The sequence below is a fragment of the Notamacropus eugenii genome, chromosome 5 (genome assembly GCF_028372415.1).
Source record: "Notamacropus eugenii isolate mMacEug1 chromosome 5, mMacEug1.pri_v2, whole genome shotgun sequence".
NCBI lineage: Eukaryota > Metazoa > Chordata > Mammalia > Diprotodontia > Macropodidae > Notamacropus > Notamacropus eugenii.
The window spans coordinates 433,030,103-433,102,191 of NC_092876.1; the positions used below are offsets into that span (position 1 = coordinate 433,030,103).

Here is a 72,089-nt window from a genome sequence, read left to right on the forward strand (position 1 = left end):
ACTTTCCTACACCAGTCCCCTTCTTTTTCTATCCTGGATTTGTAACCCTAAACTGGGTAGTAGGCAACAAAGCTGGCCTTCTCACCTGTCCCTATTGCAGTGATCTGTAATAAGTCTTGTTGTTCAGTCATCTTTCAGTTGTATCCAACTCTCCATGACCCTATTTGGGATTTTCTTGGCAGAGATACTGAAGTGGTTGTTTGCCATTTCCTTCTCCAGCTCATTTTACAGATGAGGAAACTGAGGCAAACAGGGTTAAGGGACTTGCCAGGAGTCACATAGCTAATAAGTGTCTGAGGCCAGATTTGAACTCAGGGAGACTCATCTTCCTGACACCAGGCCCAGAACCACCTACCTGTTCCCCATCCCTTCCAGCAAGTATGTGTCTACTTGTCCCCTATATATGTCTGGAATCTCCTCTTGCCTTGGTGCAGAAGTTCTTCCTTACCTATTCCCAGTCTCAGCAGACTGTTTCCCAGGCTGGAAAAATGAGTCACTTTGACTTTTCTGGATTTCCCCTATTTGGATTAGGTCTGGCATAACAAGCCCTTGGGCTTCCTTTTTAAATTGTGAGGAAGTGAGTTATGAGTGTCTTGTCTCCCAGTTGTTCCTGAAATCATCTGGACTCTATTGTATTCTCAAAACTTGACAGAACAGGATGAATTCTGTCTTTTCTTAGGGTTGTCTCTTACCCATCTTCCCTCACAGGGACCACCATCTGATCTGCCATCATGGCCTCTAGTCAATATTGTATTATCAATATAGTGTACATCAATTCCCTCTGAAGAAAGGTGACTGGGGGTTGGGGAATGGGGAACTCTTTTTGATCTCTTATTACTAGACTGGAAACATGTGAAAGAGCTCAGGTAGCTGAGGGAAAGACAGTCAAAGCATACTGCTTCTGACTAGTCTTAGCCACAAGGTCAACAACCTCATGTCACTTACCGCAGGCCTGAGATGTAGGTCTATCCCACTGGTTAGGTCAAGAACAGCCTTAGCAATGTTAAGCATCACTGGAAGCTAATAGGAATAATAGTTGCCAGCAGCCTTCCTCATGGCCAGGCAAGGCTGTTGAAAGGGGAATTGATACAGTGAAGTATTCTGGCTTCTGTCACCTCTATCACTAGGGAGGAAATAGATTTTTTACCCCTCTGGGACCTAGTATTATTTGGGCTTAACTATATGGGATGGCTAGAGCAAGGGTCTCCAAGGGTGTCCATTTAGTCCTATCCACAGCAACTGGCACAGAGGTTGCCCTAAGTTCCTATATAGGCAATGACCCTCAAAAGTTCATGATGCCTCTTCTCTTATTTATCTGCTCTCCAAAACCCACCAAGGAAACTGGGGTGTCCCCATCAGCCCACTGTGGATTCCCTGGTATGACCCTACACTGTTGGCTGGCATCTAGCAATACTTTGTAGCCAAATGGGGTGGTGACTTTAGGGCTACTTTAGGCTTGAGTAAGCCTGACAAGTCCTTATAGTCTCAGTGCTGAACTTCCTAGTACAGTTTTACTTGCAACCATAAGCTGATTTTTGATTGCCTCTTCATCTACTGATTTTATAGGAGCCACATCTTTCTGCCCATCTAACATGGCATTGGATGACTTGCCTCCTTTCCACCATCCTCGGAGCACCAAAAGCTTCATTTGCCTGGATAGCCCCTGCTATCCCAATGTCTCATTCACATTTTACCCTCTGCCAAACTTCCCTATTATTGTTAACTTACACCAAGTCTCACAATCTCTGAGTGAGGAAAAGAGCAGTTTGCTTTCCCTCCTGCCCAGATGCCATGATGCCTATTCCTTTTGTGTTCATCATTTCTGGATAGTAGATCGATGAGTATCCAGAGACAGAATTCACCAGATTATGACTTTATGAACACAGAAAGGTCAGAAAAGTCATCAGAAGTTCCCTCCCCAAAGACTCTAGCTTCTAGGATAAGAACTCACTATTTAGCAAAAACTACTGGGAAAACTGGAAAACAATATGGCATAAACTCACCATAGACCAACATCTTACACCCTATACCAGGATAAAGTCAACATGAATACACAATTTAGAGATAAAGGCTGATACTATAAGCAAATTGGGAGAGCAAGAAATGCTTTACCTGTCAGATTTATGAAGAAAAGAAGAATTTATAACCAAACAAGAGATAGAGAACATTATGAAATGCAAAATGGATTATTTTTATTACATTAAAGTGAAAAGTTTTGCACAAACAAAGCCAATGCAACCAAGATTAGAAGGGAACCAGAAAACTGGGAAACAATTTTTACCACCAATGTCTCTGATAAGGGACATTTCTAAAATATATGGAGAACTGAGTCAAATCTATAAGAATACAAGTCATTCCCCCATGGATAAATGGTTAAAAGATATGAACAGAAAGTTTTCAGATGAAGAAATTAAAGCTATCTATAGTCATATGAAAAAAATGCTCTAAATCATGACTGATTAGAGAAATGCAAATCAAAACCATTATGAGGTACCTCATCACACCTACCAGATTGGCTAACATGACAAAACAGAAAAATGATAAATGTTGGAGAAAATATGGAAAAATTGGACACTAATGCATTGGTGGAGTTGTGAACTGATCCAACCATTCTGGTGAGCAATTTGGAACTATGCCCAAAGGGCTACAAAAATATGCATACCCTTTGACCAAGCAATACCACTTCTAGGTCTGTATCCTAAAGATACGGAAAAATGGGGAAAGGGCTCACATGTACAAAAATATTTATAGCAGCTCTTTTTGTGGTGGCCAGGAATTAGAAATTGAGGGGATGTCCATCAATTGGGGAATGGCTGAACAAGTTGTGATATATGATTGTGATGGTATACTATTGTGGGTTTAAGAAATGATGAGCAGGCAGACTTCAGAAAAATCTGGAAAGACTTATATGAACTAATGCTGAGTAAAGTGAGCAGAACCAGAACATTGTACATAGTTACAGCCACACTGTGGGATGACTCACTTTGATAGATGAAGCTCTTTTTAGCAACATAAGTATCTAAGACAACTCCAAAAGACTCATGATGAAGAATGCCATCCACATGCAGAGAAAGAGCTCTGGCGTCGGAACGCAGATGGAAGCAGACTATTTGCTCCCTTTTTTTGTTGTTGTTTTGTATTGTTTCTTTTTTCTTGTGGTTTCTCCCATTGGTTCTAATTCTTCTTTACATCATGACCAATGTGAAAATACGTCTAACATGAATGTATATGTAGGGTCTATATCAGATTGCATGCTCTCTTGCAGAGCTGGGAAAGGAAAGAGGAGAAAATTTAAAACTCAAAATCTTATGGAAGTGAATGTTGAAAACTAAAAATAAATAAATTGATTTTTTAAAAAGTTGCCCCAACAAGTGAGGTCCATAGCAGAAGACCACCAGAGATGGTAACAACAGTAGCTGAGTCCAGTGTCCACTGTCACTGTGTGGCATTGAGAAACTGACTCCAGCAAAGAGCCAACCCAAGTAGGGAAGGAGAGAAGCTACTCCATCACTGATCCTTCACCCCAAAAATGAACTTGATAGGGGCTCCTTGAAGGAAGAAAGACTCTCAGGGCCAGGAATCTGTAGCTATCCCTAAGCCCCAGCTCTTCTCTATCCATATGCTAACTACTTTTGTACTTTAAGCTTGAGCCCACTGTCTAAACGATCAAAGGACCTTGCATATGCAAGGGGAGAGTACATTCTGGTTTGGGGGATATGTTAATAACTTCTTTCCTTCCTATACATACTTCTCGATAAATACCTCTTAATAAAAATGTTGTTTAATCATTTCAGTTGTATCCAACTCTGTGACCCCATTCAGGGTTTTCTTGGCAAAGATATTAGAGTAGTTTGCCTTTTCCTTCTCCAGCTCATTTTACAAATGAGAAAACTGAGGCAAATAGGGTTAAATGACTTACCCAAGATCACACAACTTATAAGTATCTGAGACCAGATTTGAGCTTAAGAAGATGAGTCTTCCTGAATTCAGACTTCAGGCCCAGAACTGTAACATCTAACAGCCCTTTATGAAAGTAATTGATGTCAGTCAGTTGCTATTGGAGGGAGTACATGGGATAGGGACTTCATTAAAAACCACAACTGTCAAGGTTATCCTTGGAAACTTGATGGTAACTCAGCTGACCCCTGGGGAACCCAAACTGCCCAGTACAGGTGAGGGTTAGAAGAGTGAGACTAGAGGCAGTGCTACCCTAAGATGGCAACAATGTTTTGTCACTTAGGACAGAGGTGTTAAACACATCACTGAACCAGATTAAAATACAATTGGGAAATATGTAACAAAATAAAAACACAACACAGATAATGTTAATATGTGATTTTTAAGTCAATATGCTGTTGACAGGGATCTTTGTGGATGGTTTCTATTTGAGTTGGACACCACTGACTCAGAAAATAAATATTTCCATTAACTAAAGCACATGGGCTTTTTGGATCGTACATCTCCAAATTTCTTGGAAGAGTCTGGGGAAGTGGCTTGTCTTTGCTCATCTGCTTTAATCAGACGTAGCTCCTTACTTACTGGTTTTCATCCAGCTCAAGACCTTATAGCATCTGGTATTCACATTCTCTCTTTGATGGATACTATTGGAAGGAGTATGGGTACAATAACCATATTTTTCAAACCAAAAATTGGACGTGTGACGTGACAAAGCCTCATTAAAGTGCTATTTCTTGTCTAGAAATTGGAACCAAAAATAAAAAAAATCCAAGATACATAGTTACCTTGGTATAACCTCCCCCTTCGTAGGGTAGGTTATATCAACAAACATCTCAGGAATCCCCCCTCTCCAGTTCAGTGATGCTCTGTGTGTTTAATCATTTTCTCTTTCTCTGGAGAGATGAAATGTCCTGTTAACATTATCTTGAACATGCCACTAAAATCTTAACCTTACCTGGCACTTTTTTCTTATCTGGGAACACCCCTGTGTTATTCATCAAGCAATTCCTTTGCCTCCTTGAGTCAGCAGTCAGCCCCTGAAATAGGCTTTATTATTTAAGGTATCTTTGCCAACTTCAATGTTTTTATCATTTTAAACAACAGGCAAGAAAAACTCCTCTTCTCCCAGTCCTGTTCCTATTGGGAAATCAAGGCAGAGGGGAAGAGCTCTCCTTTCCCAAAGGAAGAGTATTCATCTTACTTGGCTTTTAGGATTTGCAGACAAAAAGAATTTTGAGAAGGCCAGCTAGATGGTGAAGTGGATAGAGAACCCAGCTGGAGGCAAAAAACCTAAGTTGCAATCCTGACTCAGACATCTACTGGCTTTGTGGTCCTAGGCAAGACACTTAACCCTTAGTTTCTTCATCTGTTAAATGGGGATAATGACAGCACCTATTTCACAAGACTATTGTGATGATCAAATGAGATAAAATATGTGAAATCCTGTGCAAGACTTAAAGTAGCATAGAAGTGTTGGCTATCTTTATTACACTGCTTCTTTCATTGAGAAGGAGGAGCAGTGTCTCAATGCCCCTTCCAGGTCATTACCTCTTTCTTTGGACAACTTTTTTTTTGGTGACATCCTGCTTAAGTCTGTCAACTCAGCTGTATTAGGTCATTTAGTCAAATAATGAGTACTGGATCACCTGCCCAAAGGCAGGTTGAGAGATATCAGCCAATAATAACCTTCCACCTCATCTCAAACCTACAATGCATTTAAGAGCCCTTCCCTGACCCAGATAATTTCTGGGAGGTACTCAGAAGTTACAGAGACAGTGGTGTATAAACAAACATTCATCCATTCACTCAGCAAACAGTAAGTACTTACAAGGCAAGGCAAAAAATGTGTGATCATCCCTATCACTTGTTTCCTGAAATTACCACCGTCCTTTCCTGGGACATTTTTTTCTATCACCTTCTTAATGTAGGAAAGTCAGCCTCACTTGCATTTCATCTGCTCGCTCTGTACAAAGTCAGGCTTTAAATAAGACTTCCCCTGAGCTTCAGTTCAACCCAACAAGCAATAAACAACTGTTTTCCAGAGACCATGAGAGGCACTGAGGGTGCAAAAACACAGAAGAAGAAATCGTCTCTGTCTTCAAAGTGCTTGCATTTTATTGATGTGAAACTTATCTATTTGGCATAGATAAGTAATTTAAAGGACATATATTATAAATGTAACTGCTGGGTAGCTAGGTCTGGAAGGGGTTGCAGATCTGAGGTGGGAAAAGAAAAGGAAGTATTCACTCTCTCCCCTACCACCTCTGGAATTCCCAGATCACATCTCTGTCCCTCCCAATGTTCAAACCTACTCTGGGCTACTTGACTGATCTTTATAGCGTGAATGAGATGTGAGTCACTGACACTGTCCTTCCAGTGAGATGGCGGGCCACCTCACTTGCTGTTGGCTCTCATACCCTGACAACCCCAAGATCCTCCAGGTCTTGCTATCTGTCCTGTCTCTATTTACCAAAAGACCCTGGCATTTCATCTGAGTCCTGATGCAACCTAGGGATCCCTGGGTCATTTGTACCTGTGCTGAAACCGTAGGACTTATAAATCACCTTTCCATCTACCCTGCAACTGAACTTTCTTTTATGGATTTTTACCCCCCAATTAGAGTGGGAGCCCTTGAGAGAAAGGATTATCTCAATTTTTAAAAATTTGTATCTCCAGCACTGAGTACAGTGTTTGGCACATAGGAAGCATCTAATAAGTGTATTTTTATTAATTCACTCATCTCCATAGCAATGCAGGTGGGAAAAGAGCAACTGGGGAATCAGGCTAGGTCATGTTTAGGAGGTGACACTTGATCAGCTTTGAAGGGAGCTACCAGGCAGAGGTGAGGAGGGAGTGCCTACCAGGCATCAGAGATTTCTCCTAGGATAGCAAGATAGTCTATTGGACTGGAACACATCTAGCATGAAATAGAATATTGTGCCATCAACCTGGAAAGACGGACTTGAATCAGATTGTGTAAGTCTTTAGATGCCAAATAGGTGACCTAGAGGTCACCGGAACTTCTTGAACAGGGGAATGACACGATCGCATGTGGACAATTTGGCAACTGTGTGGAAGATGGATTAAGTAGGGTGAGGCAAGAAGACTAATTGGGAGGCTATTGCAGTAACGTAGACGAGAGGCTGGTTGTTGTCCATTTTCCAAGAGGACCAACATGACATCGCTGTGTTGAAGTCAAATTACAGTGTGTCCCACTGTGGCTGATCAGACCACTATGAGCTCCAAAGGCTCTACCGCAGGTCAGGCACAAATAGTCCATACTGAGCATTTGGAGTGGAGATGTCTCTAAATTTGCACATCTCGTGTTTCTTTTGAGCTACTGCAATTCTCCTTTGCTCGCAGAGCACAGTGCCTTTTCGGACATGGGCACGCCATGCTGGATGATCCTGTGCCAGTGTCTTCTGTGTCTTACAATCTCTGTTTCTCATGATCACCATCTCACCTCCTACCTCCCCACCTATACGTTGGCTGTCCCATGTCTGGAATGCACACCCTCCTTAACAGTCTCCCAGTCCCTCTCTTCCTTCAAGATAGATTTGGCTTCAGCCCCATCTTCTGCACAGTTTTCCAGACTTCTCCTCCAGCATCATTGTTCACATTCCCAAACTGGCACTTAACTCTGTGGCAGATATTTGTATGTATTCACTCTATATTTGTATTATATATTTTTATATGCATTTGTCATATCCCCCCTTAGAATAAGGTCATTGTGAGTAGTTCTGTTCTCTGTGCTTGTATTACAACACCTAGCACATATTAGGCGTTTGACACTTGTTGGTTGATTGGTTGATAAGGATTAGACTCATTCTGCTTGGACACAGAGGGCTGAATTAGAAGCAATAGGTAGAAGTTCCAGAGAGGTAGATTTAGGCTTGGTATAAGGAAAACTTTCCCACCTTCAAAGCCATCCAAAACTGGATTGGGCTACTCTGGGAGGCACCTGCATTTTATTCCTCTCTTGGCTCTGCTTTGCATTTTATGGACTTTGACACCATGCCTCAGCTGTCTCCTCACTCCAGTAACTTCCCAGGATACCTTCAGCTTTCTTACCCTGGGACACCCCTTTTCCTTTATGGCTCTCTTCTCCCATTAGTGAGTTCCTCCTGAAACCTCTATTTTGAGGAAGGGTTCCAGGCCAGCCACTCTCACCCCTTTCCTGAATCTGTTTCTGAGTCTGTGGGTCTGACTCTGTCACCGTGACCCTCTGTAAGTTACCTGCTTTTTAACTCCCTTTTATATGCTATCCTTTCCCATTAGAAGGTAAGGTCCTTGAGGACAGGCACTGTCTTTCTTTTTTACTTTTATTTGTATCCCCAGATAGAGTCAAGAAGACTCATCTTTCTGATTTCAAATCCAGCCTCAGATACTTATAAGCTGTGCAACCCTGGACAAATCACTTAACCCTCAGTTTCCCCATCTGCACAATGAACTGGAGAAGAAAATGGCAAACAATTTCAGTATCTTTGCCAAGAAAACCCCAAGTGGAGTCACAGAGAGTAGGACATGACTGAAAAATGACTAAATAACAAATTAGTACAATCCCTGGCATGTAGTAGGCACCCAATACTGACTGATTCTTCCTAGGTCTGCTGGTCATTGCTGGAGAAAATTATGAAATGAGCTAGTTTCACTCCCTACCAATTCATGGCATGTGAAGATCCAGGGGATAATTATGTGATCAGTGCTATCAGCACACCACTAAATGGGTAAAACAAACCAAATGCACAACTCACGTAAATTTCAAAAGTTCCTGTTGAAGAAAATGAATTAGCCAATCCAGTTTCAAATGGACAGCTAGGACATGGAATTCGAGAATGACCGCGGATGTCTGAGTGCTTCCAGTTGGGCAGGGGGTGGGGGAAATGATACTTCAGATCTATACCAACTGTCAACACACCATCACCAGCACTCCTGTGAGGGTCCGAGGAAGAACCCTGAGCAGCACTGTAATTGGAGGTTGGATGCTTCTGATGTCATTAATAATTAAAGTCCTGTTTTTCAATCTGCCTTGAGAGTCTGGATATACAGAGCTGTGCTTGTGAATAGTCTTTGATGAACACAAAATCAGACTTAAGCAACTTCTTACTAATTCAGTGGCTACTATTGCAGAATGGGGAAAATAGCACTTACTAAGTGTCTAATATGTGCTAGGCATTGTGTTGATCCACAACAACTCTGTGAGGTAGGTGCTAGTATTATTCCTATTTTACAGTTGGGAAAACTGAGGAAGACAGAAACACAGTAAGTGTCTGAGGTAGGATGTAAACTCAGGTCTTCCTGACTCCAGGCCCCAGCCTCTATCCACTTGAAATATAGTGGGAAGTATCTTATAGCTAGCCTAAGGATGACACATACAGTGACCTGGAAAGTCAGTTTTCTCAGTTCAGATATGAATAATAAGCCTGAGAATGACTTTAAAAAATTATCTTTGTCTTTTGTGGTGGGGTTTGGGGGGGGGGGGAAGGAACCCATTCAGTGTTCCTAGAAAAAGACACAGGAAGGAAGATTGTGGGAAGATGGCAACGTGTTAGGACCTAGAGGAGCCCAGATCCCTCTCTCACCCCAAACACTCTAGTAAAGTTCTAAAAATGTAACAGAAGTAACATTATAAGGAAAACCAAAAAGGAACATCTTCAAAGACCTCCATCCTGTTCAGGACCACAGAAAAAGACTCTAAGATCCTGTGGAAGCCTGAATCAGAGGCAAACCCGTGGCAGGCAGAAGGGAAAGGGTGAACCCAGAGCAGGATTCAGGACCAGAGCAACATCCAGGTGGCTTAGCACCCGATTAGTACCACATGAGGCACAGCAGGACCTGGGGTGGTACCAACCAGCATAGCACCCAGGCAACTCAACACCCAAACCATAGGAGGAGGGATTGGAGTAAAATCAGAACCGGGAAACCAAAGTACCTAGAGGATGCCTTCTACCAAGGCCATCAACAATGTCTGATTGCACCATACTACCCCCAACCTCTTTGTGGTCTGTTGGCCCCATAGCAAAGGACCAGAGCAACTCTGGATTCACAACTATATAAGAAGTAGAAGCAGGAGAAGGGGTCAAGGCCAAAACCTCAGTTGAACCATCAAGTAGCTGAACCTAAACCCAGTATTTGCTAGAGAAGGTGGGGCCTTGTTAGCCACCACATTCAGGACCAATCACAGTCTATATATGTACACTCTCCAAAAGTTAGGAGAGGGACTAGGGTCTGACCCAAGGACAAAGCTCCAACCTAGTCAACTGAAGCTAGAAATATGAGTAAACAGAGGAAAACACCAAAAGCAGTGAAAACATTCTATGGACATAAAGCCAGAAAAATAGAGTAATTCCACAAATCCAAATATCTCCTCAGAGAAAGAGTGTCCTTGACACAGGCACTACAAGAGTACCTGGAAGAAATGAAAAAGATACAAAATGTAATGACAGAGGAAACACCAACTAGAGAAGAAAGAATTGCAAAGAGAATGACTTAATCAATAAACGTTTATTAACTGCCTACTATGTGCTAGGTGAGGGCAGTGCAGTGGATAGAGCACTGGGCCTTAAGTCAGGAAGGTTCCTGATTTCAAATCCAGCCTCAGACTCTTACTAGCTGTTTGACCCCGGGCAAGCCACTTATCCCTATTTGCCTCAGTTTCCTCATCTGTAAAATGGGCTGTAGAAGGGAATGGCAAACCAGTCCAGTATCTCTGCCAAGAAAACCCCAAATCAGATCATGAAGATTTGGACATGACTGAAAACAACCGAACGCCAGCAATAACAAAATGAGTTTAGTCACTGGGTTAAGTGCTGAGGATAAAAGATGAGATTCCCCACCCTCAAGAACCTCACGGTCTAGTGGGGAAGACAACATGCAGACAAATATATCAAAGCAAGCACATACAGGATTGTTGTTATTCAAGTCATTTTTCAGTTGTGCCTAACTCCTCATGACCCTACTTAGGGTTTTCTTGGCAAAGAATATTAGAATGGTTTGCCATTTCCTTCTCCGGCTTATTTTACAGATGAGGAAACTGAGGCAAACAGGGTTAGCTGACTTGCCCTGGGTCACACGGTTAGTGTCTGAGACCAGATGTCAACTCAGGAAGCTGAGTCTTCCTGACTTCAAGTCTGGCTCTTTATCTACTGCACCACCTAGCCATCCCATATAAAAGATTGATTATTTGCTGATAACAGAGAGAAAGAAGATACTGTAATTAAGAGAGGTTGGGGAAAACTTCTTATAAAAGATGAGATTTTAGTTGGGACTTAAAGAAAGCCAGGGAGGTCAGTACTCAGAGTGGAGAAAGTGTGGTGGACGGTCAAGAAAATGTCCAGAGTGATGGAGTGTCTTGTTCATGTAACAGCCAGGAGTCTAGTGTCACTGCTGGAAGACTGTGTCAGAAGGTAAAATTTAAGAAGACTGGAAAAGTAGGAGAGAGCTGGCTTATGAACAGTTTTGAATGTCAGGCATAGCATTTTTTATTTGATTTATTTGATTCTGGAGCCACTGGCATTTATTGTGTGAGAAGAGAGTGACAAGGATGGAAATGCACTTTAGGAAAATCATGTTGGTGGCTGGATGGAGAATAGATGGGAGTGGGACTTGAGGCAAGGCAGCCCACCAGCAGGTTATTGCAGTCATCAAGATATGAAGTGAGGAGGACCCGCACCAGGGCAGTGGCATTGTCAGAGGACAGAAGGGAGCATGTATGAGAGATGTTGACTAGGTGAAGTCAACAAGCCTTAGAAATAGACTGGATATGATAGTGAGGAATCCAGGATGACTCCTAGGTTGTGAGCCTGAGAGACCGGGAGAATGGTGTTACCTTCTACAGTAGAAGGGAAGGTAGGAGATGGGAGCAGGGAAGGTTTAGGAGGAAGAATGATGAGTTCTGTTTCAGACCTGTTTAAGATATCTACTGGACATCTAGCTTGAGAAAACTATAAGTCAGACAAAAAGTAATGCTTACAAGAGATAAGAAATGTTAAAAACAAAATAAAAAATTTGTAAAAACAAAATTTAAAGTCCATCCTAGGGGTCAGCAAGCTATGGCCCACAGGCCAAATCTGATCCTCTGCACGTTTTTGTATGGCCTGTGAGCAAAGAATGGTTTCTACATTCACACTTACATTTTAAACGCAGGTAGTGGATAGGATTTGGGTTGCAGGTCATAGTTGCAGACCCCTAGTTTATGCTATCCAAAAGAACTGACATGGAAAATAGGCCAAGGACAGTCAATCTAAGAACAGCTACTCATGATCAAAGGGGCAAAAACAGACCTAAATACTATTATTTCCAGAAATCATGATCGAAAATTGCTGTAATCTCTAAAATAAGGGAGCAGAGAAAAAATAAATAGACCCAGCCAGTTACCTCCTGAAAGAAACCGTAAAATGAAAACTCCCAGGAAAGTCAAAGCAAAAATCTAGAACTTCCAAGTCAAAGAAAAAGCATTGTATACAACCAAAAAAAGAAAAATTTCACATACTAATCAGCCACTGTCAGAATCACACAAGACTTGGTAGCTGCCATTGTAAAGAAGAGGAAGGCTTGAAATATAATATTCCACAAGGCAAAAGATAAAGCCTTATGAATCAAGAATAATCTACCTGGCAAAAACTGAGTATATTTCTGGGGAGGTGGGGGGGAAATTACTTTTAATGAAATAAAGGATTCCCAAACATTTCTAGTGAAAAGTCCCAAACTGAACAGAAACTTTGAATGAAAGTGCAGGAGTCAAAGCAAACATAAAACACTCAATCATTTGATTAAATGGGAAGGATTGTTTGACGTATTGTTCACATTATAATAAAGGAGAAGAAACAAAGGCCCTCTCAGAGTCCTGATATATTCAGGTATCATAAAGACAGTTTAATAAAATATGAAGAGACAAAGGGTTATAAAACTGTGCTTATCCTTTGACCTAGCAATACCACTACTAGATCTGTGTCCCAAAGAGATTTTTTTAAAAAACAGGCAAAAGGACTTATCTGTACAAAAATATTTATAGTGCCTCTCTCTGGGGTGGCAAAAAATTGAAAACTGAGGTGGTGTCCATCAATTGGTGAATGGCTAAACAAGTTGTGGTGTGTGGTTGTGATAGAATACTATTGCGCACTAAGAAATGACCAGCAAGTCATGATTTCAGAAAAACCTGGGAGGACTCATGAACTGATGCAGAGTGAAGTGAGTAGAACAAGGAGAACTTTGTATACAGTAACAGCAGTACTGGCAATATATCAAGTGTGAAAGATTTAGCTTCTTGGATCAACACAATGACCTACGGGTTCAAAAGTACCCACAGTGAAAGATGCTATCCACCTCCGCAGAGAGAACTGGGAAATTCTGAGTGCAGATTGAGAATACTTTTTTCACTTGGAAATGTTTTGTATGACTTCACATGGATAATTTATATCACATTGTTTGTAACGTCAGTGGGTAGGGGAGGGACAGAAAGGAGAAAGAGAATTTGGAACTCAAATTTTTTTAAAAAATAAATGTTTAAAAATAAATTTAAAATGTTTTTTGAAGTACAATGATAGTGAAACACATGTGTAAGGAGTACCTCTAATGAAGACACCTCATAACTACAGAACTGCTGCTCTTAAATGAACCTTTGTTCTCCAGAGAGTCCTCATGAAGTTCTTTGCAGATCATGGTATCAATAACAGACCAGCTGCTTCACTGCTCAGCTAAACTGGCTCCCTGAAAAGTGTAGTATCTTTGCTGGATAAGGTTGTTAGGCTAGTTCTTGACAGAGTGTGGCATCTCTATTGGATGGGCAGATCTGATAGACTTTGGAGTTCATCCTTCAGTGGTAAGCTTTAGCCTTCATCACCTCCAGACTCTGTCCGACACTGGATTCTTTCTACTGTGGTGTTACGCTGATCACAGTTGGAGTGTTACTGCACTCTTATGGAAAGTGCAGGGCCCCTTAGACTTGTCTCCTCCCAAGCAAGAGGTGGGGGAGGTACAGCCTCTCTAGTTCTTCCTGGTTCAGAGCTGGTTTCCCTTTATTGTGACCAGCTGGTTACATTTCTGATTCCTTTTGGGGACTTACAAAACCAGCGGCTGGAGACAAAGGTATTAAGGCAGCCTGTCTTCTGGGGCATATCCATTCATTGTCTTTGCTCCTTTTTCATAAGTGTTTGAGCTTATAACACACACACACACACACACACACACACACACACACACATAACTTAGAAGCTTATAACACATAAACTTCTAACACATAAAACTCTTCACTTAAGCCTGAAAGATCCTCATCTTTACATTTTATTGTTTCTGTTTTTATCCCTTATAACCTTCAACTTTGCTAAAGTCTAAACACATACAATCTTGAGATTTTAATTGTTTTCCCCTCCAGTGCTTCTCACTTTCTTGAGATAATACTAATCACAATATTCCATCAACCTTCTCTGTCAGACTTTTAAAAACAAGTTTATGTTCTAAGCCTGTGTCACCCTGGTCCACCTTGTCTCTTTACTTGGCAATTAAGTCAAGTGTTTGCTGACTAAAGAGCTTTTTAGTCTTTCTATTATGGTGATTAATTTATATTGGTTCAACTTCTGCATGGTATCGTTGCAAGCCATGTCCTTCCTTTTCTTCCACTTCTCATTTTTCATCATCAACAACTCATAATAAGAGGTCACACTGGAGATGTTTTTAACTGTATGCCATGTATTTTTCTCATTTTTATTCTTCCAACTTTGTATAAAATATTATCCTTGCTCTAACAACTCAGGAGTTTGAGCTAACAGACAAGGAATGGCTTTCACATCAGTTATGATTTATTTTCTATCCATTAAAGGGCAATCAGTTTAACTTCTTCTGCAGGTCTTTTCTTGATATACAGGCACCAGGCTACTGACGTGATGTTGTTCAGTTGTTTCAGTCCTCTCTCTTTGTGACCCCATTTGGGGTTTTCTTGGCAAAGATACGGGAGTGGTTTGCTATTTCTTTCTCTAGCTCATTTTACAAATTAGGAAATGAGACCAACAGGGCTAAGTGACTTGCCCAGAGTCACACAGCTAATAAGTGTCTGAGGTCAGATTTGAACGCAGGAAAATGAGTCTTCCTGACTCCAGGCAAGGCACTCTATCTACTGTGCCACCTAGCTGCTCCATGCTAAGTAGTCTCATATATATACACACATATATGTGTGTGTGTTTATATATGTATATATGTGCATATATGTATGTATATATACATGTGTATATATAAAAGTCGTGCAATATATTAGTCATGTTATTTTTGTATATACAAATATACATATATATGCATATATATACATATTCACATGTGTATAATCAGGGAAATATAGAACTTTTAGGATAACCACAAAGTTAATAGCTGAAGTCATGAACTTCGCTAAATGTATTTTTTAATAGGAGCTGCACATCACCCCTTCTTACTACCACACAGTTTAGGGTTTCCCAAGGGGCACAGCTTATTACATGCTGACATTTTGCTAACATTCCTGGTTTACGTGGACTTTTGCTTATTACTAAAGAGCAACCGAGTTCCGTAATACTGACACTGATGCTGGTACTAGTGCACATCCAAAGACACTATCCCACCTCTGGCTTTTTCTTCCAGTGCCCGTTTTTCACCCCAGCTGTAGCTTGATTTCCAGTTGTAGATGTCTTCCCAGATGTTTTCTCTAGATACACAATAGGATTGAGGAGCCTACAAAAGGATGCTCTTAGTGTTCACCAACCATCTTTGTCTCTTGGTTCAGTGTTTCTAATTAGTGCCATGTGTGATCTAATTGACCCCTTCCCTTAGATGTTTTTATAATAAACACCAAGCACCAAACCCCCTTTCTCTGACCTTCAGCTTTACTCTTACAGTGAGAGCTGAGTTCCTCTGGGTGTTAATTAAGTTCAGCTGTAAGTTAATCAACCCTCCAGGTGTTCTTCAATTGGTAATCGTGACAACCCATACCCCAGGCTCTACCACTAATGAACAGATAAAGTTACTATATTGTTCAGCACTTCTGTTTAAGCTAAAGGGAAAAGTTAGATAGGAAAGAGGAAGGTGGGGTGCAGGAGAAGGGTGAAGGAAAAGAGAGGCCAGAGGAAAAGGGGGAGAGGGAGAAAGGCAAAGAGAAAAAGAGAAAGTGATCTGTGAGGAAGAGGGAACAGAGGACAAACAGAGGGAACCAGGGAGAAAGGTAAGAGAGGACAGAGACAGAGATAGACAGAGAGACAGAGAGACAGACATGGAAAAGAAAGAAAGAGCTGAAGAGGAGGAACTGGTGGGGAAGGAAGGGGAAGGTTTGGAAAGAGGCAAAATTTAGGCCTACTGCCAGGAAAACTTGCTAAAAATTAGAGTGAAAGTGAAATGGGTAGTCTTAAGAATTAGCAAGTTTCTCAAACTTATAGGTTTTATAAGAGCAGGTTGAGTGACTGCTTATCAGGCATGTGATGGTGGGGATTCCTATTAGAGTTTGCACTCTGACCACTGAGGTCTCTTTCAACACTCAAGTCCTTCGAGTTTGTGAGAAGAGAACAGAGAAGAGAGAAGGGAGGAGGGGGACAGACAGAAAGGAAGAGGGGAGAAGAGGGAAGGGAAGTGGAGCAGGGGAGATGGAGAGAGGAGGTCAAAGTGGAGAGAAGGGAAGGGAAAGTATGACATTTTAAGGGTGGCTAGTGCTCACTTACAAGGAGTACAAGGGGACTAAGGTGGTCTCCATATGCCATGTTACAGACTGCTGCAGCCGAGTCCTGCCCAGAAAGTTGCCCTAGTGCACAGGTGCAGCCCTTGAGGCCACATATGGCCTTCTAGGTCCTTGGGTGTGGCCTTTTGACTGAGTTCAAGTTTTACAGAACAAATTCTTTATTAAGGGGATTTGTTCTGTAAAGTTTGGATTCAGTCAAACGGCTGCACTAGGGTTTAGTCTATATTTATGTTAAGTAACAAGAGTGGTAAAGAGGGAATCTTTGTCTATTCATATATTTATTGTGAAATTTTCTCACATTTCCCCACTGAATATGATGCTAGCTTTTGGATTTATATAATTTTTATCATAGATCTTTCCATGCCTATACTTTTAGGTTTAGAGTTAATTTTTTTTAAAGCTTAAATGAATGTACTTTGTCAAAGGTTGTTTTTCTTCTTTTATTGGTATAATCATGTGGTTTGGAACGTTTTGTTTTTAATATGATTAATTATATTGTTTTCCTAATATTAAACCAAACTAGCTTCTCTGGTAGAACTCAAACTTGATTGTAGTGGATTTTTTTTTTGATAATTTGCTATACTATTTTTGCCAGGATGTTGAATTTATGTAACAAATTTGTAGTAGATAGTATTAAGGTTTTATCCAGATTTCTTCAATAACTTCAGGCGTATATAGGAGTAAAGGAAGCAGATGGTGAGAGTAACTTGAGGTTGAGGTTTAGAGAATAAGACTGATGATAGGTTAAGAGGGAAAGGAACTGGAGAAAAGAGAGCAATGGTTCAACAAGGGGTCAAGATGGGGAAGGGAGAGCATGGTCGATGCAGGGATAATGCCAGAGGAAAGAACTGATGGGTGGAGAGATTGGGAGTCCCTGTAAGAATGAAGAATGGGGTTAGGAGTTGTATCTCAGAGAAGATGGAATGATTTAAAAAAAAGATTATGATCATATAAAGAAATTTCAGAGTTTATGAACATGGAAGTGAAACATTTGTGGGTGAGGTCAAAGTCAAAGGTCTGACCCTGACACAGGTATGTAAAAAAAAGGTCATGGGAAATGGCTAATTTGAGAAACCATAAGATTAGGGTTCAGGAGAGGAGAGACACAGACCTTAAAGACTTTGAAGATCCAGACACTGAACTCAATGAAGAAGACTGCCTTGAAGGTTGGTATATTCCAGAAAACAATTCCAAAAAACCAAGTTCCAAAGATGTCATGAACATCTGTCACGGAACTCTGGGAGAGTTTGAGTCTCTCATCTCCATAAACAGTGTAATCCAGATTGAAAACCTAGGCACTCAGGGCCACAAGAGAGAAGGGTAAGGGACAGAAGAGAGGAGGGAAAGGAAGGGGGCTTTGGAAGTGGGAATACACTGTGAATACAATGTGAAGGTGAAGGGAGATGCAAGCTTACAATGATGGTGAAAAGTCAGGAATCTAACTCTGGGGAGAGGAACACTGAATTCTGGGAAGCAAATGGTACTTCCCTGACAACAGGAACAAAGCAAAGTCAAGAAGGAGATAAGGCAGAGAAGCAGGGGATGAGCAGTAGTGGCATCCTCACAGAGTTAACACGTAGTAAACAGAAAACTCCCTGCAATGTAGGGAATTCAAGGCTATGTTAAAAAAAACAAAACAGAATAGAGCCTCTCCTAGAGGGGCTTGGTGGGAGGAAGATGAACCAAATTCCTCATAGTAGCTCTGTTCAGGCAGAAGAAAGGGAAAGAATTCTCTAGGGAAAGGAGGGAAGACAACAAGCTAAATGAGTTGTGCGGTGGCCCCAAAGTAGAGACAACTAGCTAGACAATTTAGGGGAGCTTTCTCGCTTATTAGAACAAAGTCCCTTTCTAGTTATTATCTTTGCCCACTAGGAAATCTGTTCCATGATGCTTACACATAATTTGTAACAGATTTTCCCCCTACTTCTGGTATTTTGGTTCATATTTTGGTTCATATTCTTTGTCACATCCTTCTACTAACTCCTTGCCCTTAGGGTCTTTGTTTCACATAGCTCTCAATTCACTCATCCCTGTTCTTTTGTCTTCTGTTTTATTGCACCCAGCTATAGCAACTTTTTAATCTTCCTGTGGTAGAGGTGGACTAAAGCCCTTCCCACGCAGCTGGGTGTACAGTCAGGCCCTTCTTTTTATGTAACTTTTCTTTTCTTTTCTTTTTTTTATAATTTATTTATTTTTAGATTTCAACATTCATTTCCACAAAATTTTGAGTTCCAATTTTTCTCCCCATCTCTCCCCTCCCCCTACTCCATAATACCTTATATTCTGATTACCCCTTCCCTCAATGTGCCCTCCCTTCTATCACACCCCACCCTTCCCTTATCCCCATCTTGTCTCTTTTCTTGTAGGGCAAGATAGATTTCTATACCTCATTACCTGTATTTCTTATTTCCCAGTTATATGCAATAATAATTCTCAACATTCGTTTCTAATACTTTGAATTCCAACTTCTCTCCCTTCCTCCCTCCCCATCCATCCCCACTGAGAAGGCAAGAAATTCAATACAGGCTATATATGTATAGCTTTTGTAAAGACTTCCATAATAGTCATGTTGTGTAAGACTAACTATATTTCCCTCCATTCTACCCCATCCCCCATTTATTCTATTGTCTCATTTGACCTTGTCCCTCCCCCAAAGTGTTTACTTCTAGTTACTCCCTTGTCCCATTTGCCCTCCCTTCTCTCATCCCCCACCCCACTTGTCCCCTTCTCCCCTACTTTCCTGTTGTGTAAGATAGATTTTCATACCAAATTTAGAGAGCATGTTATTCCTTCCTTAAGCCAAATGTGGTGGGAGTAAGCTTCATTTTCCCCTCTCACCTCCTCCCTTTTCTCCTCCATCGTTCTTATTTCTTTTATGAGTGATTTGCCCCATTCCATTTCTCCCTTTCTCTTCCCAATATTTTCCTCTCTCACCCCTTAATTTTATTTTTTTTATGGATATTATCTCTTCTGATTCAACTCAATCTGTACTGTGTGTGTGTGTGTGTGTGTGTGTGTGTGTGTGTATAATCCCTCTAACTACCCAAATACTGAGAAAAGTCTCAAGAGCTACAAATATTATCTTTCCATGTAGGAATGTAAACAGTTCAGCTTTAGAAAATCCTTTATGATTTCTCTTTCCTGTTTACCTTTTCATGCTTCTGTTGATTCTTCTGTTTGAAAGTCAGATTTTCTATTCAGTTCTGGTCTTTTCATCATGAATGCTTGAAAGTCCTCTATATCATTGCATGACTATTTATTCCCTTGAAGTATTATACTCAGTTTTGCTGGTAGGTGATTCTTGGTTTAATCCCAGCTCCTTTGACTTCTGGAATATCCTATTCCAAGCCCTTTGATTCCTTAATGTAGAAAGCTGCCAGATCCTGTGTTATCCTGATTGTATTTCCACAATACTCAAATTATTTCTTTTGAGCTGCTTGCAATATTTTCTCCTTGACCTGGGAACTCTGGAATTTGGCCACAAATATTTCTAGGAGTTTCTCTTTCTGTGTCTCTTTCAGGAGGTGATTGGTGGATTCTTTCAATATTTATTTTGCCCTCTGATTCTCGAATGTCAGGGAAGTTTTCCTTGATAATTTCAAGAAAGAAAATCTCTAGGCTCTTTTCTTGATCATGGCTTTCAGGTAGTCCCATAATTTTTAAATTGTCTCTCCTGGATCTATGTTTCAGGTCAGTTGTTTTTCCAATGACATGTTTCACATTATCTTCTATTTTTTCAATCTTTTGGTTTTGTTTTTTAACTTCTTGGTTTATCTCATAGTCATTAGCTTCCCTGAACTCCACTCTCTCTTTTAAAGAACTATTTTGTTCAGTGAACTTTTGAACCTTCTTTTCCATTTGGCTAATTCTTTTTAAAGCCTCCTTTTCCTCATTGGCTTTTTGGACCTCTTTTTCCATTTGAATTAGCTTATTTTTAAAGGTGTTATTTTCTTCAGCATTTTTTTGGTTCTCCTTTAGCAAGCTGCTGACTAGCTTTTCAAGCTCTTCTATGGCTTGAATCCATTTCATATTCATTTTGGAGGCACTGAAGGCAGAAGCCTTGACATCTTCTGACAGTATGCATTGTTCTTCCTCATCTGAAAGGATGGAAGGAGACACCTGTTCACTAAGAAAGTAACCTTCTATGGTCTTATTTTTTTTTCCCTTTTTTGGGCATTTTCCCAGCCAGTTACTTAACTTCTGAATCTTTTGTCAAGAGGAGGGTCCTGGTGCTCCTCCTCCCTCTAGTACCATGCTCAAGGCTGAGATTCAGATCAGCTGCTCAATTCTTCCAGGGGCTTTGGGTGGGGGCAGGGCCACCACTGAGGGCTGAGGTTCAGATCAGTTGCTCAATTCCCCCAGAGGCTTTAAGCTGAACTGCCTGCAAAATAGACCCAGGCTGCTTTTGCAGTCACCGTAGCCACCTGCTGCTGCTGCCACCTGGGGTCAGTGCTGGGGGGACCCCATTCCCCTCTGGCCCAGCTGGGAATGCCCTCCCACACTGACCTTTGGAGCTTTTTTGTTGCTTGTGGGTTGAAGGATCTGGGACCCTCCCTGCTGGGAATTCTGCTCCAGAGGTCTGTTCAGGTCCTATTCCTCCCAGTGCCACGTGGCCAGGGCTGGGCTCTGCTCTGCTCAACATCCCATGGAATAGATCTTTCCTGTTGGCCTTCCAGTTTACCTTTGGCTGGAAACTTCTTTCACTCTGTTGTTCTGTAGCTTCTGCTGCTCTAGAATTTGTTGAGAGTCATTTTTTACAGGTATTTTGTGGGCTATGGGGGAAGTGCTAGAGTATATGCGTCTTTCTACTCTGCCACCTTGGCTCCACCCCCAGTGTGGCTCTTTTTTGTGGGACATGTGCTCTTGAACCTTGTTAAATAACATGAGTGACCAAGTAACAACTGATTGCTCCCCTTGTCCCAAGTCATAAGGACCTTGTGAGCTTGAATAAAAGATTGGCCAGTACAAAGGAGTAAAGAAGTAAAGTGAAAGGCTTCTCCTCTCTTCTGAAGATATCTCTTTGGGAATCTGCTAGGTATCCTGTGTGCTTCTTTGTACCTTCTTATTAAGTCTCCTGGTTCAAAAAGCCAGTCTAGGTTATTATTGAGAAATTTTCATTAGCTCAGGTTCTCGATTTCAGAAAAATCTATTTTCTCTTTGAATTGATTTCTTCTCTCAATCTTGAATTTATAGACATGGACAAGATTCAGGATGAATGGCTATATAGTCTAATAAAAGTTTCAAAGATAGAAATGAAAATAAACATTTTAAAAAAAGCATAAGAAGCTACAACATGATTGAAAACTGAGGAATCACTCTCCTTTGCTCCTCCCACTCACATGTTGTAGGTTGATCTGTTCCTTCAGGTTTGAAATGAAACACTCAGACCACTCAATAGTAAACAAAAGAAGGCTTACTCAGGCAGAGCAAGGAAAGGATATTCAGCAGCAATACAGCACTGAGTCAGGAGGCCAAGCCTTCCTGCCTCTGTTCTGGTTTGTTATCAGAAGAGCGAGGGAGGAGTACTGACTTCTTATTGACTGGCTTTCTGTTCCTATGTTACCAGAAAGCTAATTTAGTGGCCCAAGTCTTAATCCTCTATTAAGTCTTGAGGGTGGTTTTAATAACTTTTAAGGTTTTTTTAACTTATTATGTGACCCTGGACACGTCACTAAAATTGTCTGCCTTGAGTTCCTCAACTGTAAAATGGGGATAATAATTTCTACCTCATAGGGCTGTTTTGAGGATCAAGTGACATAGTATTTATAAAGCATTAGCACATGCCTGGCACACAGTAGGTGCTTAATAAATGTTTATTTCTTTCCTTCAGGAAAACAGCAGTCCAGTCTATGAAGTGGATATTGCTTCTACCATACCTTACCCCACAACAGCAAGGTCCTAAAGGTCTTTTTAGGAGGACCTTCTACCACTTAAATGGCTCTAGAGTGATTAATAAACAGTCCTAATCTTGGGAGTGAGAGTTGCGGAGGAAAATGAAGAACTAAAACAGAAAGATAGAAAAAAAAATCCCAACAAGGGAATGCCAAAGGAGTAATTGATTATAGAGAAGAACAAAGAACAGAAATCTATCCTTTGGAAAGACCAAGTCCCTCTGGTCTACTTGGTGGGTGATGCCAAATCTGTGTAGTTCACAGTGGATTTTCCAACATAAAATCATGATGAGAAGCAAGAACAGTACCAGTGACATCACAACCAGGTACCTTCTCCATCCCCTGCCCCCACCACTTCCTTTTGTGTGTTTATTTTTGTGAGATACTTCTGGTATAGTCACCAATCCTCATCATGAGTTGGGGCCATTTGCACTGTGGTAACCAAGAGGGATTTACCCTCTTCAATGCAGCTGGTCCCCCTGCCCACTCTGGCTTGTATCAACTGCTGTTCCCACTGATACAGAACCCAAGCACCGGCCCCTTGGAGTTGACGAACCCCGGGCACTGTCACTTTAACCAAAAGCCTATCAATGCTCCTCTCAGTTAAGCTGAGCTATTTGGGGTGCTGCTACTGCCCCCTATGCTGGGCCAAGCACTGGGACTGGTGCTGCTGATGACCCCTATGCTGGGGCCTGCACTAGAGCCCACTTTATAGAGGCCCATCATTCCATCCATCACTAAAAATCCCAGAAAATTTCCACTCACAGGAGTGGAACCTATCTCTTTTTAAAATTTTTATCTGAGGCAGCACCCCTTTAGGATACATTTGGTCCTTTTGTCAATGTCTCTAATTTTGGAAAGGTCCTCTGGGCTTCTTGAATCATAAATTTTCCTTTCAAATACCTCCATCCGTGCCTTGCACCAAAAGTTCTTAACAAAGTTCATGTGGCACAGTAAGTAAGCAATTTCTTTATTAGAGTTTTAGATGAATGACAGGGCAGGAATTCCCTATCACCTCCCCAATACAAAATAGCATGCAAATTCAATAAATGACTATTTTACAGCATTTATCATCCTCAGAAAGACAAGAAGTCTAAAAAAAAAGTCAGCAAGCACATTTACATCTGTCTTTAGTTGCTGAATGTTCACAGTTTACTCTTTAATCTCTCCCCAGGGAAATGAGATCACCTCCCTGTAGGTGGCCAGCATCATCAGAAGCATCACCCAGGGCTCAAAACTTTTCCTGCATTGATCAAGGATCATCAATATTAACCACCACACCAAATCCATATTATATACGTAAGGTATTGCCCTTTTCTTAAGGGGACATATTATCTGCTAAAAGAGACAGGAAAAGGATATTAGTGGGAGGAACACTGAGGATCTCAGAGGACCAGAGAGAAAGCAACTCTAAAAAGTCACAAAAATGGTTATAATATTTAATTGATAATAAAAAGAATCAAGATTAGACTTAAAAGCAGGGATGGGGAATCTGCAGCCATGAGGCAGCCTTCTAGGTCCTTGGGGATGGCCTTTTGACTGAGTCAGAGTTTTGCAGAACAAGTCCTTTCATTAAAGGGATTTGTTCTGTGATGTTTGGATTCAGTCAAAGGACTGCACTTGAGGATCTTGAGGGTCACATGTGGTCTTGAGGCCCCAAGAGCCCCACCCCTGAGTCTTAGTGGAAGTTTAATAAGAGTTTTTAAATTCAGGTACTCCTAGTTTGGAATATCAGATTTATAAAAGATAAATTGAGAGCCATTGAAAAAACAAACAGTTTATGAAAGTATTTGTTACAGATTTTCACCCGCAGGGAACTCACCCCCATTAGTTTAAAATTTTCTAATTTATATGATATGACCAGACCTAAGTACAGCATAACCTGTGAAAGAAAGACTGGCAGCATAGAGGTGAGAAGACTTTCTGGGAAGTTGTTACACTATCCAGGAAAGGATGGCATGTAAAGAACTCATTACCTTCTTCTCTCAAATTGCCTCTACTCTCAATTCCCCTGACTGTGGAAGGTACCAGCATCTCCAGTCATCAGGTGTTGTAATCTTGGAGTTCCCCTTCATTCTTCCCCCTTTCATACCCACCCCAATCTTCTTCAAACCTCCTTTCACCACCTCTCTCCCATCTGTCTTCTCTTTACCCACATGCCCACTTCCTTAGTTTGTACCCTCGTTAGCTTCCCACTTGGGCCAGTGTCGATAGCCCCTAACTGACTGTCTTTCTGCTTCCAGTCTCTCTCTTCTCCCAGAGAAAAACCACCAAGATAATCTTCTGAAAGTACAGGTGTTGAGAGTCAAGTCACCCCTTAGTTTGGGGGGAACCTTCATTAGTTCTTGCCTTCAGGATAATACACAGACTCCTACCATTCTCATGCTTGCCTGTCCAGTCTTATTTTATAACACTCCCTTTTACAAACCTTGTCCAAGCAAAAGTAGACTGACTACTAACTACAGTAAACTCAAAATGAATAGGTGACCTAAATGTGAAATGTGACAACATAAAACAGAAAGAGGGAATCAGAATTTTTGTAGTACCTACTATCTTCCAAGCACTTTACAAATATTAAATTATATTTGGTCTTCAAAACAACTCTGTGAGGTAGATACAGCTGGAGAAATTGAGGTAAACAAAGTTAAAGTGACTTGCCCAGCATCACAGAGCTAGTAATTATCTGGGGCTGGATTTGAATTCAGGTCTTCTCAATTTTAGTCCCAGCTTTCTATCCATTAAGCCTCTAAAGGCACAAGATCAGACACCTGCAACAGGTACGAGTAAGGGAAGAGTTCTGAACCAAAGAAGAGAAAGGAACTGCAAAAGATGAAATAAAACTCATTTCTTTTAAAAATCAATCAGTCTGGGGGTAGAGCCAAGATGGTGGAGTAGAAAGACCCACACACACTAGCGCTTCCCCCACACCCCACAAAATACCTGTAAAGAATGACTCTCAACAAATTCTAGAGCAGCAGAAGTCACAGAGCAACACAGTGAAAGAGATCCCCAGCCAAAGGTAACCTGGAAGGCCAACAGGAAAGGTCTATCCCACAGGATGCTGAGTAGAGCAGAGCCCAGCCCTGGCCACGAGGCACGGGGAGGAATAGGACAGGAACAGGACTCTGGGGCAGAATCCCCAGCAGGGAGGGTCTCAGATCCCTCAACCCACAAGTGCCAAAGAAAGCTTCAAAGATGAGTGAGAGGGCTTTCCCAGCTGGGCGACAGGGGAGCAGGGTCTCCCCCAGCACAGGCCCTAGGCAGCAGCAGTGGCAGTGCTGCGGGGCAGTGGCTGAGTCACACAGCTTCCATTGTGGCAGTGGCTCAGCTTAAAGCCCCGGGGGGAATTAATTGAGCAGCTGATCTGAATCTCAGCCCTCAGCACTGTCCTGGGGTGAGGAGGAGCACTAGCACCCTCTTCTTGACAAAGGATTCAGAAGTCAAGTAACTAGCTGGGAAAATGCTCAAAAAGGGGGAAAAAAATAAGACCATAGAAGGTTACTTTCTTGGTGAATAGGTATTTCCTTCCATCCTTTCAGATGAGGAAGAACAATGCATACTGTCAGAGGATGTCAAGGCTTCTGCCTCCAGTACCTCCAAAATGAATATGAAATAGGCTCAGGCCATGGAAGAGCTTGAAAAGTGAGTCAACAACTGCTAAAGGAGACCCAAAAAAATGCTGAAGAAAATAACACGTTTCAAATTAGACTAACTCAATTGGAAAAAGAGGTCCAAAAAGGCAATGAGGAGAAGGCTTTAAAAAGCAGAATCAGCCAAATGAAAATGGAGGTTCAAAAGTTCACTGAAGAAAATAGCTCTTTAAAAATGAGAGTGGAGCTGAGGAGAAGCTAATGACTATATAATAAACCGATAAATTACAAAGCAAAACCAAAAGAATGAAAAAATAGAAGATAATGTGAAATATCTCATTGGAAAAACAACTGACCTGGAAAACAGATCCAGGAGAGACAATTTAAAAATTATGGGACTACCTGAAAACCATGATCAAAAAAGAGCCTAGACATCATCTTTCATGAAATTATCAAGGAAAACTTTCTCAGTATTTGGACAGGTGGAGGGATTACACACACACACACACACACACACACACGCACGCACGCACGCACGCACACACACACACGCAGAGCACAGGTTTAGTTGAATCAGAAGGGATGATATCTATAAAAAAAATAAAATTAAGGGGTGAGAGATGAAAATATTCGGAGGAGAAAGGGAGAAATTAAATGGGGCAAATTATCACTCATAAAAGAGATAAGAAAAATCTTGTTCAATGGAGGAGAAAAGGGAGGAGGTGAGAGGGGAAAAGTGAAGCTTACTCATATCACATTTGCCTTAAGGAGGGAATAACATGCTCACTAAATTTGGTATGAAAATCTAGCTTACACTAGTAGAGGAGAAGGGGATAAGTGGGGTGAGGGGGATGATGGAAGGGAGGGCAAATGGGAGGAGGGAGTAATTAGAAGTAAACACTCTTGGGGAGGGACAAGGTCAAATGAGAGAATAGAATAAAAGGGGGACAGGGTAGGATGGAGGGAAATATAGTTACTTGTTCACAACATGACTATTATGGAAGTCTTGTGCAAAACTACAGATATATAGCCTGTATTGAATTTCTTGCCTTCTCAGCGGGGATAGGGAGGGAGGGAGGAAGGGAGAGAAGTTGGAACTCAAAGTTTAAGGAATAAATGTTGAGAATTGTTTGTGCATATAACTAGGAAATAAGAAATACAGGTAATGGGGTATAGAAATCTATCTTGCCCTATAAGAAAAGAGACAAGATGGGGATAAGGGAAGGGTGGGGTGTGATAGAAGGGAGGGCACATTGAGGGAAGGGGTAATCAGAATGCAAGGTGTTATGGGGTGGGGGAAAGGGAGAGATGGAAAGAAAAACTGGAGCTCAAAATTTTGTGGAAATGAATGTTATAATCTAAAAATAAATCAATGAATCAATGAATCCAAAAACAGAAACTTTGAATTGGGAAAAATCTTCACATCAAATATCTTCGATAAGGGTGGGATATCCAAGATATATAAGGAATTAATACAAATATATGACTATGCACTATTCCCAAAAGAAATAGGCAAAGGATATGAACAGTTCTCAAAAGAACTGCAATCTATTAACAACGCTATGAAAGATGCCTCTAGATCGCTATGAATGAGAACAATGTAAATCGAAACAACTCTGAAACTTCCCTTCACACCCAGCAAACTGGTAAAGATGATAAAAGCTATTAAGAAAAAAAAATGAGTACATTAATAGACTGTTGGGACTATGAAATGATCCAGCTATTCTGGAAAGCAATTTAGGATGCTTTTTTTTTTTAAGTGACTAAAATGTCCACAGATAGCTAGCTAGGTGGCTCAGTGGATAGAGCACCTGGAGTCAGGAAAGCTCATCCTCCTGGCCATCAAATCTGGCCTCAGACTTACTAGCTGTGTGACCCTGTGCAAGTCACTTGACCCTTTTAAACTCAGTTCCTCATCTGTAAAATGAGCTGGAGAAGAAAATGGTAAACTACTCCAGTTTCTTTGCCCAAAACAAAACAAATGGGATCACAAAGAGTTAGATAACTGAAAACAACTGTTAAAAGTCCATACGCTTTAATCCACAGATCCTGCCTCTAGGTATAAATAACTTCAAGGAGAACAAAGGCAGAGAAAAAGGTCCCATGTATGACAAAATAGTCATAGCAGTACTTTTTTATGGTGGCAAAGAACTGGAAATAAGAAGCATGGCTGTCAACTAGGGTGTAGCTGAACAAATACATGTGATGGAATATTGCACCATAAGAAATGATCAATGCATAATTTATAGAAGCATGGGAAGGCTTACACGAATTGATACAGCATGAAGTTAACTGGAAAGCCAGAAAAATATATGCAAACAAGCAAAAAAGACTAATACTGTATAAATGCAATGACTGAGTTTTGCCTCAAAAGAATAGCTGGTATCTCTCAATTCCTTGAAGAGGTGAGGGACTATGGATGTGGAATACTGCATGCTTCTGGACCCAGATGATGGGCTATTTTTGCTGAAATTGTATCTTCTTTTCCTCCTTTTAAAGAGAGGGCTCAAAGAGGGCGGAGAGAGGAATATAATTGGAAACACATACAAAAAAATACCAATTTTTTTAATGTCCAGATAGCTGTTCCCTAAATCGATTCCTGCACTTTGCAGTCTGTGGTCACACAACTCATTCTTCAGATGATTTAATATAGGACCATATACGGATTAGAAAGGAACTCAGAAGACTTGTATTTCAATCTCTGTTTTAAAGATTACAAAAATTGCATTTGGGGGAAATTGAGGGACATGCCCAAGGTCACATGGTTAAGCATCAGGGGCAGGATTTGAACTCATCATCTCCACTGAAGCTGCATCGGATCCCAATGCTTCTTAGTTTTTTACATTTCGTGGTTACAGCACCATCACCTCCTCTCCATCCATCCCCCTGCCCCCACTGAATATATACTCCTTGAGGGCAGAGAGCTTTTAGTTTTTATATCCCCAGCAAACTGTCAAAGTCCTCTGCATAGAGATGCTTTGGAAATATTTATTGTACTGCTTTAGTAATGATTTCTTAGGGAAAACTGGAAAGATGAGGCGGGAGGGGCGGGTGAGAGGTTGTGGAGGTAGAAACTAGATTTAGTGACTGAAGAGGTGATGTAGAGCAATCAAAACCCCCACACTCCCAAGTATGAATTGGGAAATATTTATAATACACTTTAAAACAGTCAGTATGTGGCCACAAAGATTCTTATGTACAGTTTAATGGCCTGTTCCTATGAGTTTGAAGCTATTAATGTAGAGGAGCTGGGCACTACCAATTTAAAACATGGGAAATTGGGTGCACAGTATCAGTGAAAGAAAGTGAAGTGGGATTAGCAGGGTTTGGGAGAAAAACTTAAGGTTTTGTGGACTTCTAGTTGACAGTCTACATGCAGACTGAGATGCAGTCCTGAGGTTATGTCCAAGGGTCAAAGGACCTTAGTGGACTACAAACTTCATGAGTCAATAGGCTGATGTAGTAACTCCGAAGTACTAATGCAATCCAAAGCTGTTAGTAAAATTTCCAAAGTGGAAATTTTATTTTTGTTTCACCGTAACCTGCGCTCAGATCACACCTGAAAACAGTACATCCTGGGCACTTATTTACGTTAGTCACTTCTGAATATGTCTGCCTCTCCCCCACTGGCCCTTCAGAGGAAAGGTTAACCCTAACCAACGCACCTACATTGGCACCTGTGCCTATGCTATCTCCCCACCCACTCCCAAGTAGGAAAATTGCATTTCATATTCTCAGGTACCAGTATGAGTCTTCATCCTGTTCTTAGTGTTTTCATATCCATGATAAGAATCGTATTGTTCTGGCTCAGCATACTCTTATCTGTTCACACAAGTCTTCCCATAGTTCTGATCTTTCATTGATCATTACATGTTTTTCTGAATTCTTTATATTCATTATTTCTTATATTCCAAGGCATTCCATATGCCACAGGTTAAATCATTTCCCCATCTCTAGGCATCTTTTCTAGCCCTTTGCTGCAATAAAACATGGATCTTTGCCCATCTTTGGCCTCCTTGTGCCCAGTAGTAGGATTGCAAGATAGAGAATGAATGAATTAAAGCATTTATTAAGCGTTTACTACATGCTAGGCACTGTGCTAAGCACTGGAGATACAAATAATACAAAAAGCAGTAATAGTTCCTGCCCCCAAGGAGCTTACATTCTCAGAGGAAAACACACAGGGGATGGTAGCCAGGAAACTTTGCTCTGGGAAGCCAAAGGGTTAGTGGGTTGTCATCTCTGATAAGATTGCCAGAGCGCAGAGCGGTGAGTCTGTGGCTGCTGGATGTGGTGAACTCGCATCAATCAGGAACGAAAGGCCCCAAGGCAGAAGGCAGAAGCGGCAGGTTGGAGCCCAAGGGTCCAGAGTGGCATGCAACAGCACAGGAGAATGGCCAGGATGCAGTTCGGCGATTCGACAAAGAATCCCAAGTATTTTTCAGAATGCTTAGGCCAGCCCACAGTTCCAACAGTGTTAATGTGCCTGTCTTCCTGCAACCCTGCGAACACTTCTATCCTTTATTCACTTGTGCCAATTTTATCGTTGAAATGAAGCTTCAGTTGCTAATTTGAACTTTATAGTGAATCTAAAATGGTACTTTTTGGATACAATCCCTCTGAAAGGTCTACTAGGCAGTCATTTTATGACCATTTGACTATTGGGATGTGACCAAGATTTTTTTTTTTTTTTTAACAATTTTCCCCAGCTTTGCCAGTCTTTTGATTTTGATTTTGTACAAAAGCTCTATTTTACATAATCACCTATATATAAAAATACCCTTAATTCCTGTTTGGTTGAGGACTTTACCTTAGCCACAGATATATCAATCAAGGGCAACTCATTCCATTATTTAAAAATTACATTGTTTACGGTCACATCCATTCACAGCTTACTGTCGTATAATCTAAACCTAAATTCTTCCAAACAAATCAAACCATATCAGCACTGGACTACATTCATGTCCGATCTTCCTTATCTACTATTCCACTCACTCAGCAAACTGAGATGATTACTGCCTTCTAAGCCTGGAAAGCTAATACTGGCTTCACTCCTTTTTCCACATTATTTTCAGATTCCCTTCACTGGGACTTTCTCAAAATTATTTTTTACTTGTGTACCTGACTTTTAACTCCTCAGGATATCAATTATTTAATGATGGATAGATTTTCATATCCCCACTGTTAGCCAAGTACCCTGAATACAAAGATGCTTAAATTGTTTCTAAAACTGAATTTAATTGGGCTCTTAAGGAAAGCTAACTGGAGTATATACCAGACATAACACCCCTAGTTGTTTTATGTTAACATTAAATCCACTAGGACCTAACCTGAATACTCCCCCTTGTACCTTGCAGTATAAACCTATATTCCTTTCCCATCAGTGACTCAGTTATGTCAATTTCTTAGGATTTAAAGTTGGTTAGAATCTTAAAAGATTATCTGGTATAGCCCACTCACTAAACACAAGGAGAGGTCATGAACCTGTAGGTCACAGCAAGTTGGTGACAAAAAAGGATTTTCAACTCCAAATCCAGCCTCACTTATCCAAATGGTTACTAACTTGAGCCTCTAAAAATTTTTTTAGTGTTATTTCTATGAAACAAGTTCTCTGCACTGGATGTTAGGATAAAAACTTAAAAAGTCTCCCATTTCACTCATGAAATTGAAAGTAACAGTAATTTTTTACAAAGGAATCTGGATTTATTTCACCTAACATTGGGCTGCAAGTGAGAGCAACAAAGAAAAGTAGACTCTGCAGTTCAACTTTTTATTTTAATAAAATCAGAATATGCACAGCACATGCAGTGCTAGCATCTAAACTAATACAATAAGCAATTACTAAACCTACAGTGACTTGAAGTTCAATCTTTACATTCAGCAAGTTTAAATCCATTCTTGCATATGATTTTTGAATCCTTATTTATGAACTGAAAATATTGCTGGCTGATAAAACTTGCTAAAATGTTACCGCTGAATGTACAAGTCACTGATTATGCCAATACAACAAAGATAACCACATGTTTGAGGATTGCAATGTGCCAGACATTCACGGAGAAAAAAAAAACAAAAAAAACACACAACTAAACAAAACTCACGCAACAAACATCTGAGAATCTGGACACTTCACATCAGTGTTTAGAAGTGTTTCATTAATATCTTAAGACAAGTGTATCAAAACCTTGGCATGTTTTAATTTCAAGTTGCCAATTTTGTTTTACTAACATCAGAAAGTTATGGCTACACTGCCAATGCCGGGTCTGCTTAATTTGACTTAAGAGTTTAATATGACTTAACATTAAAAGCTCACACTACCCCGAAATATATAATTTCACGCATACGGTGACATTCAACATTCAAGTGCCAGTGTTTTTGTACTGTCTTTTGGTCAAGTTTCTTTAAACTTTCAAAGAATCACTTTTAGGCTTACAAAAATAAATATTTGTCAAAATGTTCAATAAATATTACACAAAACTAGCAGCAAAAAGTATCTAGAAATCTGTCGTGTGCAAATAGTTTTCTTCCCAACTATCATTCCCATGGTCCCAAATAAATTTTAGAATCTAGTCCCTTCCCCTTCTTAGACAAGCTGCGTTCAACAATCTCCAAGAGACAAAATAAGATTGGAAGTTTAAGGACACGCACACAAGACATATATATAAAATTCTCTGAATGTGCAATAAAAGAAGTATTTTGTAAAAAGTTATGGGCAAAATGTACAAGGGCCTAAACCTAGACTAATTGAAATAGCACCATAACAAATGACCTCAATACTGTCAAGTGCACCTACTTAATAAAAGTTTTAGAACAAGGCACAATACACTTGAAAATCTATTGCACTTTAGGAGATTTTTGCCGTCTTCCTATGCCACTGAAAAAAGATTGAGAGTTTTGATCACGGCACTCTGGCCACAAAGTTAGCACAGAAATTCCAAGTGGCAGAGGCATTTTTAGTGGTGGACAATACTCATCTTTGGCCAGATTTAGCATAAACAGACTATAAATACAATGGAAACCTATGCAACTAAAACTGACTAAAACTGCACTGATAGCAGAATTGACACCTTGTGCAGTTATGTACATATTTCCAACCTCTGTGATCTCAAAGATTTCAGTTTGTTACTCTTCTGGAGCCATTTTTACAAAGTCTACAGTAAGCCAGTTTAACATCTCAACGCAGCTTGAACAGAGTAATGTGAATCTGCATTAAAATAAAGCCTGCTGCATAATTCTTCCTGTTCATACCCTCTTGACCAAAAAACATCAACACTAGCATGCGTTATTAGACCAAAATCAGTCAGGCCCTTAAACAGGACCGGTCACTGCTGTGGTCAGCCATTCTACCATTTCAATTTTCATTTATGGCAGGCATTTAAAAAGTCTAAATAGATGAATTCTCCTAAAAACTATTTCAAGTTATCAGACCTTTAAACTTTCCCTGTAATATTCTGCCCACATTTGGCTAGCTCACATTAATGATCTGCCTAAACATTGAAAGAGGAATTGCTGTATTTACTTGCATTAACTTCGAAAACAGTGCTTTGAATGTATGCATGTATTCATACATCACCTCATCATGACTGGAATGGCTTATTAAAGACTATCAGGTTCTAAGTACCTATCCAGGATAGAGTGAGCAAATCAGAACTTTAACTTAGTACAGTTTGCCACATTAGAAACTAATTCCATTGATATGCTTCAAGATGTTTGTTTTTGGTTTTTGGTTTTGTTTTTTCCAAATCTGCAAGTATCAAAAGCCCTAATGAAGGCTACCGCATAAGTTTTTCCTTGTAATATTTATGGATGAATCGATGATTCCTGTTTAAGTTGTATCACACCTGTGTGCCAAGGTTTGATTTTAGCCCAAGTTCAGTAAATTTATTTTGTCAAAACAATTGATATCTTGAGCATTACTGAGCCAACAGGACATCAAAATAAAAGTTGTCTAAAGTTAAAGGCACAGTACATTAACAAACAAATGATCCTCAGTCACAAAATTATAAATGCAGTTTGGGGTAGGGATGGGTGGGAGGGGAGTTAATCCAAACTACAGCAATGAAGTCTTCAAACCACCTTCTGAATAGGGCTGCTGATTGTTCCTTTCATTTCTTCTTGTGACCTTGAGCTCCCTTTAAAAAAAAAATTTCAGTGGAGAATCACAGCTGGTAATGTACTGCGAGTTCTTGAAGCTACACAAGGTATAGTCTGGCTAAGTTACATGTGGTTTCCATATTAGCTTGTTTGGTAGGGTGACCTGCTGTGAGCAGATTCAATTACCCCACCAGTCAACCCCCTGGGAGTTATAATTTCCTCCATATCCATCACTGTTGTAGAAGCCTCCATAGCCACCTTAAACAAACAAAAAAGCATATATATTAGAGACTATCCTTCATTACAACTACTTTAGGCTAAAGTTAAAAACAGCCCTAAGTTTTTTCAATTACTACTTTAAGGGGGAAGAAAAATTCCTTAAATTTTAATGAATTTACCTCCACCAAATCCTCTGCTGCTGCCATGACCGCCACCTCCGCCACCACTGCGGCTGCTGCTTGCTCGACTACTACTAAAGCTAGAACTGCTGGCACCACTACTTTGTCGATAGTCTCTGGCACCAAAACCTCCACTGAATCTACTACTGTGAGGGAGGGAAAAAAGCATAAAAATGCATTATACCATCATTCCATAAAAAATAGGGAGATTCACCAGAGACTAGATTGAGAACGAAATTAACTTTAGTACCTCTTAGAACGTCCACGACTGCTACCCTTATAGTGATGTTCATAAGCCATACTTTCTAGCCATGATGGCACTTCTTGTTTAGCTTCAACAAGAAGATCCAGCAAATCCTTGGTGATGTTCACGTTCCTCTCGTTGAAGAAGGAAGTTGCAAGACCTAAAACAGGTCAAAGGAATTACCCCATGCTTTGTTTTCTACAAAGCATTAGAATATTCTAACATTCCATTACTATTGCTGGCACCTGGGTTAAAAACTGGTAGCCCAATCCAATCAAATATCCTTTTCTCCTCTGTATTTGAACCACATGACCAGTTATTTAATTAGATCACATCCACAAAGACATGAAATGTCAACCCTCTGTGAGAATTACAGTTTAAGTTTTAAGACCCATTAAGTACTTTGTAAGAGATTACAATGCAATAGAGTTAATTTTCTCACCAGTTAAAAACCTTACCAAGGTTCCCAACACGACCTGTACGACCAATTCGATGTACGTACTCTTCAATATCACTCGGCAAATCAAAGTTTATGACATGTTTCACATTGGAAATATCCAGTCCTCTTGCTGCTACCTGAAAAACAACGTTGTTTAGTTCTGGTCGATTTTTTAAAATGTACACATTGAGATTATAAGTAATATTAGTGTGCTTACTGCTGTAGCTACTAAAATTGGGCTTTTTCCTGAGCGGAACTGGTGAAGTGCTTCTTCTCGATCTCTCTGAGATCGGTCTCCGTGGATACTGGTACAAGCATATCCTTCATGGTACAAGAAATCTTCTAAGGAATCTGCCCCCTTTTTGGTCTCCACAAACACTAAGGTCAGTGAATCTTTGCCTGAATTTGGAAAGGATGGAAATGGAAAAGACTGCTTTCAGTACGAAGATAATTCATAAATACTGAGCACCACCAAGTGGTGAAAGTTTTATACCAGTTGAATTTTAGTTGCACTTAAAGGCATGCAAATTGAAGTAATTCAAAAAGAATGTTTCAATAGCATGTTATGAACAAGGAGGTAAAGACTAAAAGCTTTTCCTCCAACTAACACAGATTCTCATTACCTGAGCCACCAGAGCTGTGCTGAAATTCGTCGTAATTTTCTTTACCTGTGGCATTTAGGAGGTCAAGCAGAAATGACCGTTTGTCTGCTTCTTCCACCCACACTACTTTCTGTGTGATGTTCTCAGAAGTAGAGCCAACTCTGCCTACAGCCAGAAAGATATATTCATCCAAGAAGTCACGAGCAAGCATCTATAGGAGGAAAACAAACTTATTATTCACTGAAGTAAATATCATCATCTAAATATATGACATTTAAAAAACTTAAACTGTACCTGTATTTCCTTGGGGAAAGTAGCACTAAACATCATAGTGTGGCGAACTCCCTTTTGTGGCATAGTATCTTGTTCAACTATACGACGAATCTGAGGTTCAAACCCCATATCAAGCATACGATCAGCTTCATCCAACACTAGATACCTGATGACAGAAGAATTGTCAATATAGTTCAAAACTCAAGAAATCAACTATACATTAGACCAGGCAAAAATCATTACTAGAGAATTCAATCTTTGTAATACAGCTTAAGTTTTTATAAAATTAAAGGGTATACCTACATGTAATACCCTGTAAATTTTTTAATGGCTCCTTAAAAGCCAATGGACAAACCTGTAACATTTGAATGCAATGTAATTCTGTAAAAACAAGTGCCATTTCTGATTTCTAGTTTTGCACATAAGCTAACCTTCCAATTTTTAAGGGTATAAAAAAAAATTTAGCTTTGATACTGATATACACCAACCAAATGCTTAAACAGAATTTTTGGAACCACAATCCTCAAAATGTAGGTAGCTCTATTTTTAAATAAAACTTGTAAAAGAGATTTTTAAAAGAATACTATTTTTCAGGTAAATAATGGACAATCTGACACAGGCAAAACAGTTAAAGACAATTATTAACATACTTGCAAAAATCTAAGCCAATCTTTCCTCTTTCCATCATATCTACCAGCCGTCCTGGAGTTGCCACAAGCAAGTGGCACCCACGTTCTAAGTCTCGAATCTGCTGACCAATATCGGCACCACCATAGACTACACATGGACGAACTCTTGATCGATATGAAAACTATTGGGGAAAAAGAAATTTATTGTATTTTTCAAAATAGTCATGGAAATTGATTAATTTTCATGGTAATAACTCATCAGTAACTGAAGATTACCTTTCTGGCTTCCTCATAGATCTGTACTGCCAGTTCTCTTGTTGGTGCTAAAACCAGGGAAATTGGGTATTGTTTACGACGCCCGTACCTTCCATTTTCCTACAAAATAAATCATTTTATCAAAAAAGACTGTACAAAAAAAAAAAAAAAGACTGTACAAGAAAGAGTGGTTTTAAAGTGTCAATTCAGTATTTCTTTAATTCTGAGTGACACCAATGGAACAAAGCAATGTAAAAGGACCCCATTAATATGTGAATCACTCAAGATGTCACCCAGTTCTTTTAAAGCTTTCCTGTAATATCAGCACACAGATTTAAATACATCCAAACAGTTATATTTTTAGTTCAAAGCAACAAGGTTTTCCTGCAGTCCTTGAACTTAAAAAACAAGTTTTTTTCATAACTACTTCAACACAATTGGTTTAATTTGAAATTCTATACATTTCATTTAATGCATCAAAAACTTTATTCTGAGAAGGGGTCCATGACACAATTAAGTTTAAAATTAGTGGTCTTATGGGAATATTTTTTTAAAAATCAACAGCTGATTCACTTTTAAAACGTGACGCTCTACACTTGGTGTGCAAAATGATTTCAATGTGAACCAAAATATAACATGATCATGAACCTTTGTTTTAAAAGCTTCGACACTGATGAGCAGTCAGTATCACTAGGGCAAACGTAAAATTTTAGCATTCATAAATTAGAAAACAAACCTTCATAGCCCTCAATGCTTCGCCTGGGCCATCTGTATAAATCTGACTCAAAATTGGCAGAAGAAACGCAGCAGTTTTTCCAGATCCTATTAAAGGAAAGAAAAAAGTAAATTATCCAAAACCAACCCAACATTAAAGATGGTGTGCAACTGTACATGCTGACCGAAAAGCAAAACAAAACACTACATTTAGCCAGGAGAAATTTTAAGGCTAATTTACATCTCATGAGGAATTAAATTTAAATTCTAGTATTATAGATTGGTCCACTTCCATCACTAGCTTTCAAAAATATGACAAATGTGATACCAAACAACAGATAGGAAAGAAATAATACAATTGTTACTTTCCTATTCTAGTCACAATGTGTTCTAGTGTACACTGCTGTAATAAAGTATCCTTTATTTCTCTTTGTCCATCTAGTAACTTATTTGCTAAGTTGTACTTTGAATTATTATTGAGGTAATAGCTAGTGGATTTCAATACTAGGGAACTTCACATAATTATAGTCAGAAGAACAACTGTGATTTAAAGTCAAGATTTTGGGGAAAAAGAAAGGTGTTTTGAGGGAAAGTATTACAATAGAACACTTCTTCTCCCAACAAATGTAATCACGCGTCCACATACAACATTTTAATCAACCTCTCTACTGAACTTTTCATAATCAATATTTGTAGTGGTGGAATAAGTGTACCTGTTTGGGCACAAGCCATCAAGTCTCTTTTTTCTTTGATAATAGGAATAGCATGTTTCTGTACTGGAGTAGGACGAGTATAACGAGTAAGTTCAATATTCCCCATGATAATTTCTCCCATCTCAACGTCGCTAAACTGTCAAGAAATGTAAAGATATTATGAATATAAGATAACCTAAAACGAAGATTCAAGAATACAGTTTAGTATGCCCCCCAAAGGTAAGTCAGTTAATCTCAACTACAGGTATTTTACAAGTATACCAAAAGGAAATTTAAGAAACTTCATAGCCCCGCCACCAGCATGTCAACTGCTTGGAATTTTTCTATCCACATGGAGAATTACTGATTTGTAATAGTGAATGGGTTCTACCTTCATTTACACTATGGAAAAGTTTAATAAACTAATTCCATTTATGGTATTACTATAACTTCAGAAGTTCTGAAATCCAAAAAGGAGCCCTTTAGATAGAAATACAGAACACACAGGGGTCTGAGGGGAGATGGGATTCAAAGGCTTACACTTTCAATGTGTGGAGGACAGTTGTTGCCTGTTGCCTCAACAGGAATGTCATCATATTTCTCAAAGTTAATTCCAGTGTTTCCTCCAGAGAAGAGTTCCCTGAAACCAAAAATTCAACTGTAGTTACTATATGACATACAACTAAAGATATACACTGAATCAGTATTTTAAAAATCACTTACTGCTCCAGGCGATCACTTGGTGGAAGTGGTTTTGACCAGTCATCCTCGTCCGATTTATCAGACCATCGACTATTCCCACTTCGATCAAATTTGCCAAAGCCACTTCTGTCACCACGACTGCCAATGCCATCGTAATCACTTCTTCCACGATCATCAAATCTAAACAGGAGAAAACAACCATCACATATACCACCCATTTTGGGGGGAAATGACCCAACTTCATGAGAAGATACCCCATGCTGCTTATCTGATTTATAATGCAATATGAAGGGAGTGCTTCAAAAAGCTACAGAATCAGCTTACTTTAGAAGTACAATTAAAATTGACTCAACGTTCTGGCTTCTCACCTACCAAACATTTCTCCAAATTAGCTACATGTGCTTTATCTTTTTTTCCCCAAGCATGCCATTATATCTCTAGACTTACATCAGAAACAGGCCAATGGCTCATTTAAGAGTCAGATAAACATTTTACAAGCTTCTAATTATTATTAGGTCATAACTTACTCCTACATTTTACCCAAGTTGTTCTTGAAAAAAGTTATTTGGGGAAACTACCAGCCTCAAAAGTACTGCTTTCCCCAGTCACAATCTTTATAGTAAAAGAACTCACCAGTATAAGACTTGGGACAAAAGGTAGAAAATAGTCCTTACCTGAATTAAGATGTGTTTAGTTTAAGGCCTGGTATACCATGTTTGCGAAAAATCAGGATACAGGATTAACCACAGCTATAAAGTCAGTTCACCACACTCGTGTAATCAAAAATACAAGGTGTTTAAAATTTATGAGAAAGAACCCGCAAAAACCTCAAACAAGTTAGGCTATTTACTATATTAGCCTACATTTTTAATATTCAAATATCAAAGATTAACAGTGGTGCAGGTCTCATTTGGCAGAACAATCTTTTAAGATCTCTCATGACTTATAAAAAAAGCACAATGATTATGTTATGCTCCATATACAGAAAATAGATTTGGAATTTTTAAAAAGCCAAGAGTCAAAGTTGCACGTGGATTTTTCTAACACCAAAATCATATTTACTATCAAGACAGCTATGTATATAATCATGCAAGAGAATAGTCAGAATAGATCAAATCACATACCTTCCTCTTGATCCGCTTCCACGATCACTGAAGAAACTGGACTTCCCTCTTGTATCACTACGGGAGCCAAAACTGCTATATGCATCCTTATCTTTACCAGAATTCCAACCCGAACTATCTTTATCGTAGAATCCTAACAAAAAAGGAACAAGATTGACTTTCTTCTTTTAACTGCTAGGACCTAACACTAGGATTTACTAGATGATACATTTTAAGGGTCTCATTTTATAATTTTTTAAAAGGATAAAAAAGGGCAGGAACACACAACAAAATATTTTCTCGTTTTAAGACAAGGGCTGCTTCAGTTTATCAAGAATCAGAATCATGTTGTTAACCAAGAGTATTATCTGCCATAAAAAGGTCATGTATAAGAAGACCATTCCAATGACTGTACTGCTACTCTCTCTGAACCCTTCCCAAACTGGAGGTGTCTAAGTGTGCTGACAATAGTATTTACAGGGGAGGGGAAGAGAAAGGGACACACTGGAGAATAGGTGTCTAGTGATTCTTCCCCTTATTTCAAAATGTAAATAATTATTAATAATGTACAGTATACTTTTCAACATCAAGAGTTGAAGATGTTCACAAGAGAGCTATAGCTCAATCCATAGCTTCACAGATGAAAAGGCCAAGTAAAGGCCAGAGAAGTGACAATCACACAGATAATTAAAATCCAGTTCATAACTCCAAACTTGGTTTCTTTTATCATATCACTTTGCCAATTATATTCAAGGTTCAAGAGCACAGTTTTTCCCCTCTTGCTAAAACTAAGAATGCTCACTTTCTTTGGAGTCCCTAAATGGTTTCACACCACTTCAGATTATGATTTTTAACAAAAATATCCACAAGCAGCTGATTAGATGAAATGCTGACAAAAGGATCAAATTTATAGTTCTAAGTAGTTGAGCAATTAATTTCTCTGTTTAATTAATTTACTTAATCCCATGATGTAATTAATCTAAGTTTTAACATTGCTACTTTTATGTACAATCTAACATCAACATATAACATTTAACAATCAGGCAGGAACACCACACTAAAAATTTATGATAAAAAACCAACTCTCCCACCCATTTGTGTGACAAATAGTAAATGTAAAATTAGGTAGTAAAGAATCTATAGAGGTCAATCTATTAATTAATACAGGATTTAAGGCTAAGTGATGTTGTCAAATACCCAGTAGAAAGCTATTTAAACATACCAAATAACTGCCAATTTTCCCCTAATCTATTACTTTTGAAAATTGCTGTGATCCTGCAAACAAGTCTTCTAAGATCATTTACTCAGGAAATTATATGGGTTCAATTCTGCTTTTAGTCAAAAGTCCATAAAATATTTATCCAGCACAACAGTATTCATGTAGATTTAAAAACAGATCCTTTGGTTAAATATAATTTGGGGCTATCCTTAATTTGAGACAGTGCTTACATACTTTATAGTATAGAAAGCACAGATAACGTTATGCTTTTAATAACTTTAAGACAGATATAGAACTTGGTCCTGTCATATTTATAGTAATGTTATGCCCTTTAAGCAGTAAGAGCTAAATTACCATCAAGTAATGAAGGTAAATGACTACTTCTTGGGTACACTGTATTTTACAAATAAGACTAAGATGACCCAATATTCCTCAGGAACCTGAATTCAAAATCTTGTTCTGATACTTATCTTTTGTGACAAGCCCTACTGTTTCTTTGGTTAAAAAAAAATTAGGGGGGAATAGGGGGAGGAGTCCCAGATGATTAAATATCCATCCAATTCTAAATCTTATGTGTTGTTCAATTTCACTTGTGTCCCACTCTTCATTACCTATTTGGGGTTTTCTTGGCAAAGATAGTTAAGTGGTATGTCATGTTCCTTCTCCAGTTTATTTTACAGATGAGGAAACTGAGGTAAACAGGGTTAAGTGACTTGCCTAGGGTCACATAGTGTGTGAGGCCAAATGTGAACTCAGGAAGATGAGTCTTCCTAACCTCACGTCTGGCTCTTTTTCCACTGCACCACCTAGCTGCCTTAATCCTATGATACACCTTTTATTGGTAATCTTGTCTTAAAAATGTATAGTCACGTGTACTTTTAATAAAAATAACCACTTTCCGTCCCTCTGTTTCTCCTGGCCTTGTTATAGTCAGAAATCATTTTAGAATATGAATGCAAAACTAAAAATATCCAGATAGGAATTACGAGGAGTTAAATTCAGTAATATGTAATTCACAGGGTAAGGAGAACAAAAATGAGGGTGATGTAAAAACAAAAGTTGAAAATAGAAAAAAGTCAATGGATAACAGGTTTGAATTTATGATGATTTGGTAATACTTTATGACTAAGATACCAGAATACCTTTTCCTTCTTTCATTCCTTCTAAAATAATCCATGTGCCTGTGAACAAATTACTTTAACTTCCCAATTTCATCTGTAAAGCACTTCACTCTCTAGTTCTTTCTAAGTACTTTATTACTGTCTAAGAAAGTCCACACTATGGAGGTGATTGGTAGAGAATTAGAAACAATTTTCTTACTAAGAATTATTTTCAAACATTTTAATCAAAGCTAATAAATCAAATTAGAGCATGAAAAAGATGGATAATGGTACTAAACTTACTACTCATCACGTATCCAGAGTTCCATGAGCTTATTAAATATAAACACACTATTCTGTAAAAATGCTGTTTTCTGATAGCTCTAAGACAGGAACTATTTATGCCAACCTAATACATTTACTATGTAGTTCACTTTAGAATGAAATTGTGCCACTGAAAACATGAAATAACTCTTTTGCCTCAGAAGCACGGACTACAATTTAAATCAGATATGGATGTGTTTGAAATTTTGTGAAATAATGATAATGTAAAATAATCCTAAAAAATTTTTAGGGTCTAACTAGGCGTGGGAACCTGTGGCCTTCTTAGGTTCTTAGGTACAGTCTTTTGACTGAGTCCAAATTTTACAGAACAAATTCTTTTATTAAGGGGATTTGTTCTGTGAAGTTTGGATTCAAAGAGTTGCACTTGAGAACCTAGAGGGCCACATGTAGTCTTTAGGCTAGGTTCCCCACCCCTGGTCTAGACCATGGTCAGTACATACAAGATCACAATTCAAATAAAAGCAAGAAACTTCTTTCCATCATAATGCGTATAGCTCCTTATTCTATCAATCAGCAAGCAATAAATAGTGTGCTTTAACTGTTTAACATTGAAAATGGAACACAAGTGAAATATTCCTTTTAACATTATAACTCCTTGCCCTCACTTAGGATTCTTATTCACTCAACACACACAAATCAGTTCATTCTGTTTCTAAACACTTAAAGGGGAAAAATTGTACCTTATTACAGATGAGACAGATTAAAAAAATGTCTTACCCTTAGAAGCTTCTCTGTTCCTTAAATGAGGAGGAATATAACGTCCTTCTAAGAAAAATAAAGCATAATTTTATCTTTACAAAATCTTTAAAACAAAAGTTCTTTACAAACAGTGTGACCAAAGTGGGGGACAGGGCTTGTCAGAGGAGATATACCTCTTGTTTAACTCAAGTAATTTGGAAAAAAAAAACAAGGTCTTAGCGAACAGACTATTTTCATCTTAATTGACAAGTTCTATTGTTCCAATATACTTACTGTAAAGAGAAAAAAATCTTAGTACTTAAAATTTGGGGGGAAAAAACCCAACCAGAAATGAGATTTGCCAATTCATTAGATTAACTACTTTAATTTTCAACTTAGTTGAAGATGTGTGGCCAAGTTGGAACAGTTCTTTTGCATTGATTTAAAATGCAATATGTAAAATGTAATAATAATGTAAAAGTGTATTAACAATATCAAAAATGTATTAACAATATCAAACCACATCAATAGGATGTCACACTCAAAACAAGCAAAACAAATGGGGAACTCATCACTCACTGCTTATATAACTTGAAAACCTATCAATCAAGGCAAGAGCAGTAAGTCACTATTACTTTCCTCTTAATTTAATGAATAAATTCTCCAGAGTTGGAAAGTGCCATTCAGAGAGATTATATTTTACCTCTCCCCCTTTCCCTCTTCTCCTCAAGGAGTTTACAATCTACTGGATAACCTCCCTCAGATTTGTAATTTTAATGACTCCAAAGTAGAAGTCTTCATGTCTCTGGCTTACTAAGATTAAAAAATCAAGATTCCTCACTCCTTTCCCTCTTCACTCACTTTAAGTAAGTAATTAGAAAAAGGAAAAATGGGATTACTAAACTTCTAGAGACTGGGGTAGTAAAACATCTAAATAAAAAATCACCTCATTTGTCTACCATGACTTTACCATAGCAGCTTTTAATGACAAAGATTAACATTGAAAAAAAAATTAATTTGGCTAGTAGGCTGTTAAAAAGCAATTAACAGTCCATCCCAACCTCACATCCATATAACAAATCTCTCCTTCCTACTATAAAACTTCCAAATTATTTACCAAAACACTACTAAAGACAGAGAATCTTGGTTCTGACCTACCTATTAGTGAAAATTCTTTTGGTTCTTGTTAAAGAGTAGTTTAGTTAAACTCCCACCTCTCTTTTACTGGGTTGAAAGTTTTCTTTTGATTTTTTACACTGGCTAATTTGGATCGTCTACCAACCACACCTACTTAGAAGGTAAATTCATGTCCCACAGGGTTGTTAAACTGGTCTTTCCCTAACTTTTCCAGAGTTAAAAATACAGCCAAAGTAAGTAAGTTAAATCCAACAGTCTTTGAGTCTTTATTAATAAATAATAGCCTTTAAGAGTTTCCTGGCACTCTTATCATTAGGTCAAGACATAAGAAAAAAAGTTTTTTTAAAAACCAAGTTAGAATTCCCCCATCCCCAAAATAAATCACCTAAAATTTCATACTTACTGCTCGCTGTACCTCCTCCACTCTGATTATCTGAAGAATTCAGGTCTAGGCCAGCAAACTAGAAAAAAAGAGAAAACTATTTATACTGCCAGTACACATTAAATAGCTCAGGAAAAGAAAAAAGATGTGTGGCTTTAATAAGCTAGAAGATATGGGTTGGCTAATAACCTCTAACCTTTGGCTCTGCCATTAAACTGACCTATGACTTTGAGTTACCTAATATCCTAAACTTGTTCCCTAACTTAAAAATGCTTGTATCACAGTTCCTACCCACTCAATCTTTAGGCTTGTGAGGCACAGAAATGAGAACATTATCTTCTTGGCTATTTTTTATGAGCCTAAATACTAGGGAAATACTGGACTTAAAATTTGTCAATTATTAGGAAGCCCTATTATAAGCTTCCCTTTTTATGGGAACTTCAAATAGTTACAAACCTCAAATTATGAAATCTTACATGTAAAAATAGTCGAATATAATGCTTCACAGTTAATTATTTTTATAAAAAAATATTCTTTAGAGAGATCACACCACATTGCCCACAACATAGGGTTGTATTATGCCCTGCACCAAATCTACCTTTTACAAAAAGTGCAGCTTATAGAGCTTTACGATGTATAGATAACTTATCTCTGTACCTCATTTTAAGGGATGGACCTACAGAATAATAAACAGTAAATTATTAGTAATAGAACCATCTGTTTAGGAATTAAGTCACTTCCCTGGGTCTCAGTTTCTTCATCTGTAAAGTGCTGGACTAGTTACAACTTCTCAGGGACTCAAGTCCCTTCCAGTTCTAGAACTATGATCTTTTATATAAAATCGTTCTCCTTCGGGAGACACATTAGTATCATTGTAATTACTCTATTTGGAACCTTAAAATACTTTCCTTTTTAAAGTTCCTTTCAAGTTCTTTAGCTCTCTTCCACCTCTAAATCTCTAATTTCAATCATTCTGAAGATCATATTCTCTAACCATTCACACCCATTTTTATTTATTCCCATTGAGATGAATAACTCTGGTCCAACTTCAAAATCCTAGGTTAAAAAGTACCTTTTACCCTAAAAAGTGAATTTTAGAGGATTAAATGAAATCTTCGCTATGGTAAACAACACAAGTTAAAAGCTCTTTTTAGCTAAAAAGTCACCTTTATAAGCACAAATGTCACCCTTTAAAAGTTTATTAAATCACCAGATATAAATCCACATGACACATAAATAAAATGGCAGTTCTATCTATCTCCTCCAAACATCACCTATGAAAATATATTATGGTAAATAAAGTAGGAAGCAGATACCATTCCTCTTTTGCAGATTAAGACTGATGTATATGGCATTGTAGTGCATACTCCCAAGAAGATGCAATCCATATTCATATTAAAAATAAATCTTGCCCAGTTATTTTTCAAAAAATTACCCCACCAATATGCAACGTGCTTGGCAGACATAAAAAGCAATCTTTAACCATGAGAGAAAGCTCTAAAAATTTGCATTTTATAATTAAGGCAGTTCAAAATCCACTCCCTTCAATTCCAATTACTTATAATTTCTATGAGCTTCGTTCTGAAAACCCGGTTAACAAGAACATCCCCACTGCTTAAATTTTAATTTTCATAGGAAGTTGTGACAATGGTCAAGGTCAAATCAATTATTCTAAATTCAAGAAGCGTTCTAATTCAAGAAGCCTAAAATTCCAGATAGTGCTGCCTTCAAACCAACGCACTAAGTGAAAACACCAAGTCCCTAGCTTTGGAGGAGGGCATCACCATCCAACAGATCCCTGTCACAGTCCTCCCAATCCTCAAATTCCGGGTCATCGTTGCCAACCAGTTTCCCGAGGCTGCTGCGTAAGGCTGGTTTTGGACGAGCAGTTTCCCCGGCAAAGACACCTAATAAAGAGAGAGCGCTCTCCAGCATTCCCTTTCCAAACGCATTCAAACGACCCCCTCGACTCCACGACCGCCCCAGCAGCTCGCCGAGGCTACACCCGGCGTCAGCCACGGCCCGAACACGGAACAATGGCCCCCCACGTCCTTCCCCTGCTCCTCCCGGGGCCGCCGCCGGGCACCCTACCCAGCACCGACCCCAGCTCCATTCAAAGGCGCATTTCAGACATCGGTCCTCCTCCCCGTCTCGCGGGCTCGGGGCTCCCAACGTTAGGGGGCTGGCGCTCCTGACCCTCCCTGCTCGGGGACACCCCCACCTCCATGTCTCCACTACCCGGCGCAACGGCGCACGGCCGGCCCGGTCCTCCTCCCCTCCCCCCACGATCCCTCCTCGGCCCATCTGCGTCACAAAACTTTCCACTCCGGAAACGCGGCTTCGCCCCCCGGGACAGCCGAGTCCGAGACCCCCCCCAAAAGGGGGGACAAAACACGATCCAAAGCCTTCAAACCCACCAAAATGCCCTAACACGGGCTCCCCCGCGCCGCCGCCGCCGGCCCCGCACTCCCCCCGCCCCGCTAGCGGGCCGCAGCGCCGCCCAGCCACGCAGCAGCACACAAAGGAGGCCGCCGCCATTACCCGGAGCGAAGGCCGCCAGCCGCGCGCCCCCGCCGCCCGGCTCGGGCCTTCCGCCCCTCGTCATTCACACCTTCCACGAGATAAAACCGCACCGGCCACAGGCCGGAAGCCACCCCGAGGCTGCGCCGAGGCCTGCCCCCGAGCCCGCTTCCGCAGGCCGGGCGGCCTCGCCGGGCCGCACAAAAGGCTCCAAACAAAGGGCCCCCTCCGGCGCGCGCACCCAACCCCCCCCCGGCGCGCGCTCCCGGCGCGCGCTCCCTCCTCCCTCCCGACTCTCTTGCGCACGCTCGCACAAAAGCCGCCATTGTGCGCGGACCCCGGACAATACCTCGGGCGAGCCGGGCCGACACAAAGCCCGCCTCTCCCGGCCCCTTGCCACCCGCTGTTCCCCGACCTTCCCCCCGACTTCTCTCCCTCCTCCTCCACATCCCCGGGAAGGCCACCCGCTCCGGGCCGCAGCACACGACCCGGGAGCCGGGACGCTCGCACACCGCAGCGCCGGGCTTTAGCACTGCGCCACAGGCCGGGCTGGTGGGGGGAGGGCGCGAATAGAGGGAGATCCGCGCGGGCGCCGACCCCCTTCCCTCCCCGCCGTCTTACCTGCTGATCCAGCCCGAGCGCATTCTCCACCGCCACATGACTCATCCCTGAAGAGTACCGGGGACTCTGGCGTTACCGCTGCGGATCAACTGTGTGGGGGGGATGGCTCACCGCAAAGCACCTCTCACCGGGGAACTGCAGCTCTGGAACGCCCGGCGCGGCCACGGCCCTATATACCCACTCCGACGGCTCGTACGTCAGCACGTAGGACGTGCCCGTCCCCCGGCGCCTCCTCTCTCGGCCTGCCCACTCCTTCCTCCTCAGCCGCCGCTAGCGCTGCTCCTCTCCGGCCGCCGCGCCGCTCGGCCCGCCCCAACCTCGCGGGAACTGTCCGTCACAGCCTATTCTCCCGGCGCTTCAGCGGAGCAAAGTCCTCCAAAATTCGCGAGAGCTTCTTGCGCTACCCCCCTACGTCCTTTCCCCTTTCCCCTCCCCCCTCCCCCCACCCCCCTCGTCCTCGAACCTCAAGACCTCGCGAGAACTGCTCTTCCCCGATTGCTACCAGACTCGGAGCGCTCAAGATCTCGCGAAAATTCTCCTTCTCTTCACCCTCCCCCCAATTCTTCTTTTTCGGCTCCTTGTCTGTGGGCTTGAGAGGTCTCGTGAGATTTCTCCGTTCTAACCTGCCCCTCCCCCGCCCCCTCCCCACCCCCACCCGCCTGCGTGTTGCCTCCCCGAAGTCCGAGCTATCCAGAAAAAGGCCGAGAGCGGAGAATGTGGAGGGTCATGTGACCGCGGATGCCGGGCGCAGCGGCCATTTTGTAAAGTGGGGGATGGTGGCGTGGATGGAGTCCCAAAGCGGGCGTTGAGGGAGCGGGGCAGGGCGAGAGAGGAGAGGAGAGAGGAGAAGGGGTACAGGGCTTGCTCTGGAGGGTGGGACAGTGACCCCGGGCGTGGAGGTGAGGGGAGCGTCGACAGGAGTCGGCTCGCTGACGGGCTCTCCTCTCCGGCCTCTGTTGCCAAGGTAGCGAGCGCGCGGGCTGTGAACCGAAACCTCCCCGCTCCCCCTCCCTCCGCGCCGGCGCCGGGCGCGCGCGCCCCCTCCCCCACGCCACAGGGAAAACAATGAGACAATCACACGCAGAAACGACGCCAATTGTTACGCGCCGGGGGGGCCGGGACCCCTCCCCCACCCGGCTGCGGCTGCGCAGGAACTCCGGCTCCTCAGACGGAGGGCGGAGGGGGAGGGGAGGGTTACGGGCCCACCTTCCATCCCCTTGTTACTTGACTTAGCGGGCCTCGGGCGTCTGCGGCTAGCCCCAGCGAGGCCGAGTGTTAACCCTGCGGGCCTTGGGCTGAGCCCGGTGGTGACCCCTGCCCCGGCGGGCGCCGAGGCGTCCGGTGTCTGGTGTGCAAGCACAGCGTGCCCCTGGAGGCCAGGGCCCCCCAGGCCGGCTTTGGGAAATCCTTTTGTGCCTCGTGCCTGCCTCCCAGGGCGGCGGGTTGAGTCCGGCTCCCTCCTGGGCTGTGAGAGCATCCCCATCCAGGGAAAAGGGGGAGGGACGCAGCATCCTAGGTTAGGGAAATTCAGAACCAGAATGGGATTTGGGGGGTGTCAGAGGCAGGAGCGAGGGGGGCTGTCTTTGGGGTGCGAGGGGACACGAGCATTGGGCCACATGAACCGACCGAGCGGGAAGAGGAGGGGTGGGAACCCCTGCTGGAGTTGTGCTGACAACTAGGTGAAGGGTAAAGAAACCCACAGGGGAGAACTGGGCTCCGAGCCCGAGGAGGGAGTGGCCGGGGCGGGCATCACTCCGGCCTCGAGTTAGGGATGTTCTGTTGTGACCCCGGGGGTGGTCTTGGCAGAGATACTGACGCGCTTTGCCGTTTTACAGGTGAGGAAGCTGAGGCCAGCAGGGCAGTGACTGGCCCAGGGTCACGCAGTAAGCGGCCCGGCCCCGTGGCCAGTGGTAGAGGAGGGGGAGTCCGCCCTGGTGCAGCCCACGGAGAGGTGCTCAGGGGAGTGAGCCCGGGAAGGATGGCGGTGCTCCTCAGGGAGGGCCCGAGTGCTGGAGCGCAGGAGGGGGGGGCCGAGCAGGGCAGAGTGGATCAGGCGGCCGTCCTGCTCGTCGTCAGCGGTGTCGGGAGCGCTGAGCGTCGGGTGAGCGGGGCAGGGAGCCTCGGGGAGACGCGTAGAGGGGAGGACGACGGTGAAGAGAAGGCAGCTGCTCAGCTCTCATTCCCTGCTTTCTCTGCAAGTCAGTGGCCTTTATCCTGGGAGTGACGAGGTGATTGACTGGCAGGTAAGTAAGAAGACCCGGCGCTCCCTGCTGCATCCCCGAGGATCCCAGGGCATCTCTGCGCGCAGAGCCCTTGGTAGCCTGCCCGCGCCCCCCTGCCGCTCTGCTCCCACAGTCGGGCTGGTCTCGTTGCGCTTCCCAGCCCTGTACTCTTTCTCCCAACAGATTAAAGGTTTGCGGCAGCCACGCGTGGGTCCTGTCTAGGTGCGATTTCCCGACAGCGCGCGCTCACGTAGAGCTCGGCCCCACGTCGGTGATTCTTGGAATATTTCGCATTTTCGTTATGATTACATCCGCTGTGGTGATCTGTGACCATCGATCTGTGGTGTTGCCAGTGTCCTTGTGTCAGGGCACCAGACTGTGCCCGTGTGAGACGTGAGCCTAAGCACTAAACCTTGTGTCTGTTGGCTGCTCCGCTGACCGGCTCCTCCTGGTCCTTCCTGCCCCTTCTGCTCTCCGTAGTCCCTGAGACCCAGCAGGAGTGAAATCAGGCCGGTTAATAAACCTGCCGTGGCCCCCAATGGTCCAGTGAAAGGAAGAGTCACAGCCGCCCCAGCCTTCAGCACCCAGGGCGCTGACCAGTCAGCACCATTCACGTCTAGGCGAGACCCTCCACCCTACAACGTGTAGAAGACTCGGGTCAGAGTTAGCACGGTTCAACAGTAAAGGCTTTTTGGATTAAGGCTTGACACATAATCCTGTCATGAGCTTTAACAGATTTCAGCATGGTGTAAACTTAACATGCATTGACAAACAAAATCACTGCAACTCATTTGTGATACTTGCTGTGTTGGGGTGGTCTGGAACCAGACCCAGAATACCTCCACGGTGTTCCTGTGCGTTGCTCTCCATCACGTAGCCTTTGATCCAGTGACACTGACCTCCTGCTATTCCTTGAACAAGAAACTCCATCTCCTGACTCCATGCCTTTTCTCTGGTTGTGCCCATGTCTAGAATACTCTTTTCATCTCTAACTTCTGGCTTCCTTCAAGTCCCAACTAAAATCCCATCTTCTACAGGAAACCTTTCCTGTAGGAAGCCTTTCCCAACCCAACCACTGTTAATTCTAATGTATTCTCTCTTTCAGTAATTTCCTATTTTTCTTGTATATAGCTCGTGTACATATTTGTTTGCTTGTTGTCTTCTCTTAGATTATGAGCTCCTTGAGGGCAGGGACTGTCTTTTGCCTCTTTTTGTGTCTTCAGCAGTTAGCACAGTGCAGGTCACCTATGTATTCAATAAAGGTTTATTGTCTTGACTTGGCCTAGATGAAATACATTCTCAGATTGTGAAAGATCTGGATATATTGCTGAACTATTGTTAGGGATATTTGAAAGATCATGCAAAACAGAAGAGATACCACAACACTAGAAAAGCACAAATGTCTCAATTTTCAAAAAAGGAAAGAGAAGAGTCTCCAAACTATTAACCAGTGAGTTTGACTTTGATATTTGGGGAAATTCTAAAATTTCTCATTAAAGAGATAGCACAAGTCTAGAAAGGGAATTGATTTTAAAAAAAACCCAGCATGGCTTCATCAAGAACAAGTCATTTCTGACCTTTTTTTTTTTTTTTAAGATTAATAAGCTAGTAGATAAGAGGAGTGCTATGGATATAGTCTGCCTAGATTTTAGCAAAGCTTTTTATGAACTTTTTCATTCTGCTCTACTTGGGAAGATGGAGGGAGATGAATTGTACGATAATACGTATAATCAAATAGACTTAAAACTAGTTGGATGGCCAGATTCACAGTGTAGTAGCTAATGGTTTACGCTCTGAATGGCAAGAAATCTCCGGTGGAATTTCCCCACAAATGAACGCTTGGCCCCATGGTTAACATTTTTCAGTGGCTTGGAACAAGGCACAGTATCATTAGGTTTTCAGACAACACTAAGCTAAGTAACACAATGGATGACAGATTCAGGATCCAAAAAAGATCTTGACAATCTGAAGTAGTGGTTCTTCACCTGGGAATCCATGGATAGATTTCAGCACTTGTGAGCTTGAAAAAAATTACAATCCTCTCCCCCACACACCCAACTTCTAACTGAATTTCAACATTTCTTTCAATTATGAATGTAAACAAATATCATTCTGACAAAGGACCCGTGAGTTTCATCAGACTGTCAAAGAGTTCCATGATACACAAAAAGTCAAGAATCCTTAGACTAGACTACAGTATTGGCCTGAATTTAATAATTTGAAATTCAATAGGGGAAAGTGTAGAGTCTTACAATGGAGTATGAAAAGTTAGCTTCATGAATGTAATGTGGGAGAGGCATGGTTAGACAACAGTTCTCAAAAACATCTATCAATTTTAGTGGACTAGAAGCTTAAGATGAGCATTAGTGGACTAGAAGCAGTATGAGTTGCATTTAGGAAGATAAAGCTACCAGGAACAGTAAAGAAATAGGCCAACTGTACCCTACCTTCATCAGACCTCATCTACTATGTTGAAATTTGGTCACTATAGTTTTAAACTGGAAATTGTCCAGAGGAGGCAACCAAGATGAGAAAATTGAGTTCATATTATATGGGAATTGACCAAAGGAGCTGGGCTTTAACCTGGAGAAGGGAAGGCTGGGAAGAGTAGGGGGAGACATGATAGCTATCTTCAAGTATTTGAAGGGTTGTCACGTAGAGAAAGGATTAGATTTATTCTTCATGGCCCCAGTAGAAAAAATATAGTCTATAGAGGTTCTGGTTGTTATCCTTCATTTTCAAAGAGGACCAAAATGACATCACTATGATAAAGTCAAGCTTCAGTGTGTCTGACTATGGCTGATCAGACCAGTACGAGCTCAGAATGTTCTACCACAGATTGGGCACAGATAGTCTGCGTGAACATCTGGGGTGGATACTCCAAATTTGCGCATCTTACATTTTCTTTGCACTGTTTCAATTCTGCTTTGCGCACCCGTTCTGATGTAGGCACGCCATGCTAAACAGTCTTGTGCCAGTGTCTCCCATGTTACACAATCACAAAGTTCTTGAGAGAGACATTGAGACTGTCCTTGTATCACTTTTTCTGACCACCATGTGATCATCTGCCCCATGTGAGTTCTCCATAAAATAGTCTTTTTGGCAAGTGTACATTTTGCATTTGAACAACATGGCCAGCCCATCAGAGTTGCGCTGTCTGAAGCATAGTTTGAATGCTTGGCAGTACAGCTCGAGCAAGGACCTCAGTGTCTGGTATCTTACCCTGCCAGGTGATCTTCAGAATCTTCCTAAGATAGTTCAAATGGGTGTAAGATGTGTTCAGGGAGGACCATTACCTTTAGTGTGATGGTTGCCAAGCCCTTTTCAGGGATGCTTTCCACCTTAAGTGTCCTCCTGTTCCACCCAACTCTCACCTGTGGCTCCAAGAAGCTGTAGCATGTGCAGCAGCCACACCCCGGTAAACCATTTCAGCAGACGGGGCAAACCAGGTTGAAGGTAACCAAGGGGTCTCAAATCCATTGGTGAGTCAGGAGGGTGTCTACCCCAAGCATGTGAAGACTTCCTCTGCTGGAATGGGCAGATGAGAACAGTTTGTTCCATTGGCCATGAAGGTAGCTGAAGCAGGTGATGTGGAGCGCTCAGAGCATGATTAGACAATGAAGATGCCAAGGTCATCCACTGCATTGTGAGCCATCACCAGTCTTGATTCTGTCCTGACACTGGACTATCATGACTCTGGAGGAGAGAGTGAGGCTGACAACTTCTTGCAACAGTGCCTCACTTAAATCCAATTTATGCAGGAGGCAGCTGGTAATACAGAGGATAGAGTGTTGGACTTTGAGTCAAGAAGATGTGAATTCAAAGAATTAGGAAAGAGGAAAACTTGGATTCAAAGTCCACCTCTGATACTGGGTGGCTGTGTGATCCTAGACAACTCACTTAACCTCCCAATGCTCTAAGCAACTCTGAGACTATAAGGTGCAGAGAAGATGCCAACCTACTCTGTAGAATTCCCTCACCCAAGAAATTCCTGATAGGACTGAAATCACAAATCCAATCTTTGTCCCTCTCACTTTTCGGTCTAGTAGAAGTTGCCAAAAGTTCAAGTTAGGCTTAATGTCAGGAACTTCTTAACAATGAGATCTGTCCAAAAGTAGATTCAGCTGTCTAAATAGATAGTGGGTTCTCTGACTTCACAAGCCCGGATGACTTCTTGTTGTGGATATTTTGTGAATGAATTGAACTAGTTGGCTGCTGAGTTCTCTTCTCAGTCTTAACATCTATAATCATTACACTGAAAACCCATTTTCTCTAGTTCATACATAGAATTTCAAGTGTTGTGATGGCAGGTAGGGGAAGAAGTGTTTCAGAATAGACAAGGTACTTTGGTACCTGCAGCAACAATCTCCACCCTTGAAAAGGCCTGTTACCTTATATCCTATCAGTACATTGTCATGGAGAAAGATAAACATGGGTTTGAGATTCAGAAAAGCTGTGAATTCTGATACCATTTCTGAGAACAGAGGCAATTTACTGTACAAACAAGCTCCATGTTATAATTCAGTTTATCAAATACAGAATCAAGTATATATTCCCCAAGACAATATTAAGAGTATTTCCCACGTTGACCTAGTTCTGTACGGTATATCTACAAATACTAGCATTTGAATACAATTACATTGCAATGTCTTTTAGAACCTTTACCTTTATAAAAATTGTAAGAGGTTAATAAATAACAAATCAATTAACAAACATTTATTAAGCACACCTACTATGTGCCAAGCACCGTGCTAAACAGTTTCTTTTTCGCAGTAAAAATCTGCTGTTATGTATATACAAAACTAACTATACCTTTTGCTAATCTGGGTTTGTAATAATAATGTGGTTAAAATAATCAGCTGACATTTATATGAAAATAGTAACCATATTCAATACAAAGTCATTGAAGTTACATGGAAAGAATTACTAACATACTAACTTTACAAAGCTAGCATTTACGTAGCAACTTCAGGTTTGGAAAGTGCTTTACAAATATAAACTCATTTTATCCTCACAATTTTATCCCCATTTTATAGATGGAGAAACTGAGGCAGATAGAAGTTAAGTAACTTGGCCAAGGTCACACAGCTATTAAATATATGAGATCTGAATTCAAGTTTTCCTGATGCCAAGTCTAGCACTTTAGTAACTGCACTACCTACTTATCTTACAAAAGAATTAGACTTCTGTGTTCTTTCCAAGGACTAAGAGCTAATTCTACAGCATGGAACAAAGCAACACTTAAGAATCTCACCTGTTGTTGGGGGTAAAGAAGGATTAACTCATAAATTATAACAATAATTACCATTTATGAATGCAGAAATAGTTCCATATTGAGTCTCACTTAATGTAATGTTTTCACTTCTTTGAGCTGACTGGATGAAGTCTTGGCAAGCTGTGATAGGGAAGAATGTCTTCCTTATTCTTTTTTCTGTTCCTTTTCTATCAGTGAAAATCGTTTCAATCTATTTCTCCGGATCCAGCTGAATAACTGTAATTAGAAAACACCACAAATGAGGAGATCAGATTTCTAACACAAAAAACTAATATAGCTCCTTAAATGCTAATTATTTTCTAATTCTATCAATATACCAGCTTCTTTGAAAAAGGATAGTTTGAAATTTAGTAAACTTGTAGTTGTGTTCCCATTTTGCGAAGATGGACAAAATAAAACCTCCACAGATCACATCTAAAGGGGATAATTTCAAACATGATTTTTTCATATGGAAAAACCCAGAGCACAGCCCCTAGAGGAATAGACCTTTATGTAAATTTCCTCAGCTGTAAAATGACCCCGGGGAGAGGTTTAAGTAGGTGACCTCTGAAGGCCCTTTCAACTCCAGATCTGTGATTCTATGTACTTAGGTCAGGATTACTTAGGCAGAGTAGGGAGTAGGTGGGAATGTGAGGCTCATGGAAGAAATAAATAGTTGAAAGAACGAGCAGTCTGGCCTGTAGAGGAAAAAGCCAAAAGAAGACAAGAAAGAGGTTTTTCATTATGGTGCAGGACAGGATGTGACCCTTTTTCTTTATAAAAAGATAAGTTAGAAAGAAGGAAAGAAATTGAATATGATTTTAGAAAAGTCAGAGATCTCACCAAACTAATTTTATGAGATTAATATGGTCCTGATACCTAAATCAGGGAGAAAGGATAGAAAAAAAAATTGTAGACCAATATCTCTAATGAATGTTGGTACCAAAATACCAAATAAAATATTTTACAAAGAAAATACGGTAACAAGATAAACATATTGAACATAATAATCAGGTTGGATTTATGTTAGGATGCAGAGTTAGTTCAATATTTGGAAAACTATAAATAATATGCTATCAATAACAAAAATAATGAAATCATATAAATATCAGAAAAGGTTTTGACAAAATACAACACCATTCTATGTTAAAAAAAATTAAAAAACAGGAATAAGTGGATCTTTAGGAAATATGATAAATAACATCTATCTACTAAGAGATCACATCTCTTTTGGAGAAATACAAGAGGCCATTCTAATAAAATCAAATGGAAAGCAAGGATATTCATTATCACCAATATTATTTTATATAGTTCTGGAAATGTTATAACAATAAGAGGAGAAAAATTAATTGGGGGAATAAGCATAGGCAAAGAAAAAACAAAATTAGCACTTTTTGCCAATGATTTACTTAGCAAACCCTAGAAGTTCAACTGAAAATTACTTAGAATTGTAAATCTAGTAAAGAAGGAGGATATAAAATTAATGCTCCAAAAATATCTACCTTTCTATATTACCAAACAGATCTTGCAGGAAGAAATAGTAAAAGAAATCCTATGAAAAATGTGTAAAATGTATAATATATTAAGTAGCTGTGAGTCAAGCTATCAAGACACATATGTATTATATGAATGGAACTATAAAATATCCTTTACTGAAATAAAAAAAAACTTAAAGAATTGAAGTGATTAATTGTTTATAGTTTGGCTGAACCAATATAAGAAAAATTATAATATTATCTGAATTAACTTATAGGTTCAATGACCTGCCAATCAAACTATCAAAAGATAACTTTATAAACAGACAAAATTAACAACAAAATTCATCTGGAGCAGCAATAGGTCAAGAATGTCAAAAATGATCATGAAAAAATGTGGGAAAGGAGTTTAATAATATCAGATCTCAAACTATATTACAAAGTAGTAATCATCAAAGCTATTTAATAGCAGTTTAAAATAATAGAAAAATTCAGCAGTAGAACAGATGTCATACACAAGGACCAAAAACAAACATAATAGCATAGCATTTGGTAACCCCAAAGACTATAGCTACTGAGATAAAAATTTACTATTTGATTTTTAAAACTACTCAGAAAACTAGAAAGAAGTCTGGCAGAAATGAGAGGTAGTCCAAAAGTAACCTGTTTGTTAAAATGTTTATATTTCTTTTCAATTAATATTAGAATTTAGCACAAGATAAAGTGTGGTCAGCCACGGTAACTTATGATGCTGTATGTGTTTTCATTCTTCAGAATAGGATGTGTGTGAGAGGGAAGCAGTGGCCTGCCAGTCACACATACAGAAAACATTAGACAAAGGAAATAGATTCTCTGTCAGAACTTGTCAGGTTCATCCCAACCAGAGATTCTGCAGGGAAATGTAGGAGAATCTTACTAATTTATTTCCATAACTTTCCCAAGGCTGGGAGAAGGATTAAATGAATCCGGACTTACTACAGCAGGCAAATTCTAAGGCCCTTAAAAATGTAAGCTGCTTATAAGTAAGCTCACATGCATTGTTTCATTTATTATATTTGTGTCCTTAACATCTAGAGCATGTCTGGCATGTAGTAATGCTTTTTGGTTGATTGATAAGTAAACAATTCTAAGTGATGGGAGGATATTTGACTGTTAGAAGCTGAGAAGCCTTTCCTGTTAACCGTTTCCTGACCCTTAGGGCTAGTCCCTTCCCTCTGTTTATTATCTCTAGTTATTCATAGATCATTTGTACGTAATTGTTTTCATGTCAACTCCTCCATGAGATTCCAAACTCCCTAAAAGTAGGGATTGTCTTTTGCCTTTCTTTGTATGGGTGGTTTAGCAAGAGTGTGGCTCTGTTAGAAAGGAAAGGCATCAATGACCATTTATTAGATAACTACTATAAGGCACTGTGCTAAGCACCAGAGATGGAGAAAAGCAAAAGATAGCCCCTGCCCTCTAGGAGCTCGCAATCTAATAGGGCGAGACAACAAACAATCAAGTATGCGTTTTAAAAGCTATCTACAGAATACATTTTGGTGTTGTTTAGTCCTTCAGTCACATCTGGCTCTTCATGATCCCATGGACCATGGTTTTTCAGGTCCTTCTATCCTCCATCTCTCAATAATATGAAGTAATTAAAAGAGAAAATGTACTAGAATTAAGATTGGCTGGGAAAGGTTTCCTGTAAATGGGGAAAAAGAGGCTCCCTGGAGATAAAATGAAAATTTCAAACCTATGCATTGGGTCAAGACTCTCCTCACTGGTGGAGAGAATGAGTATACTCTTTTCTGTGCCTGCATAAGGGTTGCAGTTGGTGAGAGCTTGAGAACATAGAGTTGTTCTGGTTTCCAGCTTTAAGAGAGGACAGGCTCAGGGAAGAAGTTCCTGCAGGGAGAGAGAGTTCGATGAAGAAGTCAAAATATAGAAAAGACAGTGCCTTCATCATGTCCCTATTCTCAGCTTACTTCAACAGAGACTTTGGGGAATTTCCTTTTGGGTGAAATTAGGGATTCTCTCTCAGTTGATCTGAAATATCTCATCCCCAGTGGGAAAGCTCGTTCATCTTCCCAGGCAATAAGCCACCAGGCTTATATTCTAATCTGTATAGCTTCTCTTATGTTTGTTTGCTGTCAGTTTGAATAAATGAATTTATTCATTATTCACAAAGTTTGATGGTCTATGTAAATGACATTTGGTGGGAGAGGAATTAGCCTTCAGATATAACATGGGATGCATTAAACTATAGTGATGAAGAAAAGTGACTGGAACCTAACAATTATTTTCCCTGGATAATAGGAAATAATTAAGACAATATGGTGAGGGAGTGGCACAGACAGATATAATTCTGGTCTGATACATCTTCTCTGAGGATAGTAAAGCAGCAAGAAAAGAAGCAAAGTCTTCCCTGCCACCTCTTAAATAGCTCTAATCTAGGCAGTATGATTCTAAGGGGTTCAGAATGAAAGCTGCTTCCTTGATCACTTTCATGGGTAGTCCTTAGCTTATACTTGACAGTTATCACCAAATGCTGGTTACACAAAAGATCATAACAATTAACCAACAAACCTCTTATCAAAGAAAGTAACCAAGAGAAATCATAGTTATACAGATTAGAATATACCAAAGAACACATAAAAGAGCTTTTCAGCTGTGAGTAAAATAAAACACCTCAGATCAATCAAGAAAAGAGGAAACAATCAATCATGAAGAAGTCTGGTGTCACTAGCCAAGGGACATGATGGAGTGACAAGTCTCCCTATAGGTCTGCAATTCTGGGGCCCCAGGCTACCACTCAGTCTGTGCCTCTTCTCTCTCTTGAGCTATATCTTTCAAGGTCCTCTCTTGATCCTTTCCTTTCCAATAAAACAGAAATAAGTTCCTTCTCCACTCATGCAGCATTATGGTACAACATTCTCTCACCCAATCAGGTGACATGCCTCCATACACATACACCTGGTGCAGCACCTTCAAAGCACCTTCAAAGCACTACACAGGTAGATGTGTTACACATAAAACTTTTTGCACAAACAGAATCATTGTGATTAAAATTAAAAAGGAAACACTTAGCAGAGGAAAAATCTTTGCAGTAAATATCTCTGACAAAGGTAGGATATCCAAGATATAAAGGGAATTGGAAGAAATATATAAGGCCAAAAGACATTACCCAATAAACTTATGGTCAAATTACATGAATGAATCATTCACAAAAGAAAGGGAAAGCTGTAAACAACCTTATAACTAAAAATGTGATAAGTACAAATCAAAACAATTCAGGTTTTACCTCACACCCATCAGATTAAAAAAGATGACAAACAAGGAAAATGACAAATTATTGGAGGGGTTGTTGGTGGACAGAAACACTTATGCATTATTAGTGAAGCTGTGGATTGATCCCATCATTCTAGAAAGCAATTTGGAAGATCATCCCCAAATCATGGTACTCTTCATACCATTTGACTTAACAATACCACTAGTAGTCTAGACTATACTAAGTTAGACCAAAAAGAGATCAAAGGAGGGAAAAGGATTTTACATGTACAGAAATTTTTGTGACTACACCTTTTTATTGTAGCAAAAAGAAATTAAAGAATCTGAGGGCTGAAGGTGACCTCAGCTGCCATCTTGAATCCAGTTCTTCCAAGTTTTTGAGACCAATCATTAAATGATCATGCCTCCTATCCCCTTCTGGGACCATAATGAACAAATCCAGTTTCTTCTATACATGACAGTTCTTCAAATACTTGAACCTCCTCAGCCTTCTCTAAATTAAATATGGCCAGCTTCTTCAACTGATAATCTCAATGCGCTTTATCTTCCCGGTTTCTCCCCTCTGTACAATTTCCAGCTTATTAGTGTCTTTCTTAAACCATGGTACCCACAACTTAACATAGTACTCTGGGTGAGGTCTGACAAGGTCAAAGTACAATGGGACTATCTCTTCCCTGTTCCCTGAAGCTATGTTCCTCTTAATTTAGCCCAAGAACACATTTTCTTGTTACTACACCACACTGCTGACACACTTTGATTTCAATTCACTAAAACCCCCAGATATTTTTCGGAATAACTGTCATCTAATTGTGCCTCTCTTGTATTACAAAGTTAAGCTTTTGTACCCAGTTGCAGGACTCTACATTTATCCCTGTGCTCTAGTCAGTCAAAATCCTTTTGGACCCTGAATCCATTATCTAGAATGTTACCTATCCCTCTCAACATGGTGTCATCTGCAGATTTCCTGAGCATGCAATCTATGCTTTTATCCAAATCACTGATGATGTTAAATATCATTGGATGAAGCACAAATCCTTGGGGGAATTTCACTGGAGACCTCCTGACATGTTGACGTTGAACCATTAACAACTACTCTTTGAGAGTGGCTATCTAATTGGTTCTAAATCCATCCTATTGTATTGTCATCTAACCTATATCTTTCTATCTTCTCCACAAGAATGTGTTAGATTATCTTCCTAAACAAATGAGGATTATGTGTAATGAAGTATGCTATTGACCCACTCTCTCAGGGCCAGCCTGCTACTTCTCCCTCTCAGGATCCTATCCTGATTGCTTAGGATAGTTCTTTCCTTTACCATGAGTTCAAGCTCCTGCTAGCTATATCATTCAATCACCACTCCACTGTCATTTAACCATGCAACACAGGGGCAGCTAGATGGTGATGTGGATACAGTATCATACCTGGAGTCAGAAAGACTCATCTTCTTGAGTTCAAATCTGGTTTCAGACACTTACTAGCTATTCGACCTGGGACAAGACACTTAACCCTGTTTGCCTCAAGTTCCTCTAAGCTGGAGAAGGAAATAGCAAATCACTTCAGAACCAGCCCCCAAAAATGGGGTCACCAAGAGTCAGAAGTGACTGAAATGACTGAACAACTATAAGATCATTTGGTGCAGTGCCTAGCACATAGTAGACGTTTCACAAGTGTTTATTGGATTGAATTGAATCAGTCTTATGGAGTCATAACTGACCATTGCATTGATCATAGTTCTTATGGCTTTTACATGTCTTTTACAATGACTTTATTGTGTAATGTTCTCCTGATTCTGCTCTTTTCGTTATGTAGAGGTTCATAAAAGCCCTCGCAGGTTTCTCAGAATCCATTCTTTTCATAATTTTTTCAGAGAAATAACATTCCATAATATCCACATGTAATACAGGCCTGGAGGATGTGCAGTCTTGATCAGCTTGCTAGGTTGGCATTTCCTCACGGAGGACAGTAGGAAGTTGCTTCTAGGAGAATTGTGATGTGTCATGAGGGAAGGGCCTTGAGTCTTTCCCAGCAAGTATGGACTTTCTCTAATTAATTCCATCTGGCACTGCCGAAGTGAATGACTAGGCTGTGTAATATTGTATGTGTTATCAGATATAGTTCATGTGTAGGATCATTTACTCAACTTTTTTCTCTTTCTTTCTAAAACTTTGTTGCAGGGAGGATTGCTGAGTAAGGGTGGGGTATACATGGAAATGAATGTGATGTAAAAACACAGAGCATCAACAAAAATAAGTTTTAAGAAGAATTCTGCGTTGAACATAAAGCTAAAATAAGTGACGAGCATTTGGCAGGTGCCCTTCTGAGCTAGGATTTCATTCAAAATGTTCTTTAGATGAATATCTGTATAACTGCAGGTATAGGCTTTTTTTTTTTTATAAAAAATCTGACATAAAATTGAAAGATTTTTTTCTCCCAGAATAATGTTCTCTATCTCTTCCACCATAAATTACTTCTATATCAAGTGCATTTTTAAGATTTAGAATAGCCCTACTCTTAAACCTTAATGAGCACTTGATGTTCAGGGGATTTACCAATAAAGCTTCTTTAAAATTGGAATTTTCTTTTTTTTTTACTATTTAAGTAGTCTCTAGCCTTTGATCACATTCCTGCTGAAGACTCATCCTGTGCCTCTCCTATGGATAGAGAAGTTTGATATGGAACCAAGAGAAACTTTATGAGTCTGGAGGAGTATGGCTTTCATCTGGAAGTATCTAAAGAGACAAATGACAGCTTTTGCATAACGCCATTTGAGTTTCAACCAGGTGGAATTCATCTTTGTAATAACTCATATTCTTTGTTTAATTGTACCAAAATATACATGAGTATTGGTTTTTACCTCTTTTAGTGGTGCAGGGGAGAACGTTTAACATATGACTAGAAAGCATTAGCTGCTAAATGTTGGGGGGATGGGCAAGAGAACCCAACTCTTGGAATTAGCTCAACTTACTTAAAAACACAAGGAACATGACCTTAGAACAGGCCTGTACAACCTGCTCCTAGGGCTGCTTACGATCCTCAGGCATGCCAAAGGATCTCAGGAGGCCCTTGAAAAATGTTTTCCTCTACATTTTTCCTGAGGCCATCCGAAATCCTTTGGTGAGCCACAAGCAGCCTGCAGTGTGCAGGCTGATAGACAAACTGTGGCTAATGGTATACCCAAGTCACATAAGAGAACATTTAGCGCACTAAATAAATCCATGTCAAATTGATCAAGTGATCTTCAACCTAGTGAACCCAAAGAATTATCAGAAATGATTGCTGAGCTACTCTCCATGATATTTGGAAGATAATAGAGAACAGTAGAGGTACTAAAGGACTGGGAAAGGTTCAGTATCACCCTTTTTGAGAAAGGGGAAGAGTATCTACAAACTATAGTGAGATTGACTTTGATTACTGGAAAAATTCTAGATTATAAGTAATAGGAAGAGCTTGCTCAGATTTCTTCTTCCTCATGGTTTATACAGATCGTCTTTGCATATTCCATGCCTGACTCCAATCCAGTATCTGGAGCTTTGAGTTTCTGGTTATGACATGTCTAGGCTTGGTACTGGGTGATAATGAAAAATCTTTTCATTGGTTGTGGAGCTGAAAGAACTAATAATTCAGGAATGGGTGAGCCAAAACAGAGTTTGTTTACAAAAGATGCAATCAGAGATAGTAGCAGGAGCTGCTAAAATAGTGATGGCCAGCAACAGAAGGACTATAACTCTAGAATGGTGCTAGTCTATAGCAATATGGAGGAAGAGTCAGCTATGGACTCCACAAAGGCACCATACTCAGGGCCTAAAAGAAGGAGGTATCTGTGGGAAATTTCATAAGGACTCTATTTTGTCTCCATAAGGAAGAGGAAGAAAAGACCTTCCAGCCAGGAGTCAGGTGATATTTTTTTACCACTTGTGTTCTCTGCATGTATGTCTCACTAGCATTGTACTTTGAGCATAGTCCCCCCAGGGACCTTGGGTATACAAGAAGAATGTAAGCTCCTGGTTTTTCAGGAGAATGTTTTGTACCAACTATTCTTAGTATGCCTTCTTAGTAAATCCTTTTTCAAAAGGATGGGACCTCTGGATCTTCTGAATTCACATGGTTGCCTGAACACTTTTTTTACTAAGGAGATGATTATTTGACATCTAGAAAAGGAAGTCAGCATAATTTCATCAACAATCAAAAAAATCATGCCTGATTAACATTCCTTTCTTGACCCTGTTACTATACTGTTGATTCAGAAGAATACTATACTTACAATTTACCTAGATTTTGGTCTAACATTTGAGATAGTTATCTCCTGCTTTTCCTATGAAAATGATGGAGAAATATGGTCTAGGTGATAGTAAACTTAAAGGGATTTGGAAATGGTTGGGAAGAACTCAAAGAGTAGTTATCCATGCCAGCTTAGCAGGGTGTGTCTAGTGGAGGGCTGTCCAACATTTTTACAAATGACTTTAATAAAGGCTTACATAGCAGCCTTATCAAATTTAGAGATGAAATAAAGCTTGGGAGGGTGGTAGTGGTAGATAACTAGCAAACCCCATGAAAGAGTATCCTGGAAAACTTTTTAACCTTATATTCTTGTCTGGTGATCTGTCTCATATATTGCAAGATATTCCCATGTATAAAACATTTTCTAGAACTTTAAAAATGATTTTAAGTTCATCTTTGAACAATTATTCCAGTTTTGATATTTTGAAATGATAGCTTTTCCCCTTTGCAATTTTCCATTAGGTATCCCAGAATTAAGAAATGGATAATTCTGTACTGGAGAACACTGTTGAATACTGCAACATTAAATCCTAATCTGTAAATTTTAATTTCATACTGACAAACTCTGATGGTCAATAGCTAGCACATTAAGGAACAGGGAAGAGTTATCACTTAAATAGGGTTTAATTATAACCTATCTGTAGGCTTTCCCACCCACCTACCAGGCACTTGAGCTGGAATGTAGAAGACTACATATGATAAAGTCTAACTTGCTATATGTAATATATAGGAATTGCTCTATGTAATATAGAGGAAGTTAAAGAAATAAAGATTTAAACTGAACTGGGTATTTTTTTTTTCCTGTTATCAGAGGAAGACACTATGGCTTAGTGGCTCAGCCTAAGCAATTCCCAAATACCACCAAAGTTACAGGATTGGCTTAGACTGGCTTAGTTCAAAGACATTGAACTGAACTTGGGTTGATCTGTTGAATTTGGTTTTGGGTCATGCACCTGGGACTAGAGGTCAGGGTGAAGATTCAGGACCAACAGCTGTGTGTTTTCCATAACTTCTATATTTCTGTTGTTATGGTAACAAACAAAGCACATAGAAGCAACAGCAAATGCAAAAATAGAAAATATGGCGCTGCAACAGAGCCAAGGAGAAAAAAGAAAAATTCAGACAATTACTAGTTTACTGTCTTGTAATATTTTCAGGCTGGGTAGATTATAGAAGACAAGGGATTTGAGAAAGACTTGAGATGGAAAGACAGTGAACAAAGGGAGTCTCTTGATTTCAAATGGAATAATGTCAAGACCACACCTGTTCAGTCAAGGTAAAGACCTGGAAGAACTTTCTCATCTATAACAATTGTTTAGGCACCTAAGTGACTCTCTAAAGGCAGTTTGGAAGAAAAGAGACTACCCTATTTAGACCTTTCAGAAGTCAAACTCCCTGTCATAGGTTCCCAAAGTGGGCAACATCACCCCCTTGGGGGCCCTGGAGTGATCCAGGGGGATGGTAGTAGCCTTCAGTGTAATTGAGGGTCATTGAATAAAAATAAAGGGGTAGTGGAAGCATAAGGAAAGAAAAGAAGAAAATTTTGAAAAACCGTTTGTATGTTTCATCCGTTGTGTAAGAGTTAAAGTCACAGTGATTACATTACTTTCCAAATAAACACACAAAATGCAAGTTATACTGATCAGTGGTCAAGTCCACTAGGTATCTTGCAATGTCAGGAAGTCCAGCATGCATTGGCAGAAATATGTGCATGTAATGACTTGTTTACAATAGGATATTACTTGGTTACTTGATCAAAATTTCAATGCAGGTAAAAACATGAATTTATAGTAAGTTATTAAATTTAAGATGCATCATTTTAAAAAACAATATTTTATATTTCTTAAATGATGTAAATTTTAAAAAATGTTAAAGAGTTGAAGAAAGTAGATTTCTAGGGGGGTGCTGAGTAATTTTTTTTTGAAAACGTTATGGCAGGCCAAATAAGTTTGGGAACCTCTGCTCTAGATCAAGACAATGATACAGTTTGGGGGTAGTAAGATGCTTTTTCCTAGCTACTAAAATGTATTTATTCCCTTCAATATTTGTTCTTTATGCTACCACTTTGTAGATCTCATTGTTCTGATGCTCTAGTGATTTGAACTCAGCGTCTCTGCTGGTCGCATGAAATACGTAAATGAGAAGTGAATTAGTCAAATTTGAGTTCATAATGAAAGCAGAAGGCATACCAACAATACTGTTTTTACCATGCATATTATTATATAAAAGCAAGAAAGTTGCTACCCACAGACTGTCACCCACTCTTCTCTCCCTTGTTTGTTCTTCAGTTCTAGCCAGATGTTACTTGTCAAACAATTCAATCTGTTTCACTAGGTGAGAAAAATTATCATCTACTCCTCTAGGTATCCACCGAAGTAGTTCCTAGGCAAATGTAAACAGATCAATGGACCATATTCTGTTTGCAAACACTCATATGTACTTCTATCTATATAGTCTTTGTGCTATCTGAATTTTGAGTTGAGAGTGAAAAGGAAAGGGAGTGGTATTCACTCCCTTCTCTGGCTCCTACTCTTGGAATATGGTCACTGCTGGCCAGGTCTCCCCAACCAAGCATAACCTACTCACCAGTCATTGACTTCAACTTCAACCCTGCAGAGATTTCTCTGTATGTGCATAGAAATAAGGAGGATACAAGCGAGAAACAAGAGTAATTTGCCAGCCTAACCTTCTACCAAATGGCAGCGGTGACTGACTCATTTTGCTACCAAAAAAACCCGAGGTCTAGCTTTACCTACTTTAGAATGTGTACAAAAATTAATAAATTAATATAATTTTGTCTCCTATTGATCCCGAACATGGACATAGTATCCAGCTTTATTGATGGGTCGCATGAATATGAATATAATCCCTAGTCCCTTCTTTTTGAAACCCCTTATTTGTAGATAATAAAACAGGCAAAGAGGTTATGACAATCATATTTCTATCCAGAGTAAACTGGCTTTAGAATATTAATTAAATCAGGAATTATGAACAAACTTTAAAAAAAACCACAGAAAAAAAAAAACCCTTAAAAGTAAATGTCTACCATCTCAGGCACACAGAGAGCAGGCATCATTTTTCAACAACTCTCCCAGAGAGAAAAGCTCTGTGAGCCTTAATCTATACTAGCTATGCCCTTCCCTAGACCTGCCAGGTAGACAAGTGTTTTAATGAATGTAGCAGAAGCCACCTACTCAAACATTGGCTATCCAGCGAGATGCTTCAGGGCTTCCCCTCAACTTATGAATGCTTAATTCCTCAACTGTAAAAGAGAGATCATAATAGCATCTGCTTCACAGGGTTTCTATGAGGATCAAATGAGGTGATATTTATAAAGGGCTTAGCACTGTGTCTGGCACATAGTAGGTGCTTAGCAAATGCTTTTTTTCTTTTTCCATTTCCCTTTCCCCTGCCCCCAACTCTGGGCTACCAATCCAGTTTTCATGCCAGTTCTTCCATCTCTCTCTAATTCTCTCTTCAAACTTAGTGTTGGACCTCTTCTTCAGCCCTGAGAGGAGAAAGATGACCTGGTGTCTTAGTGTGCTTCATATGAAGAGAGGACACCAAGAGTTTCATCTCTAGTCCAAAGAACTTCAGCTCCCAGAATTCAACTTATGCTTATGAGGTGGTACCTCATAGAGATATCACCCATTAAACTTATATTATTAAGCAGCATAGTATAGTAGAAAGAGCACTAACTAGAGTCAGAGGGGCTGGGTTAAAATCTACCTTTGATATTTATTACTGTGTGACCTGAAGCAAATCACTTAAGCTACATGAACCATAGGGGAAGAGCTTGGACTATCTGATTTTTGCATTCCCTTCCAGCTCTTAATAGGTGATCCTATGGAAGGACAAATTTTTCCTGTACCTGATGTTTTAAAAAATAGTAAACACTGATAACTGTGGAAATAGTAATATACTCAGTACAGTTTTCCAAACCATTGAATTATGTATTTCAAATGCTCTCCTTGAAATAGATGTAAAGACTCACTTGATGATAAACCACTTGACGTTTCTGTATCTTCATCAATAAACTAGAGACAATGAATGATACTAGTTACCAATCTGTCACACAGCAGTGATGAGAAATGATTGTGTTTGGAAAGAGAAAATAAGTATGAAGTTCATTGGCATGAAGGAAGTACGTACATTTTAATTAAATTTACTTTAAACATAAGTAAACAGAACAATACAAAATAAGGTTAAAAAAAATTCCAAGTATACTTCTTAATTGACAACTCTTTTCTATAGTTTTTTCCTGTGATTTATACTGTTTTAGGGCCCTCTCTTCTCAGTCAAGGTGGCAACGTTCAACACTATAGTAATGTTTCTTTGTCACAGCTTTCAAATTCTTGTCGGATTCCTTCTCATTTCTTAGAACTCCTTTTCTTTCTTTCTTTTTCTTTCTTTCTTCCTTCCTTCCTTCCTTCCTTCCTTTCTTTCTTTCTTTCTTCCTTCCTTCCTTCCTTCCTTCCTTTCTTCCTTCCTTTCTTTCTTTGTTTCTTTCTTTCTTTGTTTCTTTCTTTCTTTGTTTCTTTCTTTCTTTGTTTCTTTCTTTCTTTTTCTTTCTTTCTTCCTTCCTTCCTTCCTTCCTTTCTTTCTTTGTTTCTTTCTTTCTTTCTTTCTTTCTTCCCCTTTCTTTCTTTCTTTCTTTCTTTCTTTCTTTCTTTCTTTCTTTCTTTCTTTCTTTCTTTCTTTCTTTCTTTCTTTCTCTCTTTCTTTCTTTCCTTCCTTCCTTCCTAGGTTGGACTTGGAGGAGAATTGGTATAGATGCCATTATTTTAATGGAAGAAGCTCTTCACTGAGAGGGCAACTGTTGAGTTACAGGGTTGGGAATCTTCTATCCTCCATACTCACCAATTTTTCCACAGCAATGAACTTGCCGTTGTTCCTAGAATCTGACTTCTTGGCACACTTTCTTACTCTGGTCAAAGATTATGGGGACAAAGACTACCTGTAATATAAAGATAAGACCAATGAGGGAAGTGACCACCAAGAATTACCACTCCTCATGGAATGAACTAGGTTTCTAGACTGGGACTGACTGGGATGGGCTGCTGGGTGTGCAGGGTAGTCATTGACAGCAATGACTGCCACCATGCTTTAGGATATCCATACTGAATATGTAATAGATTATCTCAGGAATGTCTCTGATAAAGATGTCCTATAGCTTCCCATATGAAGGTCATGACTATTTGATATAATGGGTGATAAATTCTTTGTCATGGTCTCCACTAGACCAATGAATGGCAATGGCTGAGCTGTACCAGATGGTGATGGGAATCCCAGGGAATCTGGAAGTACTTTCTCCTGGATCCATCGTAATATAGGCTTTGCTCTCTGGCTCATAGGTGAAAGTCTTAACCCAAAATTGGAGTCTGTAGGCTCTCTACTCTGCTAGGCCTTTCACCTTCAGCCACATCTCAACCACCACAATGTTGCTGACTCTGGCCATTCCAGTTTATATTCATAAACCAATCATCCTCAAGGATGCCACTGAGGAAGAAAGGAGTTTCCCAGGACATGTTCCCTGAGGCTGTAGTCAGGTCACTAAACTTGCCTAAGCTTCATTTTGTATGTTTATATCCTATATTCTGAAGCATTTTCTATTTGCTTCTCTCCTGCCTTTCATTGCAGAGACATGTGATGCTCCTGTTTCCACCTCAGCTGAAGAAATTATATTAATTCAGAATGTTATCATTTAAAGCTATGACAAAAATTGCTCAGATTTCATTAATCTAACAATAGGGAATACCATGGCCTCAGGAGGGCTGAGGCAGTGTCTTGCTCCTGCTCTCTAGAAGTTTAGTCCTGGAGAACCTGACCTGTAATTGAGTGTGCACTGACAGAAATTTAACTTAAAAATACTGAAACAATCTGCTGAGAAATTGAAACTTGAACCTTATCAGAACCGAAATCATTCTGTAAGGCTAACAAATAGATCAGGCCTGCACAACCTGTGGTCTTGGGGCCATAATCCTCTATTTTTCACAGGCCACTTGAATCCTTTGGCATGGCCATGGGCCATAAGTGGTCTGCAGGTCTCAGGTTGTACAGGCCCAAAATAAGCTCTCCGTATTTCACCTCCGCTCTGCATTGCCTCCCTTAAAGTCCATATCTCCTGGTAAGCCAGGTCAGAGTCATGGGCTTCTTCCCTTGTTCATAGTGTCTTCTCCAATGAAAAGGTTTCCCTTGCCACCCGTAGACTACACTCAATACGTTCAGGACCTCTCAAACTTTAAAAGCCTAGGCATGTCCCGCTTGAGTAAAATGTTCAGTAACCTACTCAGGAAAGGAAACAAAAAGTAGTGGAAGGCAGCCTGGGGTCAGGTTGAGTCCATGTTCCATATGGGCATGACTGTGAGGAGAAGGAGCACCACCCATTCCCTGTCGGCCACCCCCATGATGAGTCCAGAGAAAGAGAACACAACTTGACCCATGGGAGAGTCAAAACAAGAGAGCCAGTTGCAAGGTCCTCTGAGTGAGTCATTGGCTCTTCCAGCTCAGTAACTTTGAGGGGATTGCTTCATCATTTCAAAGTGCCCAAGTTTTTCAGGGTTATGTCAGGTCATCCCTATGCCTACAAGGGCTGAGCTCGTAATTGTGGTTGACTAGAATAAGGAAGGACAGCTTTGAATATATCCCACTACATTTGCTTTGTGTTATGGAGGATTAAAAGATGCATAAAACATGCTCCCTCCCCTGAGTGTGGCTAAAGTCTAATTAAGGAGACACAATGAACATAAACAGTGAAAAAGCAATGTGATAATATTGAGATAATAAGCTTCAAATACACATCAGGTGATGAACTGTCTTTTGAGAGCTAGCCTCATTCATTGTCTCTTTGCCAGAAGGTTGGTTATTGGGTAGTGATGAGTTGTCTGTGCCACAGCAATTTTTGAATACTATTGAATAAAGAATGGAGAGGCTGTGAAATCAGTAGGAGCAACATTACCAGTGTAACCATAATCCTGGATGTATCGAACTAAGGTAAATGACCAATGAATCCTATAAACCAAAAAGTGCTTTTATGGGTCAAAGGAGGGACGGGTCGAACTAACATGACTTCTAAGATTCCAAAGTATTTTAGAGCTACAAGAGACTTAGAGATCATTTAGTTCATCCAATACTCTTATGTGAGAATGGGGAAAGGGAGAGCCAAAAAGAGAATGTGACTTCTAAATGTCATCTGCTCATTGGTGGCTGGTTGTGGCTGTTTGTCCTTCATTCTCAAAGAGAACTAATGATGTCACAATGGGATGCCTTGATTTGCCCATGAGTTGGATCTGAATGAGGCAGAGGCTGCACAAAGTCAT

The 72,089-nt window shown here is 40.3% G+C and overlaps 1 protein-coding gene and 1 long non-coding RNA gene across 7 annotated transcripts; one reads left to right on the forward strand and one right to left on the reverse strand.

The window, feature by feature from the left end:
• Positions 1-22,475: 22,475 nt before the first annotated feature.
• LOC140507153 (uncharacterized) lies at positions 22,476-26,586 on the forward strand. Its single transcript, XR_011968214.1, has 3 exons — positions 22,476-22,862; positions 23,711-23,840; positions 26,076-26,586. It is a non-coding gene; the product is annotated as an uncharacterized lncRNA (long non-coding RNA).
• Positions 26,587-31,882: 5,296 nt separating this feature from the next.
• DDX3X (DEAD-box helicase 3 X-linked) lies at positions 31,883-48,678 on the reverse strand. Of its 6 annotated transcripts, none has more exons than XM_072615144.1 (17): positions 48,271-48,678; positions 45,151-45,208; positions 43,650-43,697; positions 40,290-40,422; positions 39,187-39,345; positions 39,004-39,103; positions 38,485-38,620; positions 37,794-37,879; positions 37,079-37,177; positions 36,824-36,984; positions 36,195-36,339; positions 35,967-36,111; positions 35,516-35,697; positions 35,318-35,435; positions 34,866-35,019; positions 34,616-34,758; positions 31,883-34,475 (listed from the first exon to the last, which is right to left on the reverse strand). In XM_072615144.1, exons 1-17 carry the CDS (start codon positions 48,313-48,315, stop codon positions 34,396-34,398), a joined length of 1,992 nt encoding a protein of 663 aa, XP_072471245.1. In that variant the 5' UTR covers positions 48,316-48,678; the 3' UTR covers positions 31,883-34,395. The 6 variants fall into 6 exon arrangements, with proteins under 6 accessions (XP_072471245.1, XP_072471244.1, XP_072471241.1 ...); XM_072615143.1 differs by having other exon boundaries at positions 34,616-34,761; XM_072615140.1 differs by having other exon boundaries at positions 34,616-34,761; positions 35,922-36,111.
• Positions 48,679-72,089: the final 23,411 nt, after the last annotated feature.

Excerpts from the sequence above, each read along its gene's own strand:
- DDX3X (XM_072615140.1), bottom strand. The coding sequence starts at position 48,315 with ATGAGTCATGTGGCGGTGGAGAATGCGCTCGGGCTGGATCAGCAG. Across the intron at positions 36,340-36,823 it reads ATTGGCTTAGATTTTTGCAA|GTATCTAGTGTTGGATGAAG; the intron begins GTATGTTAATAA and ends TTCTGTCATCAG. Across the intron at positions 35,698-35,921 it reads GCACAGCTCTGGTGGCTCAG|GCAAAGATTCACTGACCTTA; the intron begins GTAATGAGAATC and ends TTCCAAATTCAG.